The following is a 71,619-nucleotide window of genomic DNA, read 5'->3' as shown; positions in this document are numbered from 1 at the left end:
AGAAAACAACTCTGGTGTGTACCACCATACTGGGAACCCTGTCACACCATGTCACACCCTACAACCCAGCAATTCCATTCACAGTCGTTTCTAGGCACCCTAGGGCACGGCTTCACAACCTAGGGTGATTCTACTCCCAAGGGACATGACATTTGGCTACACATCTACATATAACTATATACCTAGATATATGTCTACATCTATAGATATATCTATAGATACAGAGAGATAAAACCCTATATAGATATCTATATAGATCTAAAGAGAGAGGGAAAGAGAGACATTTTTGGTTGTCACAACTGGGGATGCTACTGGCATCGAATGCATTAAGACACCAGAGATGGTGCCTCCTACATCTATTCTGCCCACTGGTCCCAAGATTGAGACCCTGCCCTAGAGAAATGAAACTTCATCTTTGTAATTCCCAAGTATTAACTGGTTCTAACTAATTTCCTTGTCAACCAGGTTCCCTTTGGCCCATCCTTTACAATTAAATTTAAGTGGTTTTCCTTAAAAATAGAAAAACGCTGCCGACTTTCTTTGAGAGACCGCTATTAGCATCACATTGCCATGGCCCTTACAACTTATGTGGCCCTGGCAATCACCTGGAGAACAAAAAAGGAAATAACCAGATGCCCTGCCTCCAGCCCTGGAAAACCTGACTCAAGAAGTGTGGGGAGGCAGGCACTGATTCACTTTTATTTATCACACAAGTGCTTCCAAGGCATGCTGCCCTGGACCACTCTTTGTAGGTAATGCTGTATACGCGTAATGGGTTTAAACATTTAAAAAGAGGCACACAAGGGCCTTCACAAACAATTCCCAACCTTCTTTGCTACCTTCATTTTCCTTTGCTGTCCATCTCCTACACGCTGTGCCTAGAACAACTACTCTACCAAACATGTACAGAATCTCATGCTGTCTCCAATCCCTCTTCTTTTTCTCCTGGAAATTTCTACTCATTCTTTGAGACTCAACTCAAATTACAGACCCCTGTGAATCCTTACCTGAATACCTTAATTAGTTACATTCTCCTTAATGCCTTCACATTACTCTGGCCATATTTCAATTATGGTATTTAATATTCTAAATACTAATATACTATACATATATTGTTTTTAATTTTTTTTTGAGAGAGAAAGTGAGAGAGAGGGAGTGGGAGGTGGACAGAGGATCCAAAGTGGGCTCTGCACTGAGTGCAGTGAGTCCATCGCAGGGCTCGAACTCATGAACTGTAAGATCATGACCTGAGCCGAAGACGGACCCTCAACTGACTGAGCCCCCCAGGTGTCCCACAAATTATGTTTACAGGTCTCTCTCACCCTCTAGACCTTGTTAAGAAATTTAGGAGTGTGTGTACATAATTAGTCAACTGTTACTGTATGATCCTGTCTTGAAAGCCCCAAACACTTGCCTCTTTACCACTTTAACTTGACAGATTTTATTCACCAACAGCCAGGACTATGGGAGAAGCTTTAATATTTTAGAAAATAACAAGCTTCCATTAATCATCAACTTTATACAGAATCTCTGCAAGAACTTATTGTGTTTATTTCTATTTTAAAATGGTTAGTAGGTACTGGAATTAGCACATCACCATGTTAACCTCATTTTTGCAGGTGAGAAGATCAACATATAGAGGTAATTTCAAAACAGTGAAAACCAGAATTCTAAACTGTTACTTCACTACCAGGTCAACGCCTTCAACCCTTCAACTCGGATCAAAGCTCAGTCTCTCAGTTTTATTTCTGAGGGAAGCAAGGGGTTAAAAAAAAAAAAAAGAAAAAAGAAAGAAAGAAAAGCAAAGAAAAAGCCTTCACAATCCAGAGTATATGTGAGGTACATCCTCCTATTTTCTAATCCCAAAAAGAAATGAAGCGAAATAGTTCCAAATCTAAAATTATGTTTTCTAGGGGCGCCTGGGTGGCTCAGTCAGTTAAGTGTCTGACTTTGGCTCAGGTCATGAACTCACGGTTTGTGGGTTCGAGCCCCGCATCAGGCTCTGTGCTGACAGCTAGCTCAGAGCCTGGAGGCTGCTTCAGATTCTGTACCTCCCTCTCTCTCTGACCCTCCCCTGCTCACGCTGTCTCTCTCTCAGAAATAAATAAAAACATTAAAAAAAATTTTTTTAAATTATGTTTTCTTTCACATTTCAAAATTGTCTTTTTTTGTAGTTTAAAATATCTTAGAGAATCATCATGGGCAGAATTTCTTAGATGCTAGGCTGGGTAAAGGTACCCAACAGACAGCACTCAAAGGTCCCTATTATAACTGTACACTGACTAATGGCTTGCCATGTTGTCGGCCATGTTCATACCACATTTCAGAGCCTGCCTTTATGGGGAGAAGTGACAAAACAGAGTTTGAGAAACACTACCGGAACATTTTGGGCTATGGCACATCCAATTTGCTGAATGCTAAAAGAAACAGAGGGCTGGTTAACTACCATCGCCTTGGCTCCTAGAAGGATTTTCCTCGATGGTTTTGACGGTGGTTACATTGGTGTTCACAGAACCGCCACTTGCTGTCCGAGAACTCTGCAGGCCAGGAGTCTTGCTCCTTTCTTTTTTGGTTTCCACCCTCCCAGTAGGCTCCTTCTGTGAACTATTAAGAAAGTCAAACAGCAGCTCATCATCAGGTTCTGACTTTTTTCTTCGAACAAACTGGGATGAAGGCCTAGGGGCAGATGTGTTTTCACCAGAATGGGAGGTCTCCACTGACGCCCTAGATCCTACTTTCACATTTGCGGTGCCAGCTAAGATGGTGGCCTTCTGGTTCCTAATGTTCTCAGCAGCTGAGGAAATATACGCAGCTTTAGATCCAGCCTGATAAGTCAAATCTGTATTCTGCTGAAGTTCGGGATAGTCAGCATTTTTGTTATATGCGAGATTGCTGGTGTTCTCTTTTCTACTGAGAGCTGTCGCAGCCCCTTGATCAACTCGATTTAAAAGATCTTCTGCCTTTCCAGCAAGATCAGCAAACCAAGACATGACGGTAGCAGAACAATCCTACTGGTGAACCTGTAAAAGGTACATAAAGCGGTCAGTACGGCGTAACAGCAGCACACAGCAGTGAAGACGGAGCTCTGGAGTCAGATGGTCCTGGACTGAAAGCCTAACACTGCCTCTTACTAGCCATCTAACCCTGAGCTATCAACTTCCCTGAACCTGAGACACTTTACCTAGAAAATGAGGAAAATAAGTGTGTTCACATTAAAGGACAGCTTTAAGAAGAAAGAGTATATAAAAAAACTTGTCGCAAAATGCCTGACACACAGTAGGCAAGCATTTTAATAGCAGTTGTTATTACCATAATAATTACAGCTATCACTACTGCTATAACTCCTCTATTTGAACAAAAGGCAAATGTTAATGTGTAGCAAACGTAAGTAGCAAATAATCAATGTAGTAAACTTCCAGCACAACCAAATAGAAAGAATTCCCTGAAGTTTGTTTTAAGGTGCTAAAACTTGAAGAGACTTTGGATTCATACTAAATCTACCTTCATGTGCAAATACAGCACTATCATGGATAATTTAGATGTGCACATAATCTTTCCAAAGTACACTTACGATAATTTACGTGCTCAGCACCTACTATGTGCACACTGGCTAAAAAAGACTGCATAGCCATTTATTTGATAAACAGATCGGAGTACTTTTTGGTGTGCCAGAATGAATCGGGATGCTGAAGTAATTAGTTCTTACAGATACAGACCTGTACTCAAACCGTCAACAACCATTTCTTGAATGTGCACATTGTTGTGCCTGGGATGCTGTTTCATCATTAACTCTTTCTTGTCCTTAGTCTTCACCTGAATGTCATGAGCTCCAAAACACAGTTCTCTTTCTTTCCATCTAGAGTCTATCATTCTCTGTTCATATGCTAGGCTTTTCCCTCACAACATTTTATGTTTTATATGATTTTTTTCTGTCTCTTCCTATTGGGAAAGGGGAGGAGGGAAGTGGCTGGATGAAGGCCAGGTCTGTTTTGCTTACCACTGAATACTCAGCACACATCAGGCATCCGTAACTACCGCTGAATCTAGTTTGTATGTCAAACGCCATACAAACGTTATATTTATCACATAATTTCACAACCACATTATGCAGTAAGTAGCAATGTTTTTTTCACAAACAGGGAAAAGACTTAGAAAGACCCCAGAGTTTCCATGGCAGTTCAGCAACTCAAATCTAAGTCAGCCAAACCCACTTTTTTTTAAAAACCACTGCCTTTCCCATCTAGCCTCAATCTGAATAACCTCAAGAAGAAACTCACCCTCTAAACCTGTTCCCTACAAAATGGGACTACTCCATACCTGTGTATATCACATTTTAAGAGACCTCAATTGAAAATGGAGGTGCAATGCTCTAAGATACAAAACTCCTCACACAAGTGAAGTATTATTCTCATGTAGACCTTGGCCGCGATTGGGCGGCAAATGAACCTTACTAATTAAAGCAGTCAAAACATACTTCTTAGCCCCCTATATCTCGCCTCCTATTTTAAAGTTAATAGGGCTTTCAAACAAAACCCCATGCCTTAACGTTGATTACCCAATTAATTACAAACATGGGTCCTGGGCACTTGTCAGGACACGGCACTAACGACTCCAGCGGACTTCAGAGGGCAGTGCCCTCAAGTAGTTTCTCAGGCACCGCCCTAGGAAATGGCCCAACAGGGACGGGGATGGGAGAAAGAGACGGTGGCAGTGCATGGGCTGGGGATGCGTCCGCAGACAGCAGTGGCAGGGCCTGCCCGAAGGCCAGTTGTCAACACAGAGGAAGGGTGGCCGGAGGTCAGTCTGTAGATCCCAGGTAGGCGAGTACAGACACCCCCCCACTTCGCTCCCCACCCACCAGGCTGAACCTCTGGAAGGGGAGGAGCTGCCAAACCAGGCTGGGGGCGGAGGGAGGGAAGAGAGGGGAGGGCACCAAACAATGCCGGCCGGGGCCCGAGGGGGCCCCCCTGCCCTCTCCCTCCGCCCCCCAAAAGCACAGACACCGGAGTCTCCGCGTAGGGGACGCCAACCCCGCGCCTACACCGTTAACGCCCTAGGCGGACCGGTCCGGCGCACTGGGCTCACGCTGCCGCCTCACCTGAGGACTCTGGAGCGGCAGCACCGCGGCCTTGTCGCCCGCCTGGGCCGCCCCCCACCTCGCAGCCGGCGGCGAGAGGGCCAGGCAGATGAAACCTGTCCCGGCCCTGTCGCGGCCCGGCTACTCTTCCGGGAGACGTGGAAGGGCAGCGAGGACCCCAAAACAGAGTGGCTTCCGAGCTGCCTGAGCGGCCCAGGGCCGACGGCAGCCACCTGGAGGCGTCAGGCGGTGGCGGCGGCTGCTGCGGGGGCCTCGCTCTTGGCCACGCCCTTCTTCCGCCTGGTGCGTGCGACGTAGCTCTCCTCCCTTGGACGACTATCTGCACGCGGCCGGCATAACATTGTAGGCCACGCCTACCAGGGGCGGGACCCTCGGCGGCACTGGGCGGTGACAGAGGCGGTGCCCCGCCTAGAAGGAATTTGAGGCCTGAGTTGGGCGGGGCGTGAGTCCCAGGTGGACCCCCCCAGCCTTCACCTTTCCCGCTTTGCCTGCCAGTTTTGCTGATGGGGATGCTGAGGACCCAGGGGATGGGAATACAGAAAACAAGATCGTAAGTTCATGAAGCTTCCTTTCTAGCGGCCGAGACGGATATTAAATAAACCAATGGCTGAACAAGACAATTTTAAGAGTGCTATCAAAGCTGTAAAGACAAAAAGGGAGAAGTGACTGGACATGGAGGAAACACTTTAAATAGTGTGATCAGGGAAGGTCTCTCTGAAGAGGTGACATTTAAGCTGAGACCCAAACGACGGAAAAGACCCATAAAGGGTCTTTCCATACAGCGGTATTGATAGTTCATAGAATACTTGAAATTAGTCTAAGATCCACATTCAATAATTAAATACTCAGCTCCTACTATGGTGCACAGGATTGGGCTAATTTGGCTCTAATTGTCGACAAGCCTACAACATAGCCCTATACATCCCCATTTTCAGGTTGAGGAAACTAAGGCTCAAAGAGGTGAAGTAACTTGTCTAAAATCATCTGTCCTAATGAGGAGTCCACAGTACTCGAAAGCCTGTGCCCTTAGACTCAGTGTTTTATTTTCTCCAATTGAATATTGGAAGTGATCACAACTCCTGTTTCTCTTTTTCTCAAATCTGGTTTAGCCCAGTTTAGTGAATGAAAACTTTCAGCAGCAGCTGGACTTAATAATAATGTCTAACAGTTCTTGAGCCCTTGTTAAGTGCAGAATACTGTTATGCGTCCGATGTGCTTCGCCTCATTTAATTCTTACAACAGCTGTAGGAAGGGTGCTGTTATTATCTTGTGATACGGTGGTCTTGTTCCCAACTTATACATAGCTCTTCCTATTTAGGATGATACATCACTACCTGTTGCTAGGTGATTGCAATGTTTCCTGTAAGAGGAGTGTCCTTTTTATCCTCGCTGAGGTCAGGCTTGATCTTATGACTTGCTTTGGGCAATGGAATGTGAATAGAAGGCATTTCGCCACATCTGAGCAGAAGTGTTAAGAGGCATTATATTTCCATCAGCTCTCTTGATGTTTTTCCTCTCTCAAGAGAATGGCTAGTCCAGAGAGGCCTGCTCCCTCCCCCTGGGTCCTGGCAGGAAAATGATGCAAAGCAACCCACATCTAACATATCGCAGGAGTGAAAAAATAAACCTGTGCTTTTAATTGGCACTGAGATTTGGGACCGTATTTTACACAGCCTTACCTAATGAAATATGATGAATACATACCCCTATTTTATAGAGGAAGACACTGAGATTCAGGGAGATTTAGTTACTTTCTCGTGGTCAGTGTATGGCACATGCTGGATAGCTAGTTTGTGCAAGCATACCCTGAATGCCCCTGTTAATCACTATCTTGAAAATGTGGAAATCTTGTCCTCTGTCCATATCCCTATCAAGCAGAAGAATAGCAGGGTGTTGTTCATTGTTCAAGGTCAGGGGCATTGGGGGTGGCCAACCCTGAGTGTCTTGTAACAAAGACTGTTCATGTGGCAGGCCTTGATCTCTTTGAAACTCTAACCATCCGAGGAGGGGAAGGGCCAATGATAATTGCTAAGTTAAGCTGCTGTGATATAGAAACTTGCTGCATGTACATCCCAGCAGCTGATGCTTTGACTAGTCAGCTGCTCCCGGGCTCCCTGTATGTAAATTACCCCAGTAAATCTATGTCTCAATCGCTGTCTCCAGGTCTTTTCTCTGACCTCACCCGACCATCCCTACCCTAAGCTTAGAGTCAGCTAGGGTGTAGCTGCACCATCACACAGGGAGTAAGTAGTACGTCTGGGACTCAAACCAGGTTACTGTGGCTACAGAAACAATGTTTTAACCATTGCAGGGGGTGAGGATAAAAGAAGCTAACGCAGAGCCAAAGCTTCATGTCAAATATATTAGCAGTGGGCAAGCCCCCAAAAGAATGTTTCAAGAATTTTCACATAAATTCCCTAAAAGAGTCAGCATAGGGACCTGCCACCCAGAAGTCATTGGAACCCGGCTGGATTAGCCAGAGAGACAGCACAACCATGAGAGAGAGATCGCGGCCTTGTCCAGTAGGTAAGAAAATGTGCTCTTTTCTTGTCCCTTCCTCCCTGTTCTTGCTGCCAGAGGAGCTAACTCCTCAAAAAAGAAGGGAGAGAAGGCATGTGAGGATCGGCTAGAGACCCTGGCCTCCACTCTGAGCCTCTAGAGTGCAACCAAGCTTGTCTGCTCCAGGGGAAGCAAGGGTCTGCTCCTCTAGGGAGGAGAACTTGGAATAGAGTTTAAGAAGAAAGTTTTAACCGAACAGAGCTGGATTACAACTTTGGGAATGGCAGAGCGAGGAACTCCACAAATCCTGTCCCCGTTGATGTTTGTTGCCCGTCCCATGGCAACGATGAGATTAGACAAAATTGGGATCAAAATCATTTCAACTCCCTGGAAATCAGTCACAGGCATAGCACAAAATAAGAAGTATTTATTCCAGTAGAGCCACTAAACTTTTAGTAGGCACAGTGGAGGTGTATGACATTTTGGTCCAGAGCAATTCCCAAACTCCCACCAAAGTTCCATGGAGATTGCTCTACCGGGGCTGGGAAAGCTGGGAAACCAGCAGCTTTGTGCAGAAGACGGCAACTTGATTTGGAGCGGAGCCAGAAAAGCCTCATGACCCAGGGCAAGCCTCCGTTTGGAACTCCCAGCATTGCAGCTGTCCACAGCTGCAATATTGACTGAGCCAACAACTCACCAGAAAGCTTCCTAGAAGTTTAGTAGGGAGATCCAGGTAATGAGACAGCCGTAATGGGCTTTGATAAGCTCCCACGTACCCTGGTGGTTTGGGAGGAGGCTGTTTGCAAGGCTGTATAAGCTCAGGAGAATCTTGAGAAAGCCAGGCTCTCTTATCCTGGCTCAATATAAAGCCAGATACAGAGGAGACACTAGAAAACCCAGTAGAATAAAAAGATGGGGCAGTCTTGTAAAGTGCCCGACTTTTGAATGTGAGTGCCTGACTTTTGAATTGTGTATGATGAATCCCCTCATCATATACAGGGGATAAGAATAAAAGTTGATGCTGCATCAGGAACGATGAAGGAGGGAAGGCAGTGGGATGGCTTATTTGACAGGCCAAAGGAGAAAAAAAACTGTCAAACAAGAATTCTCTAACAAAACTACCCTTCAAAAATGAAGTCAAGTAGATACCATATGTTTGCACGTATAGGAGGATTAGGAGGAACTTAACAGAGGACCATGGGGGAGGAGAAGGGGAAAAAATAGTTGGGGAGAGGGAGGGAGGCAAACCATGAGAGACTCTTGAATGCTGAGAACAAACTGAGGGCTGATGGATGTGGGGGGGGGGAGGGGGGTGATGGGCATGGAGGAGGGCACTTGTGGGGATGAGCACTGGGTGTTATATGGAAACCAACTTGACAATAAACTATTTTTTAAAAAATGAAGTCAAATAAAGACATTCCCAGATAAACAAACACTGAGAGAATTTGTGGCTAGTAGATCTGCGTTAGAAAATTAAATAATATATAATAGTATATAATAAATATTAAAGGAAATCCTGCAACCCGAAGGGAATGATACCAGGTGGTAACTCAAACCTAAGTGAAGAAATTAAACAGAGCTGAATGTGAAATACCAGGACAACTCTGTCTTAATAACGGAAGGTGGCGAAAGCTCTAGCATCAGGAGAGATCGTCTCAAGGAAACTATGATTCATAGGAAAAACTGGGATCTCCTACAAATCAAAAGTATAGTTGAAGAGAATGAATGGAGGAAATTGAATTACTTCCTTGCAGTGCCCCAGGTGAGTTAAGACTTTCTAATAAACTGGACACACTAACATCTCAGAGTGTTTGCCTCCCCCAGTAGTAAAAATATAAGGTCCTTGGGGCGCCTGGTTGGCTCAGTCGGTTAAGCGTCCAACTTTGGCTTAGGTCATGATCTCGCAGTTTGTGGGTTCAAGCCCTGCGTCAGGCTGTGTGCTGACTGCCAGCTCAGAGCCTGGAGCTTGTTTCGGCTTCTGTATCTCCCTTTCTCTCTCTGATCCTTCCTTGCTCATGCTCTCTCTCAAAAAACATATATATGTTATATATATAAGGTCCTTGTGGGGAGTGACTCTCCTTCCCACCTGACTAACATCACACAGCTGTTCCTTCCACCCAATCCTTCTCCTTAATGGTGTTTACACAAGTGTGGCTCCATGAGGGAGGGCAGGGAGCGTCGTGTTGTTTACGGCTGTATCATCAGAGCCTCAGAAAGTACAAAGCATGGACAGATGTTCTGACATATTGAGTAACGAATGAATAATAATGTACAGTGAGTTGAGATAGCATGGAAAAAAGGCAGAAATGGGATGATCTGGATTCTTATGTGACCGTCAATTAGTTTCAAGTGCCTTAATCTCTCTGACTCTCAATTTTATCAGGAAATAATTGTATCAGACACTAATGAACTAGAATATATTTAGGCTGAAAGTCAGAAAACCTCTGTTCTGATCATAGTTCTACTTCCTAGCTGTGTGAGCTTGAGCCGACTGCCTGCGCCACATCCCAGGCTTCATTTTGTAGAGGAATAATTGAACCAGAATTGGTGGTCATAAGTTTGCAAACTCAATTGCTTTTGTTTTGTTTGTTTTGTTTGAGACACAGCCACATGTTTGATTTAAAAATCCACAAACGTACACTCGTGTTAACAAGAGTGTGGAGAAATAGATATCCTTAACATATTATTAACAGAAATGTAAATTGATACAACCTCTATGGGGGGCAATGTAGAAATGTGTATATCAACATTTAAAATGCATGAACCCCTTGTTGAGTGTGATATCCCCATGGGGAAAAAATGAATCTTAGGGCACCTGGGTGGCTCAGGTGGTTAAGCATCAACTCTTGATTTAGGTTCAGGTCATGACCCCGGGGTTATGGGATGGAGCTCCACGTCAGGCTCTGTGTTGAGCATGGAACCTGCTTAAGATTCTCTCTCTCTCCCTCTGCCTCTCCCCTGCTCATGCTTTCAGGGACACATGAGTGCACACACACACATGTATACTCTCTTACAAAAAATAAAAATAAAATAATGAATCTTATTCCCTTTCTGTTTTTTTGATTTTAATTTTAATTTTTTTGAAAGAGAGAGAGATAGCATGAGGGGCAGAGAGAGAGAGAGAGACGGAGACACAGAATCTGAAGCAGGCTTCAGGCTCTGAGCTGTCAGCACAAGAGCCGGATGCAGGGCTCGAACTCACAAGCTGTAAGATCGTGACCTGAGCCAAAGCCAGACGTTTAACCGACTGAGCCACCCACATGTCCCTCTTATCCCCTTTCTATGAACTGCATGTTTGTATACCCCCAAAATTCATGTATTGAAATTCTAATCCCTAATGTGATGGTATTTGGAGGTGGGGCCTTTGGGAGGCGATTAGGTCATGAGAGCAGAGGCCTCACAAATGGGACTACTGACCTTATAAAACAGTCCCCTTGTCCCTTCCACCATGTGAGGTTATAGTGAGAAGACAGCCATCTATGAACCAAGAGCAGATTCTCACTTGACACTGAATCTACTAATCCCTGGATCTTAGACTTCCCAGCCTTCAGAACTGTCAAGAGTAAATTTCTATTTTTTATAAACCACCCAATCTTGGTTTCTTAGTTATAGCAGCCCAAATGGACTAAGACACCCCTACTTTGAAAATCAGTTCCAAAAGGGGCACCTGGGTGGCTCAGTTGGTTAAACATCTGACTTCGGCTCAGGTCATGATCTTTCAGTTTGTGGTTTCGAGCCCCGCATCAGATCCCCTTTTGGATTCTGTGTCTGCCTCTCTCCCTACCCCGCCCCCACTCATACTTTGTCTCTCTCTCTCTCTCAAAAATAAATACACATTGCAAAAAAATAATTAAAAATATTAAAAAATAAAAATAAAATAAGTGGTTCCAAAAGGATTACAGATCAAAATGTGAAATGTAAAATAATAAAGCTTCTACAAGAAAACAGAACATCTTTACGACCTTGAGGCAGACAAAAAAAAAAAAACCTTTTATAAGACACACACACAAAATAATAACTATGAAAGAAAATTCTGGTACTTTGGACTTTGTTAAAATTAAAAATTTCTTTTCATAAAAAAATTAAGAGAGCAAAGCGCCAAAGATTGGGAGAAGATATTTACAATGTATACATTTGAAAAGGATTTGTATCCCACAATATGTAAAGCTCTATTACAAATCAATAAAAAGGGACAATCAACCAAACAAAAATGGACTAATAACTTAAATGAGCACTTCACAAGAGAAAATATATAATTGGCCGAAGCACATGAAAAAGCTATTAGCCATCAGAGAAGTCACAGTGAAATATCTTTATATGGCCGCCAGAATGGTTAACGTGTAAAAAGATGGACAATATCAAGTACTGATGAATTCATGGAGTTGCTAGAGCACGCAAGCATTTCTGACAGGAGTATAAGTGGTAGAACCACTTTGGAAAACTTGGGCTCTGTTTATTAAAACTAAACATAGGTCTGTCACCAGCCATAGGTTGTCACCACCAACCCCAAGAGTTGACCTTTACTGCCCACCTGCTTCTACTCACCTTTGTCTTATTTCTGGCTTACCTCTAAAGTCAGGCAAATGAAACGTGAAAACACCCCTCAGATGGTAGTGACCACTATGATAAGACCTCTTGCTGGCCAAGACCACCCAGACCTTCTGAGCTAAACCCCTGACTGATGCCTATGGAGATGGACCATGGAGTGACCGCTGGAATGACTGGCAATTACTTTTACCTTATTAAAATACTAAAATCTCCACCCGAGGAGGAGCCTCATCCTCATTTACATAACATGCAATGTGTGTGCAGGCATGTTTCCTTAAGGCACATCTGTGACCCTATGCCTGCCTCTACCTACCTACAACGACAAGACTTCCCTAGCTAAATATTCATCCTAACCCTAAATAAAAGGTACCCATTCACTCTCTGTCGTGGAGTCACAGCTTTGGAAGCTATTCCCCTGTGACCCCCTTGTTTGCTGCAAATAAAGTTTTGTATCTGTTACTCACCAAGGAGTGAACTCATGTTGGTTTGGTTATAGGTCTCGTCTATAATCTGGTGAAAAACATATACAATGAAAACCGAGAAACTATAACTACATGCAACAACATGGATGAATCAGACAGAGTTGTGTTATAAACATGCTGTCGAGTTAAAAGAAGCCAGTCCAAAAACTACTTATTTGTAATTCTACTTATATGAAGGTCAAAGACAGGCAAAGCTAACCTATGATTACAGAAGTTATAATACTAGTTACCTTGGGTGAGGGTGCCAGATATTGACTAGGTGTGGTGAAGATGGAAGCTTCTAGGGTGCTGACAATGTTCCACATCTGGAGTTTGGTGTTGAGAAGAGGTGTGGATACACATGTAAATAGTGTTCATTAAACACTGTACATTTGTTCATTTTTCTTGCATATATATCTCAATTAAAACAATTTTAAAAACACACATACTCTTTTTTGTTGTTGTTTTAAATTTTTTAATGTTTTATTTATTTCTGAGAGAGAGAGAGAGAGAGAGACAGCATGAGCAGGAGAAGGTCAGAGAGAGAAGGAGACACAGAATCTGATACAGGCTCCAGGCTCTGACCGTCAGCACAGAGCCCAACGCGGGGCTCGAACCCACGAACCGCAAGACCGTGACCTGAGCTGAAGTCGGACGCTTAACCGACTAAGCCACCCAGGCGCCCAACACACATACTCTTTAAGAAGGTAATTCCACTTTTAGGAAATTATACTACAGAGTAGCTTACACATATGCAAAATGACATATACAGAGTTATTAATTTTAATGTTGCTTATATAAAAGCAAACATGGGAAATGAGTTAAATGTCCCATTGACTTAAAAATCTTGGTACATTCATCTGAGGGAATGTTACATGCCTGTTTTGAAAAATCACACACACATGCAGAAGCTCTTAAGGAGCTCTGAGATCTGAACAATATATATTAAGCTAAAAAAAAATCTGAAAGGAAAAAAATCGTGTTCATATATGCTATTATTTGTATAAAATATCTTCTATGGGTAGAATCTATCTCTTGAAGATCACTTTCTTTGCCTCCTGGGAGGAAACTTGCCTGGGCATCAGGGGTGAAAGGGTGGTTTATTCTTCGACGACTCTTTCATATGTACCCTTTGCCCTCTGTGCCACGAGAAGCCATTATTTTTTGAAAATAGATTTTTTTTTTAAACTATGAGTACCGTGGGAGACTGAGTATACTCCCCATGTCTTTGTGGTCCTACGTCCTGGAATCACCTGATACTCTTCATTTCCATCACCTGCCCAGCCTGTGCGGACGTCACCTAGGGATTCTGTGACCCTCACTTGAAGGTGCCTGTGTTCTTCAACTCCTGGGTTCTGTGGTTCCGAGACCCTGCTGAACAGATCTGAAGGATGAAATTTGTGCATTTTCATCTTCCAACAGCAGGAGGCACTGAGTACTTAAAATATACATTTGTATGTTTGAAGGTATGTATATTCGATCTGGATTGGCAAGGAAAAGCATGACTTCTGTGTCCTTTTGTTTATGGAGCACAGAATGTAACTTTCTATGAACTGACCCTGAACGATGCATAGGAATTTCATAGTCCCATACTTTTTTGGGGAAGTTCCTCCGGATATGACAGGCCAATTCTGTTTTCCATGTCATCTGGAATCCTAAGCTGCTCCGAGCCCCTGATGAAACATCCTAGGCCCCCATCCATGCCCTCCCTTAACCTGTCTTTGTCCCTGTTGAGAGCCCCCCAACCCCGACAACCAGTATGACTGTATGTCAGCAGCGGGGCTGGGTGGAGAAGAAGCTATGTGTTGTCCTTGAAACAGCACATGCCAGGGCATCAACAAAGAGCATTTTGTAGGGATGAGCACTGGGTGTTATATGGAAACCAACTTGACAATAAACTATTAAAAAAAAAAAACAAAACCTGGCATTTTGTGCTTTACTTTGGCATCATGGACAACTTTCTTTATCTTTCAGGACCTCAGTTTCCTTATCTGTAAAATGGGCCATTAGTGGTTTTTAAGGTGTATGGAAGTGATCATTATGCATAGAATTCCCTTTTTTTTGAAGGGAATCCTATGTCTACTTCTCATATATAAAATACATCAAAGTGGAGTAGTCCTGATTGAGGACTGTGGATGAAGAGGGTAGGTGTGGGAAAGAGAGTATACAGAGCCCCGTCCAGTCATTCCCTGCACCAAGAATCTGCTGAGATAGCTCAGAGGAGCCCTGAGGGAGTTTAAATGTGTTTGCACTCGGCATCAAGTAATCTTCAAGTCCCTTCCAGCACTGAGATGCTGACATTCTGTGGACTCAGAAGAAATTTTCCCTCTCCTTTAGCTAAACAGAAGAATTTCACCTGAAGGCTTTTCCAAGAATGAAGATAATTACCAGAGATAAAGTTTATCTGAGTGTCTGATGCATATGGCAGGGCAAACATCTAGTTTCCTAATATCTGTGCTTTTTATTGCCTCGTAAAGCACATTCCTTCCCTTGAAGTCCCAGAACCCTGCCTTCTCCTCCTTACTTAGGCTGGACACCTCACTGTCTTTGGAATTCCCATGCCCGTGTGGATTCCCCATACATATGAAATTAAATTTGATTTTCTCCTGTTAATTTCTCATGTCAAGTTGAATCTTAGAAGGACCTGGTAGGGGACAGGAATTGCATGCCCCAACAGCATGGAATCGTGTGTCCCCTGAATTCGTACATTGAAGCCCTGACCCCAATATGACTGTATTTGGAGACAGAGCCTATAAGAAGATAGTGGAGGTCGGGGCGCCTGGGTGGCTTAGTCGGTTAAGCGTCCGACTTTCGCTTAGGTCATGATCTCGCGGTTCGTGGGTTCGGGCCCCGCGTCGGGCTCTGTGCTGACTGCCAGCTCAGAGCCTGGAGCCTGTTTCAGTCTGTGACTCCCTCTCTCTCTGGCCCTCCCCTGCTCACGCTGTCTCTCTCTCTCCTAGAAATAAAAAAATTAAATAAAAAAAAAATTTTAAAAAAAAAAAAGAAGATAGTTGAGGTCAAATGAAGTCACGAGTGGGGCCTGTTAAATAGGATTCATGGGCTTTGAGAAGATACTAGAGGGCTTTCCCTTCGCTGCCAAGTGAGAACACAGTGAGAAGGTCGCCATGCCTGTTTCTCATCCAACATTTGCTTACCTGCTGGATTTGCCATCCATCCATGTTTCTTGACTGAATTAATTACTGCCAGATGATAATTTTATGATCTTATCATTCCTCCCACATTAACTAGATACCATTCCACCACAGGAAGTGCTTTCCTTCCTTCTCACTCACTGGATTCCTGTTTCAGTCAATGGAATGCAATCTGTTCCTCTCACTAACGAATTGATTTTCAAATTGCCCTAGAAGCTGGCTTCTTTGTCCCTTTGACAGGTCACTCTCATGAGAGCATGTCCTTGTTTTCTGACACCACAGCATGTTTCAGGCTTATCATTACACCTCTGGTACCTCCCTTCTAGACAGTAACTTCTCCAGGCATTCGTTGTTCATGTTCCTAGAGGGGAAGAAAAAGAGGGCATTTAGAAACCAAGATCTGAGTGCTGAGTTTGTTCAGTGATTACTTGCTGTCTATTTCTATGCCTATCTTTTATTCTGCAAGCCATGAGTTCAGCGATGCCCCCAATTCTGATCCAACACCACAAGGTTCATTCTAGATTTCTCCCTTTTAAGACTGGTAACTCTTTTTCCTGATGATGAGAACCCTGCTTCCCAATATTCCATATTTATGTATTTGCTCAATCCCGCTTCATGTAAGTGTCTCCTGGTTCTGCTTTGTCACTGGCCAACTCAGCCACCTTCCTTTCTGAGGCCCCAGCTGCCAGGCCGCTGATCTGCTGGGCCTCTTACCTTGTTTGAGCCCTGACTGTTGCTGGGACATCCCTGGACTCGGCTTTCCTCCTCACCTGAGCCCGCCCAATCCCTTGTCGGTGGATTATTAGGGAACAGAGCAAAGAAGGAATGTGGGGAGCCCAATAAATACTTCATATAACACTAAATTAAAAATAGAAATCTCTCAAATCAAAAGCAAAAATGAAATAAAATCTGTGTATTGAGTTGTGGCCACACAAACTATTTCAAGTGACTTTAAAACAAAATAATTTGCCTGCACATTCTCCTAGATAGACACCCGAAGAACAAAAAGAGCTGCAAAAAAACTTAAACAGGTTTTAGTAATGATCCAGAAAGTCTTCTCCTTAGTGTACCCAGGAGTCTTGAAAACATGTCCAGACAAAACTTGTGCACGACTGTTTATAGCAGCACTGTTCCTAATAGACGAATGGAAACAACCCGAATATTCATCAACTGTTGAATGGATTAAAAATGTGGTATAGCCATACAACGAAATATTATTCAGCCATAACAAGTATTGATACATGCTACAATGCAGATGAACTTGAAAACATTCTGCTAAGTGCTTAACAAAATTCAGACACAAAAGAACACATACTACCCGGGGCACCTGGGCGGCACAGTCAGTTGAGCATCTGACTTTGGCTTAGGTTCGTGGTTTTGAGCCCTGTGTCGGATTCTGTGCTGACAGCTCAGCCTGGAGCCTGTTTCAGATTCTGTGTCTCTCTCTCTCTCTGCCCCTCTCCTGCTCGCACTCTTTCTTTATCAAAAATAAATAAACATTAAAAAAACCCACATACTGCCTTATTCCATTACAGCTGACCCTTGATCTATGTAGATTTGAACTGTACAGGTCCATGTCTACACGGATTAAAAAAAAAAAGGTACAGTACAATACTATAAATTTATTTTCTCTTATGATTTTCTTAATAACATTTTTTCTCTTGCTTTATTATAAGAATACAATATACAATACATATAACATATAAAATATGTGTTAAGCAACTCTGTGTTATCAGTAAGGCTTCCAGTCAACTGTAGACTATAACTAGCCAAGTTTTGGGGGAGTCAAAGCTTACACATGAAGTTTTATCTGCATGGAGGGGGTCAGCGCCCCTAACCCCTGCATTGTTTGTTCAAAGGTCAACTGTAATGTTGAAATGTACAGAATAGGAACACACAGCAACAGGAAGTAGATTCGTGTTTGCAGGGGGTGGAGGTGGAGGAGAATGCGGAGTGACTGCCAATCCGTATGGGGTTTCTTTCTTGGATGATGAAATTCTATCTAATTTCAGAATTAAATAATGGTATTGGTAGTAAAACTTTATGAATATGGTAAAAACCACAGAACTGTATACTTTAAAAGAGTAAATTTTATGGCATGTGAATTGTACATCAATAAAGCTGTTACTTAAAAAAGAGAGAGAGGTAACCAGGCATGGAGTGCTTCCTGAAGAAACATTCTCATCAAAAATTAGAGTCTTATTAAGTTTTAGGGGAGGAACATGTTAACACCAGGGAGATATAATCAGCACAGTCCAAAATGAGAGACACTTTATAGGACAAACTGATTTCCTCAAACATACACATTCATTTAAAAAAATTTTTTTAAATGTTTTATTTATTTTTGAGAGAGAGAGAGAGAGAGACAGAGTGAGCCGGGGGCCGGGGAGGGTCAGAGAGAGAGGCAGACACAGAATCCATAGACAGTCTTCAGGCTCTGAGCTAGCCGTCAGCACAGAGCCCAATGAGGGGCTCGAACCCATGAACCGTGAGATCATGACCTGAGCCGAAGTCGGACACTTAACCGACCGAGCCACCCAGGCACCCCTCAAACAAAACACATTCAAAAAAATTTGTTTTAACGTCTATTTTTGAGAAAGAAAAAGAGAGAGAGAGAGAGAGAGAGAGAGAGAGAGCAAGCGAATGTGAGTGGGGGAAGGGCAGAGAGAGGGAGACACAGAATCCGAAGCAACCTCCAGGCTCTGAGCTGAAGTCAGATGGTCAACCCACTGAGTCACCCAGGTGTTCCCGTCAACAAACACATTTAAAAATAAAAAACAAAACTGTAGCAGAAATGAAAGATACAGAGAGACACAGACGGAGACCTATAGATTCCTATGTATCTCTGTAGGGCTCTTACTTGGATATTGATTCAAACAAACAAAAACAAAAAACAGAAAGAAAGAAAAAGAAAGAAAGAATGAGAAAGCAAGCAAGCTGGGGAAATTTGAATAATGACTGGATTTTGGTGATATTAAGGAATTACTTAGGGTGATAAGTGTTAAGATTATGTTTTTAAAAGATAGGTGAAATAGGTCTGTATCTTGACATTATCTCATATATGAATCTATGCATGGGATAAAGTTACTCCTTCACTGAATGATAAAAGGAAAGTAAGGGGCCCTGGGAGTTTATTCACATAAAGTATTCCTAAGAGAATGAATGTTGAATGTGTTTATAGACTCTGCAAAACTTTTCATGGAGTCAACTTCTGTCTACTCATTTCTGAAAGCGTGAAGGTTATCCTGGAGCCTTTTTTTAATTTTAATATAGTGCTTCGTTAGCCATTTATCATTTCCTGTTTTGACTTTTTTATTTCTTCAGTCAGCAGTCTCATATTTAACCAAGTGCTTTGTTGTAGAGAAAGAAAGAAAAAGAGTAACTCTGACCTATTAACTCTTTTTTATTTTTGAATTCATGTTAATTATTGTCTCTGTGTTTTGCTGACCATCACAGGCCAGTCTTACTATTTGTGCAATTCAGGCCCAGTTTGGGGAAGTCATGGGTGCCAGGATACCTACCAAAGATATTAGTGGCTTTTGCCAATGTCTTTTCATGCTCACTGGGGCTGAAGATAGAAGAGGTAAGAAGAGATAGCACTGATAGAATTTCTTTGATTTACTGAACCCTAAAATTAAAAAAAAAGCTTTATTTGCAGAAGTATAAGAAAATGAAACAAAGATACCGGGAACTTGATTCAACAAGTGATTCTGAGGGCATGACTCGAGATCACCCCATTCAGTCCAAAGTCTTAGATTCCCTTCATTGATAGCAACATCTGGAAAGGCATCTGTTCTAGAAACTGGAAGAGCTGTCTTCAAGTCCTTGCTAGATACTCTTAGGTGGCATGTTGCCTTCAGTCTCTCATTTTTTAAATTTGCAGAACGCAGGGTCCTGTGCCATATCACCCCCAAAGTTATTCTAGTTCTCCAATTTTTATATCCATAAGTCATAAAAGGGGCTCCATCTGTTCCGGAAAGGTCACTAGAAGTGTGAACTAGAGGGTTCTCCCACTCAACTCCCTTTCGTTTATTTATTTGGTATTCGGCCAACACTTGTGAGGTGCTTACAATGCTTTGAGGGACTGGATAAAAGCACATACCAGATTGTTGTCCACGGACTAAGCAGTGATTTCTGAGCATGATGTCTTGGAGGGGACCAGAATTGCCGAGGGCATTGTAGGGCTCTGATGTCTTCCACAGCTAGGAGCCTGGGGCAAAGTGTTCTTCTCAAAGATAATTCTCAAAGGAGGGGACTTTCTTGAAACTTTACCTTGAGTTCTAGGGGAAACTTGAGTTCTAGTGAAACTTGAGTTTAAGAACTTGGAAATTTTAATAAGGTTTCTGGGAGGAAAAAAAATCTTTTGAAAGGTTTAAATAGACTTTTGGTTTCACTTCTGGGACAAGCTATTACTATTTCTTTGTTTGGGGAAGACCATGTGAATAATGACAAGGGTAAATGATACTGTGTAGGGCTTCTCATATAGCAGGTGTTATACTAAGTCGGATTCAACACATTCATTTAATCCTCATAACAGAATGCAATAAACTTGTTTTTATTTACCCAATTTTATAGATGGGGAAGCTGAGGAATGCATAGCTTCTGTTTATTTTTAAATGTTTATTTATTTTGAGAGAGAGAGAGAGAGCAAGGGAAGGGTAAAGAGAGAGAGGGGGAGAGAGAATCCCAAGCAGGGTCCGCACTGTCAGCCCAGAGCCTGACGTGGGGCTTGATCCCACGAAGTGTGAGACCATGACCTGGGTTGAAATCAAGAGCTGGACGCTCAACCGACTGAGCCGCCCAGGTGCCCCAGGAATACACAACTTCTAAAAAACCTACTCAGGATGACATATAATAAGTGGTAGAGCTGGATTTGAACCCATACACCTGGCAAATTGTGCTCTTAATTCCATCCACTGATGCTTCCCTAAATGGGTCCGTTAGCATTGGAAAAGTGACACTGGGAAGTGACGCTGGGATTACCTTATAGCTCAGTGTATTTGTTTCCTGCAGCTGCTGTAGCAAATTACCACTATCTCGACAGCTTAAAATAACAAAAACATATTCTCTGATAGTTCTGGAGGTCAGAAGTCCAAAATGGGTCTCACTGGTTTAAAATCAAGTTGCTGGCAGAGCTATGTTCCATCTGGAGGCCCTAGTGGGGAGGTCCTTGCCTTTTCCAGAGGCTACCTGTATTCCTTGAGCCCTGGCCTCTCTCCGTCTCCACAGTCAACAGTCGCCAGAATCTTTCTCATGCTGCACCTCCTGACACTTTCTATCTTTTATAGTGATAGATATAATGATCTATCCTTCCTTTATAATGATCCTTGTGATTATATTGGTTCACTTTGATGATCCAAAATAATTTTCTCATCTCAAGATCCTTTTTTTAAAAAAAAGTTTATTTATTTTAACAGAGAGAGAGAGAGGGAGGGGGGGGGGTCAGAGAGAGAAGGAGAGAGAGGAAGAATCCCAAGCAGTACAAGCAGGCTCTGTACTGTTGGACATGTCAGTGCAGAGCCCCATGTGAGGCTCAAACTCATCACCTGTGAGATCATGACCTGAGCCAAAGTCAGATGCTTAACTTATAAGGCCACCCAGCTGCCCCTCATGTCAAGATCCTTAATCCTGCCTGCAAAGTTTCTTAACACATAAGAACACATAGGGACAGGTTCTGGGGCTTAGGATGTAGACATCGTTAGGGGGCCATTATTATGCCTGCTACATCCAGCAATTCCGCTCGTAGGTATATACCCAAGAGAATTAAAAACTATAAGAAAAAGAAAAACCTTGTATACGAACATTGCACACAAAAACTTGTTGAAAAATATGTTCCTAGCAGCATGATTTATAATAGCCAACAAATGGAAATGACCCAAATGCTCATGGATAAAGAAAATGTGGTATATCCTTACAATAAAATATTATCGAGCCATAAAAACAAATCAAGTACTCATACATGCTACACCATGGACAGACCTTGACAATATTATGCTGAGTGAAAGAAGGCAGACAGAGGAGGCCATGTAATATACGATTCCATTATATTAAACGTCCAGGATAGGCAAATCTATAAAGGCAGAAAGTAGAATCGTGGTTGCCCAGACCTGGGGGGTGGGAATGGGGAGCGACTGCAAATGGGCATAAGGTATCTTTTGGGGGTGATGGAAATATTCTAAAATTAGATCGTGGGGATGGTTGCACAGCTCTATGCATTTACAATAGATTATTGAATTGTGCACTTAAAATGAATGAACTCTATGATATGTAGATTATATCTTGATAAAGCTGTTTTTAAGAATGAGGAAGACAAACCCAGTACACAGTGTTTACATTGCCCACCCTTTTCTTAACAAGGACTTTCATTCTGAGATTATGTCCTTCCTACTTTTTAAAATATATCCTTCCTTTCCGAAAATGATGTGATAGAAAATTGGCAGTAATACTAGTTGTGTTTTCATTGCCCTTCCTTGTAAAACAAAAAGAAAATGCCCCGGGTCCGTTTGAGAATGTTTGTAAAAACTGTACTGATCTGAGAAAACCAAGAGTTTGGGGAGCCCGAGGCCAGGTGACCTATTCAAGTGGGAAGAGGTCTGAGGGATCATTGAATTCAACTCTCTCGTTTTCAAGGTGAGAAAGGGTGGAGGGCCCATGGTGGTGGAGCCCCTCATGCAAGGTAGCCCAGACAGCTTCTGGGTCATACATTTTGTTTCCACTCACACTGCATCCTCCGAGGTGCCTTTTGATTCTGAGAGTCTAAGACCTCGTTGTCAACCCGCCTATCAGTACACTCTAAGGTATGACATTCTGGGCAGATCAACAGGAGGAGAGGCTTAACCAGGGACACAGCTCAAAGGAAATCTTGGCTCCACTGAGCTGAATTAATCCAGGTAAGTCACCTGACCCAGACCAGTCCACATCATCACATGACAGTCAAAGGTTCTGAAGTGCTTCTGCCAGATGACTAAGAAGTGCTTACTGGCCCAAAGGAGATGTTGACTGTTTGTGTGGGTAACGAAGAGTACTTCCCCAAGACTCAGCAGAGTGGGACATGTGACTTGTAACCCCTGGGGATGGACCCCAACATGACATTCTCGGTTTTACTCCTGCTTCTGAAAATATGCTGCAAAGGCACCTATGAAAATGTCTCAACCGCCAAGGGTCAAGACACTTGGAGGATGCAAACATGAATCAGGTATTTCTGTCTTTATCTTTTTGATTTACTCCCAGTCTTGTTCCAGAAAGGATTGAAGGCAGTTTTGAAGGATGAAATTATGTAAACGTGGAAGTCATTTTCTGACCTGAAACTCAACTTTTTTTTTTTAATATAGTTTATTGTCAAGCTGGTTTCCCTATAACACTCAGTGCTCTATATAGAAACCAACTTGACAATAAACTATTAAAAAAAAAAAAACACCCAGTGCTCATCCCAACAAGTGCCCTCTTCCTTGCCCATCACCCATTTGCCCCTCTGCTCCACCCCCCATCAACCCTCAGTTTGTTCTCAGTATTTAAGAGTCTCTTATGGTTTGCCTTCCTCCCTCTCCATAACTATTTTTTTCCCTTTCCCTCCCTCATGGTCTTCTGTGAAATCTCTCCTGATCCACATATGAGTTAAAAACATATGGTATCTGTCTTTCTCTGCCTGACTTATTTCGCTCAGCATAACACCCTCAAGGTCCATCCATGTTGCTACACATGGCCAGATTTCATTGTTTCTCATTGCCATGTAGTATTCCATGGTATAGATAAACCACTTCTTCTTGATCCATTCGTCCGTTGATGGACACTTAGGCTCTTTCCATGTTTTGGCTATTGTTGAGAGTGCTGCTATGAACATTGGGGTACATGTGCTCCTATGCATCAGCACTCCTGTATCCCTTGGGTAAATTCCTAGCAGTGGTGTTGCTGGGTCATAGGGGAGTTCAATTATTAATTTTTTGAGGAACCTCCACACTGTTTTCCAGAGCGACTGTACCAGTTTGAATTCCCACCAACAGTGCAAGAGAGTTCCCGTTTCTCCACATCCTCGTCAGCATCTATAGTCTCCTGATTTGTTAATTTTAGCCACTCCGATGGCGTGAGGTGGTATCTCAGTGTGGTTTTGATTTGTATTTCCCTTATGATGAGGGACACCAAGCATTGCTGAAACTCAGCTTTTTATTAAAAATGTCTAGAGGGGCATGTGAGTGGCTTAGTCAGTTAAGTGTCCAACTCTCGGTTTTGGCTCAGGTCATGATCCCTTAGTTTTGTGACTTCAGGTCCCAAGTCAGGCTTTGTGTTGCTTGGGACTCTCTCTCTCTCTGCCCCTCCCCCACTTGCTCTCTCTCTCTCTCTCTCTCTCTCTGAAAATAAATTTAAAAACTTAAAAAAAAATAAATTGGTGGTGCCTGTGTGGCTCAGGTCATGATCTCACGGTTCATGGGTTCGAGCCCTGCGTCAGGCTCTGTGCTGACAGCTCGGAGCCTGGAGCCTGCCTCAGATTCTGTGTCTACCTCTCTCTCTGCCTCACCCCTATTTGTGCTCTGTCTCTCTCTGTCTCTCAAAAATAAACAAACACTAAAAAATTTAAAAAAATAGTAGAATTGTCAAGAGAAAATATTCAGTAAAAATTTTTTCAAAGATTTTATTTTTAAATATTCTCCACACCCAACGACGCTTGAACCCACAACCCTGAGACTAAGAGTTGCACGCTCCACCAACTGAGCCTGCCAGGCGCCCCAAAAATATTCGGCTAAAATTTTTATACCTCTTAGCTCTATAGTACAAACTTTAAAAAGTAACAATTTCATTGTGATGTAATTCATATACCACAAACATCACTCATTTAAAGTGTAAAGTGACATGTAGTATATCCCCAGTTGTTGCATTCAACACCAATATCTATTTTTAGAACATTTTCATCACCCCTCAAAGACAACTGTACCTGTCAGCAGTCACTCTTCATTTTCTCCCAGCCCTTGGAAACCACTATGGATTTGCCTAGTGGACATTTCATACAAATGGAATGAGGCAATATGCCCTTTTTTTTAAAAAAAAATGTTTATTATTTAAAGAGAGAGAGAGAGAGATGGAACACAAGTGTGGGAGGGGCAGAGAGAGGGAGACACAGAATCTGAAGCAAGCTCCAGGCTCTGAACTGTCAGCACAGAGCCCGATGCGGGGCTCAAACCCACCTACAGCAGACTGTGAGATCCTGACCTCCGCTGAAGTCAGATGTTCAACTGACTGAACCACCCAGGTGCCCCCAATATGGCCTTTTGTAATTGGCTCCTTTCACTTATAGTGTTTTCAAGGTTCATCCATGTTCAGGAGAACACTTTTTAAATATATAAATAAATCAAGAGAATGAGAAGGACAAGCCACAGCCGGAGAGAAAATATTTGCAGAAGACATATTTAATAAAGGACTTCCAATATACACAAAGAACTCTTAAAAGGCAACAAGGAGAAAATGAAGAGCACAATTTTTAAAAAATGGTCAAAAGACCTGAACAGACACCTTGCTAGAGGAGATAGAGTGTTGGTATATAAACATATAAAAAGATATTCCATATCATGTGGATTAGAGGACTGTAAATTAAAACAGTGAGATACCACTACACCCCTGTTAGAATGCCCTAAATCGCAAACACTGATGACACCACGTGCATGTGAGGATGTAGAATAAGAAGTCTCATTCATTGTTGGAGAGGACGCAGGATGGAGCAGTACAGCAACTTTGAAAGACTCTTGGGCAGTTTCTTACAAAACTACACATACTGTCGCCATATGTAGCCGCAGTTGCGCCCCTTGGTCTTTCCGCATGTGAGCTGAAGACTTACAGCCACACAAAATCCACACACGGATGTTTACAGTGGCTTTCTTCACGATTCCCAAAACTTGGAAACAACCAACATGTCTTTTAGTAGATGAATGGATAAATAAACCCTTGTATATCCAGGCCATGGAATATTATTCAGCGCTAAAAAGAAATGAGCTCTCAAACCATGAAAAGCCATGGAAGACCCTTAAATGCGTATTACTGAGTGAGAGAAGATAGTTTGGGTGACTGGCTGGCTCTGTCGGTAAAGCACGAGATTCTTGACCTGGGGGGCATGAGTTTGAGCCCCACATTGGGTGTAGAGATTACTTAAAAAAAAAAAAGAAGCCAATCTGAGAGGGCTAAATACTGTAGGATTTCAAGTATATGACATTCTGGGAAAGGCAAAATCATAGAGACAGGACAAAGACCATTGGTTGCCAGGGTTTGGAGAAAAGGGATGAACAGGCAGAGTGCAGAGGATTTTTAGGGGAGCGAGACTAATCTGTAGAGTATAGTGGTGGCTACATGTCACACATTTGTCAAAATCCATAGAATGTATCACCCCAGAAGTGAACCCTAATGTAAACCGTGGACGTTGGGTGAAAATGATGTGTCAGCGAAGGTTCATCGATTGTAGTAAATGGACCAAGATGTTGATAGTTGGGGAGGCTCCTTGCACGTGGGTGATAGGGGACATATATGGAAACACCTTGTACTTTCTGCTCAGTTGTGCTGTAAATCTAAAACTGCTCTAAAAGGGGCGCCTGGGGGGCTCAGTCTTGATTTTGGCTCAGGTCTTGATCCCAGGGTCAAAAACCAAATCAAACCAAACCAAACCAAACCAAACCAAACCTGCTCTAAAAAAAAAAAAAAAAATAAAGTCTATTCAAAACAAATAAACAGACTAGTACAACCATAAAACTATCATATACACCTGACTTAGGGTCACATGTAAGTTGGGATGGTTCCAGTGTAATGGGTATTCTTGGTGCCTTGCTCAGTTCCCACTCTGCCATGGGCTAAACTCCCGTCTTGCCTTGCCAGGAGATGCCTGGGAAGTCCCACTTTCGCTCCACAGCCAGTGACTGGCTGATGTGGGAACTAACAGCTTAGTGAATCTTGCCTCTGGGTAGAAACGCCTCTGTGGTAAATTTGTACTTCCGAGCTCTTCATGGGATCAGGCTAAGGCCCACTTCTTCCTGAACCCACATCTTTGCAGACCCTCTTCCCTTGCCCTGTCCCCTTCCAACACTCTCTTCCAGGTTTGTCCTGAGAGCAAGCCCTCTGCGGCTCGCTAGCACTAGAATCATCTCTCAGGCTTTGCTTCTAGGGAACTGATCTATGACAATTCCTAGACGTGTGGCACTGCCTGGAGACATGTGAAGTGTCACAGTTGGGGGAGGGGAGGCTGGTGTCTGGTGGTAGAGGTCAGGGGTGCTGCTAAAAACATCATATAATACACACGTCAACAGTCTCCTACACAAAGAATTATCCAGCCTAAAATGTCAATAGTGCCAAGGCTAAGTAGCTTAGCCTTCATTGAGGCAGCACTCTAAGGCAATATGATTTACAGGGAATGAGAAATAACCAGATTTATAATCTCTCCACTTAAAAATCTCTCCATTTAAAAAAATTCTTTTTTAAAAAAAATTTTAATGTTTATTTATTTGGGGGGGGAGGGGCAGAGAGAGAGAGGGAGACACAGAATCTGAAGCAGGTTCCAGAATCTGAGCTGTCAGCACAGAGCCTGACGCAGGGCTTGAACCCACAAGCCATGAGATCATGACCTGAGCACAAGTCGACACCCACCACAATTCGGAAGATGAATTCCAGATACCACATCTAGCTCTTAAAAAGAACTTAGAGAGGGGCTTTTCCAAGGCAATTCAACAAGTACATGCTGAGGACTTCCTGTTTACCAGGCATTTATCTGAGCATCAGAGGGTCGAAGATAAGCAAAACCTGCACAGCTTTGGCCTTTCTGGAGCTCACATTCTAGTGGAGAACCGTACAATAAACAGTGGGCTCCCACATTATTGCCTGGCTCTGCCACTTATCAGCTGTGTGACCTCGAGCATGTTTGTTAATCTCTCCCAGCCTCAGTTTCTTCATCTATAGAATGGGCTACTAATAGTATCCACCATATAGGGCTGCTCCTCATGGGGTTATTGTAAGGATTAAAAAAATATGTGCAAAGCCTTTAGAACATAGCTGGTATCTGTGAAGAAAAGAAACATCGCTCCACCAAATAAATAAAAAATACAGTGTTACCAGAGACATAAATATAGAATACAATGTTGGAAGTTAAGAAAAAGAAAACCAGGGGTGCCTGGGTGGCTTAGTCAGTTCAGCGTCCAACTTCAGCTCTGGTCATGATCTCATGGTTTGTGGTTCAAGTCCGGCTTTGGACTCTCTGCTGTCAGCATGGAGCCTGCTTTGGATCCTCTGTCTCCTTCTCTCTGCCCCTTCCTTGCGCTAGCTCTCTCTCAAAAATAAATAAGCATCAAAACAAACAAACAAAATCTTAAAAAAAAAAAAAAAGAAAAAGAAAACCAGGTAAGAGGATGGTGAGTGATAGATGGAACCCTAGAGGAAGGGTGTCGGGGAGGGGGAGGGAGGTGTATGTTATTTAATATTCGGGGGAGCCTTTCTGAGAAAATGACATTTGACGCTGAAGTAAGTGAGGAAATACCTCAATCACTATACAAAAATCAGTTCCAAGTGGATTAAAGACCCCAAACGAAATGCCATTATAAACCTATGACATTGGTAAAAGTCTGACAAAACTAAGTGTGGGTGGGGTTGTGGAGCAAATGAGGTTTGCAAACATGGCTAGTGGGAATGTGAAGTGGGACAACCCATTTGGAAACAGGTTTGGGTTTGTAAAGAAAAGTTGAAAAGTCACTTATCCTGTGTGTTCCTAGACATTTACCTAAGAGAAACTCATGTATGTGTGCCCCAGGACACGTAAATAATAATATTCACGAGAGCATCGCTCCAACTTGGAAATGGCCCCGATGTTCGCTAACAGGAGAAAGAGGACTTCTCATGAAATAATAGTACGTAAGATGCCGCAGTGAAATGAATGAGCTACTTCCATAAGCAGCCGTGGGGGAAGACTGTCTTATACATAACATTTACAAAAAGAAGCAAGTCATGTAAGTGAAATAAGTCAGACAGAGGAAGACAAGTACCATATGGTGTTTACTTTTGTGTGGAATCTAAAGAACAAAACAAATGAACAAAGAAACAAAAACAACAACAAAACCAAACAGACTATTTATTAAATACGAAGAGTCAAAGGGATGGCTCCCAGAAGGCAGGGGAGTGGAGGGCTGGGTAAGATAGATAAAGGGGATTCAGAGGTACAAACTTTCTGTTATAAAACAAATAAATCACAGAGATGAAAAGTACAGCATAAGGAATATAGTCAGTATTATTGTAATAATGTACGGTGGTGACATTTATCATGATGAGCACTGAGTAATGTATAAAACTGTTCAATCAATATGCTGTATACCTGAAACTAATACAAAATTGTATGTTAATTATACTTTAATAAAAAACAGCATTATGCATTGTACAGACCTGTCAAACCACTATGTTGTATACCTGAAGCTAATATAACATTTTATTTCTACTGTACTTCAATAAAAATTAAAAAAATTTTTTTTAGTATTTATTTTTGAGAGAGAGACAGAGTGCGAGTGGGGGAGGGGTGGAGAGAGAGGGAGACACAGAATCCGAAGCAGGCTCCAGGCTCTGAGCTGTCAGCACAGAGCCTGACGTAGGGCTCAAGCTCATGAAATGGGAGATCATGACTTGAGCTGAAGTTGGTGCTTAACTGACTGAGTCACCCAGGTGCCCCACTAATACAAATTAAAAAAAAAAGGGGGTGCCTGGATGGCTTAGTCGGTTAGGAGTCTGACTCTTGATTTTGGCTCAGGTCACAATCTCACAGTTCATGAGATTGAGCCCCACACTGGGCTCTGTGCTGGCAGCGCAGGGCCTGCTTTGGATTCTCTCTCTCTCTCCTCAAAACAAATGAATATTAAAAAGTATTTTTAAATAAAGAAACAAGGCATAAAATAACAGTATGATCCCAATTGTGTAAATTCAATGATTCACTTTTCTTGGAGGGCAGGAAGTGAAATCAAATTATATTGTTTAAAGACACAAACTTAGATGCTAACCGTATAAAGAAATGCAAAGAAATAATGGTCATAACTTATGAGGGAGCATAAGGCAAGCTAACACCCCACGAACTGCCCCCAGGTGGGCTCTGTGTGATATTCCCCAGGCACTCCCAGCTGCTTAAGAACAAAGGAAAGGACAGAAAACAAATGGTTAAACTAATTGAGTCTCCATCAGTTTACAAATATCTTAGTAATATTATGAGAAAAGGGCAAGTTTATTATTAGCCTGATCTCCAGGAACTCCTTACTGTCTTAATACTAATGCTTTGCTAGAGAGAAAAACAACCTTAGCTTGACAATAGCTAGGCCTCTCCTATAATCTATAAGTCTTCTTTAACCTATGGAAATCTCTTTAAGAAACTTCTTCCTTACTTTACCTCCTCCAACTCCACACCATATAACCAGTCCTTCCTCACAGCCCCTGTGTAGCTCTTTCTGCCCATGGGTCCTGTCCCCGTACTTTAATAAAATCACCTTTTTGCACCGAAGATGTCTTCAAGAATTCTTTCTTGGTTGTCAGCTCTGAACCCCACCATCACCCCAAAACCCCATCCGTAATGACAGGGTCAGTGTCTGGAGGGTGGGGGAGGAATTTCTGCCAGGTTGGGGCATATGGTGGGGCAGGGGGGGACCACTGAGGTGTTGGTGACATTTTATTTCTTGACCTAGGTGGTGCATGGGTGATTTTGTTTTATAATTATTCTTTCAATTATATATACATGTTTTTATGCACTTTTCTGTACACTTGTTATATTTCACAATACACATAAAAAAATAAAAAGTCTTGGAATTCAGTGGGAAGAGCCTTTCAGGCAGAGGAAAAGGCAAATGGAAGAGTCTGTGGTAGAAATGAGATGGGCATGTCTGAGTGTCACCAAGAGGCCAATGCGGGTGGCAAGGAGGGGGTGAGGGGGCAGGTGGTGAGGTGAGCTTGGAGAGGGAGCTGGGGAGCCAGCTCATGGAGGGCCCTGAAGGCCACAGTAAGGTTAGGACAGAGAGGCGATCTTCCAGAAGTGTTAAGATCTAAAAGTGTCAGTGGTCTGGTAGTGTAGGGGGCAGGATGCAAGATGGTTGTAAGACTAATCTAGAAAGTGCAATGGGGATAAATGAAGATGAAAATGAGCAATTATTGAGCAGCTACTGTGATGTGCCTTCATCTTTATCAGACATGAATCTCTACCACCAGCCAGAGGCAACTGCTTTTGAAGGGCTTGCATGATTAGAGCAGGCTCACCCGCCCAAGATAATCTCCCTTTTGCCATATAGCATAACCATGAGAGCGATATGCGATGTTAAAAAGGCAAAATTCAACTGTGTAAATTTCAAGATGGAATTGGCTTTATTCAACGATTTATGAATCAGACAGCATCTTGCTAGCAAGTAGAAAGGGGCTCAGAAGAGTTGTATAAAATGAAGACTTACAGGCAGAAATGGGTGGGACAAGGAAGTTATTGGCAAAAGAAAAGAAAACACTGTTTCAGGCAAGGTCACTTTTCTTGGAGGGCAGGAGGTGTTGTGCGGGTGGGAAGGGTAGGAGTCCATCATGCAGAGTACTTCCTTAGTGTAGATCAGGAAATTCCGGGCCGATTGGCTTAAAATTCCACTCTTGGGAAAGGCTGAAGCTGCAATTAGGTTAGGCATGAAGTCTTGGTCTGGTATGCGGAGCTTAGCATAAGCGACTCCATTTTGGATCTGCCATTTCCTTTTTAACACATCATATTCAGAGGTTTCACCCATCCTGAACGAGGAGGAGATTACACATGAGTAAGGGTTATTTGGGGGGCCATTCTAAGAATACTGTCTACCACAGAGTTAAGTAAATGTTTACTGATTGCTTGGAAATCCTTCATAAACAACCAGGAAGAGATGGCACCCCTCCCTCACCCCCATCCCTATGCGTTCAGGACCACAGCAACCTGCAGGTACCTTTATTGTGCCTTTTAATTCAACTGATATTTATTAAGTACCTATTTCATGGCAGCTACTGTTTGGGGCACTGGGGTATAGAAATAAATAAGGGAGACTAGGCCCTTGCTCTTCAGTTCTATTGGAGAGCTAGGACAGGAAATTAAGAAATGTATAGAGATAGTAAAGCAGGGTGAAAGGCTATAAACAGGCTTTTCTGTGCTATTTTGGGTCAGCCGCAGTGCAGTGAGTCCTGAGGCAGGAAGCGAGGTCATGGGAATAAGCAGGAGTCAGATGACGTTAGCCAGGTAGGATTTTATTCAAGGAAGACGGGTATGGTTTTTAAGTTGATTTTGGAAGAAGTTTCAGAAGTGGATAGGCTGCACAGCCACGTGAATGTGACTCATGCCACTGAACTGTACACGTAAGAATGGTTTAACTGGCAAATTTTATGTTACATATAGTTTACTAGGTCAGGGAGCAAAAATTCTGGTCCCCTCAAAGGTCCTTCTAGAATCAAATTGACAGAAGACAGGTTAACAGGAGAAACTCATGTTTCATAGTGTAGGATGTACTGGAAATCCACACAGGCATGGAAATTCTGAAGACAAGCAAAACACAGGTCATCCTGAACTAAGGAAAAGGAGCAAGGGTCTGGACTTCAGAGAAACGGATGCATTTCACATAAGAAGAGGAGCAGGGGCGCCTGGGTAGTTCAGTCAGTTGAGTGTACGACTTTGGCTCAGGTCATGATCTCGCAGTTCATGAGTTTGAGCCCCACGTCGGGCTCTGTGCTGACAGCTCAGAGCCTGGAGCGTGCTTCAGATTCTCCCTCTCTCTCTGCCCCTCCCCTGCTCATGCACAAACTCTCTCTCTCTAATATATAAGTAAACATTAAAAAAACAAAACAAAACAAAGTGGCACATTCTGGGAGGGTGGGGGCTGTCCTGAACCCCTTCATTTTCGAAGCTGGTCTCCATTTGAGTTTGATTCTAATTGACTTCTGGCTGAACCCCTCTTTACATTCCCTGCCCCCAAATACAACCTACCCCAAACCCTCAATGGACTCCCCTGTGGCTTGGGGCAGTTTGCTTGTCTCAAACTGCAATTCCTCTGCTATTCCCAAATAAACTCATCTTGTTTTGTGCCTGCCTCAGTTTACCCCTTACATACTTCAATTGAAATATTTACATTTAAAAAAAAAGGTCAGCCTCTCTGTGGTGGGGACAATTGACCGTGGGGATCGTCAGGGCTCAGGCTAGTGCCTGTCACTTACCATGTCCTCAATAAATAGCTGACACTTAGCTAGACTCTGTTCTGAGTTTTTTTCATCTTGTGTATCAATTCACTTGAACTTTACAACAACTCTATGAAACACAGAGAAGTGAAGTGACGGTCTAGGATCCCACAGCCAGGAAGTGGCAGAGATGGAATTGAAACCCAGGAAGTCTGGATCCAGAGTCCATGCCTTTAACCATCACATCAAACAGAATGACTGACTGACATGTTGAGCCCTATCCGTCTCTCAAGCAGTGGTTCTCAACATGGAGGCAGGTGTGTGTGCACAGATTTTGCCCCTCCTCCCCCCGGGGAGACTTGCAATGTCTAGAGATATCTCTGGTTGTCACTACATGAAGGGAGGGTGCTCTGGGTAGCCTCCAGGGACACGAACAACACTTAAGGTGCGACACAGCCCCCCTACCTCCCCCCACAACAAAGAATTACCTGGCCCCAAAGATCAGTCGTGCTGAGGTGAAGCAACCCTGCTCTGAACTTAACCAATTCCTTTCATGCTCTCTCCAACTCTTATTGCTTTATAATCTTAATCTCTCACGTGGTCTCCTACTATTAGATACAAACAGACGGAATCTGAAATGGCTCCTCTCAGTGCTCTTACCTCTGGTGACTGGGTTATCTGCCGCATTCTTGTGGTATCACATATTTATATCTGATTTGAGCCTCACTAAGCTCTGAGTTTCACACTGTGCCTGCCTTTCCTTGTGAGAATTCTGCCGGGGACATTTGAGGGGGGTGTCCCCATGCCTATATGCTGACAGGAAGCCTGCCACCCTCCGCCACCCTGGAATTGTTTGGCGCCTCTCTCTCCCCTCCTGTTGCAGCCGGCTGGTGCTGCCCTTCCCACACCAGGCTGCACTCTGCGTACAGGTAACAGAGCACAGGCAGTGCCCTAGGTCAGAGATTCCTATCTTCTCCTCCTCGGCATTTAATTTATAGAGAGACCTTATGAAGTAGGTGCTGTTTTTCCATTTTACAGTTGAGGAAACCCAGGCATTGAGAAGCTGAGTAAGCTGCCCATGTCACACAGCTCGTAAGTGCTGGAGATGGGATGGGAATCCAGGAAGCTGGACGGCAGAGCGCACCGTGCGAACTCGGTGAACTTGAACTCGATGAACGTACCTTGGCAACCTCCATCGGTCCTCCACTTTCTTGTCCCTTCTCTTGTCCCACATTCTGAGCTCAGTGCGGCTGAGGGAGACTGAGGGGGCTATCCCTGGTACCTCATTTGCCTAAACATGACTGGCATCGGGCCACCACTTCTATACCATTTCATCTGTGAAAACCTAACCAGCCAAATGTCACCACTTATTCTGGGTGACTTGAGGGAGTCACACTCTTCCTCTTTTACTAGACAGTGAATTTCCAAGGGGGAAGGTACATACTTCCATTTCTCTCAATGCTCAGCTACACTTGGCACATAAGGGACATCCACTAAATGAATAAATGATTGAATGGCCTCCTAACACTCTCCACAAGGAAGATCATGAAAGCATAGTGGTCATGAGAATTGGTTTTAGACTTGGACGGAGCTGAGCCTGAAGATCATGGGCACTTCCAAGCTATGAGTGTGGAGAAGTACTTAACTCAGGGTTGGCAAACTTTCTCTGTAAATAGTCAGACAGCAAATATTTTTGATTTTGTGGGGCACTTGGTCTTTTGTGTAAGTACTCAACTCTGCGCTGTTTGCAAAAACAGCCAGCGATAATACCTAAACCAGTGGGCGTGGCTATGTTCTCACAGACCTTTATTTACAAAAGTAGTGAGCTGGCCCAGGGCAATATGCTGACACATGACTTACTGTAAGAAAAGGTTATAAGATCGAAAGAGACAACCCATGAATGTAGCCCTAGATCTTACACTTGATGTCCTTGGGGAGGATTACACTTATTTCCTCATATCAATTCCATTCAATTCAATTTGCTGTGCCACGTGGCACTGGTATGTATAGTATTTCTTCTTTCTCCCATTTTCTTGTGAGATAATAATACCAAACAAACATTTGAGAAAGAGCACTGCATAGAGATTTAGAGGATAGGATTCTGAAACCAGACTGCCTGGGTGTGAGTTCTGGCTCCCCACCACTTCAGAGCTGTGTGATCTTCAGAAGATAACTTACCTAACGTGACGGAACCTCCTTTAGTGTCCGTCCTAACTGCAAAGCCAGGGCCACAATAATAGTGCCTATCTCTCGTAGGATTGTCTTGAGAATTAAATGGATCTGCATATCCGAATCTCCGGGGGGCTCTTTAAAGATTCCAAAACCCAGGACACGTGCAGACCAAGGAACTCACAACAAGTCTGGGGTGACACAGGAGAGTTCAATACTTTTGAAGCTTCCCTAGATGATTCCAAAGTGTGACGAGTTTGGAAGCCACTGGGTTAAAGTGATCCGCGCGCTGGTTTTGATCCTTCGGTGGACCATTCTGGAATTACTGCATCTCCAGGAGGTCCTGCGCACCCCAGGACACCCCAACTCTACTCCGTTGCTAACCCTGTCCCTCCAGGCTTTGCGGGCCCCTGGCTTAGATGCTCTGCCGGTGCATGCTGGGACTTGTAGTCCCTTTGGCTTGCCGGCCCCGCCTCTCCCCGCCTCCCATTGGCTTTCTCAGACGCCCACCCCGAAGCTCCACCAATCACCGCAGCGCGGTGGGCCATTAAATTCTGGAGCCTGCTGGAGCGCCGCAATCACTGCACGGCGGACATCACGAGGTGGCTCGTCTGAGGTTGCGCGTCGCGAGGAGTTCCCACGGTCCTGCCGTCCGCCGCTGCCGCCGCCTCCGCGGTCGTCTGCTGCAGGTAATTGCAAGCCCCAGCTGGGGACCCGGGCTAGGCCCCACGGCCCGAGCCAGGGCTGCTTCTCTGCCGCGGCTCTGGGCCTCACGGCCGCGATTTTCAATGTCCCCGACCCTTTTTGAGTAATCCTTTTCTCACCCCCGGGAAGAGAGTTTCGTGAGGCGCGGAATCCCAAGGGAAAGGCGGCGACCTCTTAGCCCGCCCTCCCGAGGGGTGATCGTGGGCTGATGGGGGCCCTCCTGTGTTGCGAGAGCTCGGGCTGGAAGCCCTGTCGCTTCTTCCCAGGCTCAGCGGGACGCCGGTGCGCGGAGAGAATGTTTTGCTCTGGTGCCACAGGCAGGGCGTGCTGGGCAGGGTCTGGGGTTTGCTTCCGACCGTCACAAACTAGGAGCAGTTCAGCTTTTTGGTGCTCTTTTTTTTTTTTCCAATGTTTTATTTTTAAGTGAGCGAGCGGGCGAGCATGAGCGGGGGAGGGGCCGTGAGGGAGGGAGACACAGAATCCGAAGCAGGCTCCAGGCTCCCAGCTGTCAGCACCCAGCCCGAGGCCGGCTGGAACTCACCAGCGGTGAGATCACGACTGGAGCCACTCAGGCGCCCCAGCTTCTTTTTAATGCGGAGTGTTGCATCCATTTCCACCCAGATCTCTGTAGTCTAAAGGGGAACGCTGTGAACTACCACAACAGAAATACCCAAACGTGTAAAAACATCCCTTCTCAGAAGTTAGGGATGCCCTCGTTCCCAGAGGCTTGAGCTGGTGGGATGATTCACTTCTGGCATGAAAGTGAAAGCTTGATTTGGTCTCTTGCCCCTATTAGAGGTGCAAACCTACATGGGTTATTCCAGGCCAAGAATTGTAGAACCTGGTGGTTGGAAGAAGGAACTTTGTACCACGTGCTTCGTTCTATAGATGCAAATAAATGCCCAGAATTTGAGGCTTTCACTGTGGCAGCGAGTGGCGTAGCTCAGCTCTTTTACTGTAGGGTTCCATTGGTTAGCAAACGTTTATTGAGCCTTACTATGCTCTTTGAGCAGGGGTCATTTGTGAAGGGGAGAGGCTGACTATAGAGAACCATTGTAGTGTTAAGAGGGTTTGCCCAGGGCCAGCATCTCACCCTGTTGGAAGCCTCGAATCCAGATTTGTGGGAAGAAATAGAATTTAGCAGAGAAGGGGAAACCCAAATGGAGTTTGAGGGATGGGCGTGAGCTAGTGTGATGAAGGAAGGAGAAGAGCGTTTCACCTGGGAAACAGTGGGTGAAGGCGTGGAGAGAGCAAGGATTTTGGACTTGAAGTCTTGGAGCCTGGTTGGAACAAAGGATTTCATGTGGGTGGTAGATTTCATGAGAAGAGAGTGGTATATCTTGCAAGGCCTCCTGTGCTGCTGTAAGAGGTTTAGATTTTGTCCTGAAAGCCTAGGAAGCTGAATTTAGTAGATGTGTATGTTGGGTAGTCTGTAGTGTGGAAAAGTATTTGAGAGAGGTCACAGCAGAGAGCACAGGCAGTAATTCCCAGAATTGGTGAGGCTTTTGAACACAGTTGGAGTTGGGAAGGAGAAGAAAGGAGACAAAAGTTAAGGAGATGAAATACACCATGCCCAGTTCTGTTCAGTAAAAGTATACCGAAGTGAATGCTGTTTCTTGAGTTTTCCAACCTATAACTATCTTTGGAAGAACTGCCCAGCACTTTTTAACTGCAGAAGTTGCTTTGTAGACTAATTCACATCCCAGTTTATGAAGGGGAAATTGTCATATGTACCAAAGATGTTGAAATCTGAAAGGTTCGGCATATGATAACACTTAAATTTTCGTGTAATCCAGAAAATGCAAATTAAACCCATAATTAGATCACTTTATATCCATCAGATTAGGAATTTATAAAGTTCGATGCAATTAAGAGATGACAGGTGTTTGAGGAAAAGATTCACTCCTGATAGAAGTGCACCTTAGAACAGTGTAGCCACTAGCAAAATGAGTATATCTGAAGACCTAGTGGTTGCGCTTCTAGAAAGTAGCCTAAAGAAATAGACATGTGTATGCAAGGAGTGGAGTATTAGGATGTTTACCGCAACTTTGTTTATAATGATAAATTTTTGAAACTGCGCAAATGTCCATTAGAAGGGAATGTGTATAAAGTGGGCATATGTGGTTTTAACGGTATAATAGAGTGAATGAAAAATGCTAACTTATGATTGTGGTTATCTTGTGGCGTGGGGAGAATGGAACGGGATATGGAAAAAATTTCATCTGTAATTTTGTTTTATGGGGAAAGACACTTCACAGACTTGCAAAATATTAACAGTTTTGGGCTCAATGATAAGTAACAGTTGTTTTACATCATACTCTGTACATTTCTGTAATTTAATGTTTACCCTTCAATTTCTTTTTTTTTTTTCAAGTTTATTTTTAGACAGAGAGAGAGCAAGCAGGGGAGGGGAAGAGAGAAAATCCCAAGCTGGCTCCCCACTGCCAGTGCAAAGCCCAATGCGGGACTCGAACTCATGAACCGAAAGATTATGACCTAGCGAAAACTAAGAGTTGGACACTTAACCAACTGAACCACCAGGTGCCCCCACCCTTCAATTTCTTGAAATATAAATTATAACAAAATTCAAGTTAAGAATTAACATCTAGCTATAAAAGTCATTCAGTCATTTTGGTAAAATACTACAAACTAAATTGATAACAGGTTTCAAAAATTGTAGTTTTGGTAAAAGGAATTCAAGTGTCAGATAGCCGTGAAAATAAAAACATGGAAAAACTGTTAACCATTGGGCAGATTTTACTTTGCTAGATTCCAAAATTATTCTAACCATTTGGAGATTTTGAAAGTGTTTATCGACTGCCCATTTGAAACGTGGTTCAATTGCTCATATTTTTTGTAATGTTAAAAAATAATTTTTAGAGAAGGTAAAGTCATCACGCTACAGATGTAAGGGTGAACAAGTAGTAAAGATTACATTTAACTTATATATAGGAAACTTAGTGTGGTGCTTACAGCTAGTTCAAAGGCGACCCTATGGTGTGGATATATTTGTAGATCAGAAGTAATGAAATGAATGTGCAAATGGCAGGCAAAACTGGCTTCTTTCTACAACCAGAAATCAACTGAACCTCAACTTGGTAGAATTCATTTGCATGTCTGTAGATAAGAATTGTTTGGGGGCGCCTGGGTGGCTCAGTCGTTACTTCGGACTTCAGCTCAGCTCAGCTCAGGTTATGATCTCACAGTTCATGGATTAGAGCCCCGCGTCAGGCTCTGTGCTGACAGCTCGGACTCTGGAACCTGCTTCGGATTCTGTCTCTCTCTCTCTCTGCTCCCTACCCTGCTTGCACTCTCTCTCAAAAATAAAGTAAACTTAAAAACAAAAACCAAAAACAATTGTTTGTATTGCTGTTAGCCCAGTTTACAGAGATGTGAAGAAAAAAATTCCATACAGTTAGAATTAGGAAACCTTGAAGGGCATACTTTAATCTAGAATCAGGTTTGTCATTGAATCAGAAATTTTCCCTGTAGGAAAAATAAATATTTTTTTAAATTTATTTCTGAGAGAGAGGGAGACAGTGTGAGCAGAGGAGGGTCAGAGAGAGAGGGAGACACAGAATCCGAGACAGGCTCCAGGCTCTGAGCTAGCTGTCAGCACAGAGCCGGACGCGGGGCTTGAACCCATGAATCATGAGATCATGACCTGAGCCGAAGTCGGACGCTTAACCGACTGAGCCACCCAGGCACCCCCCTATAGGAAAAATATTGATTAACCTGAATAAAATAGTTTTCAATTGAGATTTAAGATAAGATCTAGTTGGATTTGTTTTAATCCCACTCTTCAGAAAGGAAGTTTAATGAGAGCTGAATCTGCCCTTAATAATTCAGTTCTACTATCATCACACAAATAGACGATTCCCTAGAGAGGGAAGCTTGTCTGACTCAGTAGCTGTGTGTCCTATATTACAAAGAACTTGCACTACATACTTGTTGAAAACAGCAAGACAGGTTTTATTCCAGCAGTTTTATTAGTGACAGATGCTCAGCTCTGAATACAGCAAGGATAGTTAGGATTTATGGGCAGGCTGACAGCGGATGGAAAATTATGAAAAGGAACTCTATTAGATATCAAAGGTGGACCATTCTTACAGGATTCTTGCTAAACTGATCTCATCAGGCCAAGACCTAGTTAAGAGGGGGCTCAGAGGAGCTTGACTCAGTTTGGTCAAGGTTGGGTCCTTAACATCTGTCCCTGTCTCTCTTGCATACCGTCAGTCAGAGTCCACTAATGTTGATCTTTTTGTAAGCCCCAAGAGAGGAGAGAGCAGGATCAAAGACCTTCAGGATTGGAATGTTCTTTTCAGATGTCGTTGACTAGCTAGTTGCTTTGCTTGGCTTTGATCCTTCCCTGTTTCTAAAGAGTCAGTAGCAAATCGGGGACTGGCCTTGAGGTCACACCCAGTGGTGGTTAAGGTGTGGACTTTGGTGTCGGACCTTGGTTTGAACATGACCATGCTACTTAGGGTAGTCCTGTGATTGGGGCCTCATTACTTGTATTGCTGGTGCCAGTTTATCTAGAATGGGCCCTCTGTCCCACACCTAGCAAATGAAGGGAACCTTACTCGCTAGTATACTTAAGACAAATGGAGTCCTTTAATGGAATTACTGACCTCGTGTAACCCTGAAGCCTCAGAGAGACACAGGACTAAGAGGGAACAGCAGAGGATTTGTCATCGGAGGCGGATAGAATTCCTTCATAAAGGTTTGGCCGTTGATCTTGACTCTGCAATTCAGGTTCTCCTTTGATAGGTTCTTTTAAGAGAAGAGCTCCTTATACAGATGGCCCACAAGTGCCTTAAAATACAGGGTGGTGAAGAGCACTGTGGGAGGAAGGGCTTGGGCCCTGGGTAGGGGGTGTTGTGTGCCCACCTGCAGTTACCTGGTTTTGCAGACATCCACATAAACAGCTCTTTTTTGTGTGTGTGATAAGCAAGGTGGCATCATGAAAAAAGTAGTCTCTGGACCAGATCTGTGGGTCAGCCCCAGGTGTGCTGCTTACCAGCGCATTTCTGTCCCTGTCCAGCCTCACTTTTCTCAGCTCTCAGAATAGAACGATGAGACCAGCTCACAGGCTTTTGTGAGGATTGTGTGAAGTGTACGCAGCGTGGCTCATCGCAGAAACCCGCAAGCACCCCACTCTGCCGCCCTGTGCAGCCTGTGAACACGTGTCTCTGTAGGGAGACCTCTCCTCTGGTTGGGGTAACACCCGTCTGTCATTCTGTCTCCACAAATGGTTAGCAGACTAAACACATCCCCCTTATGCAGCCCCCTTGGAGATTTTTTCCACTGTTTTAAAACAGTTCGTCATAAGCATGGTCCATGGCTGATTGAACTAGACAGCCCTCTGTAGATGACGATGTATGTTCTACCATTTTGCTATTAGAATGGGTGGGCTTCCTCACTTCCTCAAAGTCTTTGCCTTCTGAAAAATAATGCCTCCCACTTCTACTGGCCTCTGCCTCCTGCCTTATATTTGCCCGGAATGTTCATCCCCTCTGACAACGTGTAGATTTCAGTCATGTGTCTTCCCACTAGAACGTTTCCTGTTCTGTGCTGTGTTTGTAGGATGGTTGGGTGGGTGGGTAGATGGCAAAAATAGCCATCTTGGGGACACTTGGGCAGCTCAGTTGGTTAAGTGTCTGGCTCTTAGTATCGGCTTAGGTCATGATTTCACGGTTCATGAGTTCAAGCCCTGCACTGGGCTCTGTGCTGGCAGCGTGGAGCCTGCTTGGGATTCTCTGTCTCTCTGCCCCTCCCCAACTCACTTTTTCTCTCTCTCTCAAAATAAATAAATAAACTAAAAAAATACAGCTATCCTGAAGAGCTAGTTCAGCAGGGTTCATTTACTTTGTCTTCATGACGTTTCTCTTCAAGAGAACAAGAATCATAGGCACGTTGCAAGGTTATTTGTGACTTTGGTCTGATACTTAGACTTTGTCAAGAATATTGCTGATCAGCAAACGGCCGGGTGAGGCTGGCTGCCTTGAGATGCGTTCTTGCTGAGGGTGGTGGAAAGCTTACGTTACATCTCATCTTCGTTCTAGACCTCAATATGTTTTCCCAAATGGTATTCACATATGTGTTTCTTTTAAGTGACACTTTCCATCAGTGTCCTACTGTGAGGACTTTGACTTGCCATTCTGTTCAAGGAACCGTACTGTGTGTTTATAAGAAACAAACAAAAATCATAGACAGGAACCGTTGCCAAATGTTAACTATGAAAATGTCACTTGTATATTAATAAATCATTTTTCCCCATTGAGGGGCAGCATGCTAGCATATTAGCAGAAGAATGACAGATGAATTTGAATTTGTAAAAATAACCCGGCGGTGCCTTTTCAGTACCTGCTGTGTTGTTGGCCAATATAGGCAGTTATGCCAGTGGTGTCCCTTCTAGGGTTCACAGTCAGGTCAAATTTTACATTTTTTAAAAGTACATTTTGAGAGAGAGAGGGAGAGTAAGAGAAAGAGAGAGGGAGAGAGAGAATCCCAAGCAGGCTCTGTGTTATCAGTGCAGCGCCCGACACGGGGGCTCCGTCTCAGACTGGGAGATCATGACCTGAGTCAAGAGCAGGGGTCGGACACTTAACCTCCTGAGCCACCCAGGCGCCCCTTTAGATATTCTTTTTGTCCCTAAACATGAAGGGAAAAGTCACAGGGCAGGGTCTCCAGAGGAATGAGCCTCCTTGTGATTAAGTCACATGAACCAAGCTTGGAAGAGACGGGTGTGCAGGCCAGAGCGCCTGTTTATTGACCGCCAAGGAAGATGATAAGGACCAGCCTGGCTGTGCCCGTCACGTGGGCTGGGAGCGTATTCTCGCTCCCTGTGGAGGGTCAGAGAAGCCACCAGTCCTAGTTTTACTGGAACATCGTCACGCCCACTGGCGTGGGCTCTGGCTGCGCTCGTGGGATAGTGGCCGGGCCAAACGGATATGAGGGAGATGGTGTGATCGGCAAGGCAAAGTATTTCTGTCCAGCCCTTTAGAGAAGCAATGTGCCAGCTGCTGCCCCAGTGGAAGGCTTCCCAGGGAGGCTTAGCATGTGAAGCTGCCTGGCAAGCTCGGCGTCAAAGAGCTGCTGGGGGGGGGGGGGGTCACCTCTGTGGTCACTGTCACCTCTGCCGGTACCTCCCAGCCCTGAGATGAGCCCCAGTCAGCGCCAGAGGACTCGGGAGAGTGTCCTCAGAGGCACATTAAGACATAACTAGGCCAGCAGGGTTTGGCACCAGGGTGGCTTGGGCAAGTTCACTGCCATTGTCTGTTCCCTGATCTCATCCGTCATATACCATAGTAAAAAACAAGACAAACTGGGGCGCCTGGGTGGCTCAGTCGGTTTAACGTCCGACTCTTGATTTTGGCTCAGGTTATGATCCCAGCCAGGGTTGTGGGATTGAGCCCCGTATCAGGCTCTACAGTGAGTGTGGAGACAGATTCTCTCTCTCTCTCTCGCCTTCTCTCTCTATCCCTCTCCCCGGCTCATGCCTTCTGTAAAATTAACAAGCACAAACAAACAAAAAGCATGGCCCTTCCTGAACAGGCTGAAAAACGAATCTGGGGCGCCTTCTTGTAGTTCCTGTTCATCTACGGAAGACCTTGCAGGGGTGCTAAAGAAATGTGGGTCTAGTACCTACTCAGGTTATAGGTTAAGAATTGATTTCCTGGAGGGAGTAGCGGAGGGGGGTGGTGGGTAAAGAGTAGTGTCAGGTCGTGAGGCTTTGGGCCAGAGGTGAACTAGAGCCCGCCAAGGTTAACGAAGAGTGCCATGACATCAAAGCATAGTCCTGGACATCCCCTGTGGGCTTGTTAGAAATGCAGAGTCTCAGGTCCAGCCCAGGCCTGCTGAGTCAGCATCTGCTTCCTGACAAGATCTCCAGAGGATGTGGGTCACAGTCCGGCTGGAGAAGCACTGGACTAAGGCACTGTTAGGTTTTTAAACTTTTTTCGGACTCAGGGCTTCCTATTTCCTCACTTTGCGGGGGGAATCCCCTACTCAGTCCATTTTTGAGTTTTAGCACAGGGGTAGGTACAGAATGCTAAAGATTCTTAGCTTATGGGTCGTTCATCCCTTAGCTGGCTGCATGCTCACCGAGGGTAGAGGCTCTGTCCTGTCCCTGCTGCGTTCGGGGACAGAGTGGGTATTTTTCTGCCAGAGTGGGTGTTCAGAAGACTCTGGTCAACTGGGTGAAGGAATGAGTGAATGAACTGGCGAATGCATGGGTGAGCCCTCTCTGAGAAACAAGAGTCAGAGCACAGCCTTCAACCTTTGTTCTGCCGAATCCCTACGTCTCAGAGACTGAATGGTTTTCCTCTTCTCTCAGTGTCACAGGCCTAGTATCTGTCACAGGAAAGCTGTTGTTTTAAAGTAACATTCAGGATGCAGGGCAGGGTCTGAGCTGAGTAAGGCCTAGTGGCCAGGACTTGTCTGAATGCTGCCTCTGTGCATAAAAACTTTTAATTAAAAAATTTTTTTTTAAATGTTTTATTTATTTTTGAGAGAGAGAGATAGAGACAGCTTGAGCAGGGGAGGGTGAGAGAGAGAGGGAGACACAGAATTCAAAGCAGACTCTAGGCTCTGAGCTGTCAAGCGAGGCTTGAACCCACGAGTCGTGTGATCATGACCTGAGCCGAAGTCGGTCACTCAACCGACTGAGCCACCCAGGTGCCTCTTGTGCATTAAAACTTTAAAGTGTTGGCCGGGTGGTATAAAATTGGGCATGTAACGTTGCGGCAAATGGCAAGAATAGTGTTTCAGTGTGTGTGTGTGTGTGTGTGTGTGTGTATATATATATATATATATATATACCACATCTTTATCCATTCATCAGTTGATGGACATTTGGGCTCTTTCCATAATTTGGCTGTTGTTGACAGTGCTGCTGTGAACACTGGGGTGCATGTGCCTCTTTGAGAAATACAGAGAACAAACTGAAGGTTGCTGGAGGTGAGGCGGGTGGGTGGAGGGATGGGCTAAGTGGGTGATGGGCATTGAGGAGAGCACTTGTTTGGATGAGCCCTGGGTGTTATATGCGGGTGATGAATCACTGGGTTCTACTCCTGAAACCAATATTACACTGTATGTTAACTAACTTGAATTTAAATAAATAAATTTTTAAAAATTGGGCATGTACTTCATTAAGAATAAAGTCTCAATGTAGAGCCGTGTAGAAAGGCTGAACCAGAAATTCAGAAGGCATGGGTTCTGGTCTCTGGCCAGAGCTGGCTATCCATGGGTATTAGACAAGTCATTTCTCTTGCTTTAACCTCCCCTTCCTATAACAAGGAATAAATTATTTGCTTTGCCTGAGTTATACTGAATACATGTTGTAAATGTTATACGAAGGCATCAATTTGAGCTGCCAGTGTTTGACTCTAGCTTATCCAGATAACTCGCTCATAAACTTATAAACTGCCCCTCAGTGTTTATATTGAACATACATTGAGTTTTTCCACACTTTATTACATAAGTAATATCCATTAATTGTAGTAAAAAGAGAGATAGGAGGAAGAAAATCAGACTGATGTCTACCGGCCGCCAATCGCTAACTACTGTTAAATTTCTGTGTCTGCCTTGCACATTTTTCTATGTACCCACTAGACGTGTATTCTTTCCTTGCAAATATTTCATACAGTGTGGTAGACATTTTTCTAGGACAGTGAATTTTGATGCTGAGTTTTATCCGCTGTATTCCAAGTTGTGACAAACACATTTTAAAACCTTTTAAGGCTGCGCAAAGAATTTTCCTGGTATTCTTTGGTTTATACCTGTAACTTCAACCTGTAGTGAGGGAAATTTTGGTCGACCCTTCTGCCCCTAGGGAAAGAGGCTGCAGAGCTAAAGAAAGAATTCTGCTCTGTTAGCATTTTTGTCCTTAGCCTGTTCTATCTGATGACTAACTGGTCTTATCTTTTTGACCCATTTGCTGTGATATTTCCTCAGGGACCAAAAATATTCTGTTTTTGTCATTCCTTTTTTGCTTGACTCTACTTTTTTCCTCCCCAGGTTTCTGCCGTTGACCTCTGGGGCACAGAATGATTTGGAAAGGAGCCGTGTTGCTCAGCGTGGTCCTGGGAATCAGTGCTCTGCCCATAGATGATCCTGAGGATGGGGGCAAGCACTGGGTGGTGATTGTCGCCGGTTCGAATGGCTGGTATAATTACAGGCACCAGGTAAGACCGTGACTGATGTTTTTCTTTACGACCCTGGTAGTCTTTAAACCATCCCGGACATTGTCAATAGAACAGACTTCTTAAAAAGTCATTCACATGCCTGAAGGCTGACAAAAGTACATGTGTTGGCAAGGATGTGGACAAATGGGAGCCTCCTAAAGTGGTGCAGCCGTTTTGGAAAACTGTCTGGCGGTTCCCCCAAAGGTGAGACATCGAGTCACTGCGTGACACGGCAGTTCCACTCCTAGGTATGTATCCAGAGAACCGATCACATAGGTGCACACAGATGCTTGTACCTGAGTGTTCCTAGCAGTATTTCTCATGCTGGTGAAAAAGTGCAAACGGTCCAAATATCCATCACCTGGTGAGTGGATTAACAAATGTGGTGCCTCCATACAAGGGGTGTTATTTGGCCACAAAAAGGAGTGAAGTACTGATACAGGCTTCAACGCGGAAGAACCGTAGAAACATGCTGAGTGAAAGAATCCAGTCACAGAGGATCATGTAGGATCCCACGGATATGAAAGGCCAGAGTAGGGAAATCTGTAGAGACAGAAAGTTGACCAGTGGTTGCCAAGGTCTGGGTGGAGGGGTGAGTGGGGAGGGACTCTGGGGTGATAAAAATATCCTGGAATTAGAGAGGGTGATGGTTATACAACTTTGTGAATATACTGGATACCACTGGGTTGTATAATTTATTTATTTTGTTTTTGTAACATTTATTTTTGAGAAAGAGAGAGAGAGAGAGACAGGGCATGAGCGGGGACGGGCAGAGGGAAAGGGAGACACAGAATCCGAAGCAGACTCCAGGCTCTGAGCTGTCAGCACAGAGCCCAACGTGGGGCTCAAACTGGTGAACCGGGAGATCATGACCTGAGCCGAAGTCAGATGCTCAATTGACTGAGCCCCCCAGGCTCCCCGTGGGCTGTGTATTTTAAAAAGCTGACTTTTCTGGTATATGACTTAGACTCTAAAGTTGTTATTTAAACCATGAGTTAATCTTTCAGTTCTCAGAAACAGGATGCAGACTGTCACAGTGTGTGCTGGGTTCTCGTCTGAGAGCCCTTTCCACAAATGAACTCACTTAACCCTGTCACCGTGGGGTAATGCGCAATAGGCTGGGTTCTTGTTTCCTCTTTGTGAGCGAGGGGACTGAAGCATAGAAGGCGCCAGTCCTCACCCAGTGTGCCGCAGATGGCAGGTGGCTGAGCCTGGGTCACCCCGGGCTGACTAGCTCTGAACAGCACTCTCCAGGAGGAGGGCCACGTGTGTTGCGGCAAATTTTCTAGTAGCCACATTCTTTTTTTAATGTTTATTTATTTTCAAGAGAGAGTGGAGAGCATGTGCATGCTGGAGGGGTAGAGAGAAAGGGGAACAGAGGATCAGAAATGAACTCTGCACAGACAGCAGGGAGTCTGCTCTGGGGCTTGAACACACAAACTGTGAGATCACGACTTGAGCTGAAGGCAGATGCTTGACCGGCTGAGCCACCCAGGTGCCCCGACCACATTTTTGAAAAGTAAAAAAGAAACAGGTCAAAGTAGCTTATTGTTATATATTATTTATCCCAATATATACAAACTATCATTTCACTGGAATCAATATGAAAAGTTAATAGAGTTACTTTACCTTTTTTTTTTTTTTTAACTAAATCATCAAAATCTGGGATGCATTTACGTGCACGATGCATGCAGTTTGGACTGGCTGAACCTGAAGTGTTCAGTTGCCCCTGGAGGCTGGTGGCTGCTGTATTGGACAGCGCAGGCCTGGAGTCTCTGTTCCCTCGTGCATTTCCCTCCCGGGCTGTCAGTTTTCATTTCTGTTAAGTAGGGGGTTGGTTTAGAAGAACCCCCTGCCAGCTCTAGAATGTGATGGTCATTGAACAGCCTTTTTTTTTTTTGTTTTAATTTTTTTCATGTTTGTTTATTTTTGAGAGAGAGACAGAGTGTGAGTGGGGGAGGGGCAGAGAGAAAGGGAGACACAGAATCTGAAGCTGTCAGCACAGAGCCTGACTGTGGAGCTCGAACTCACAAACCGTGAAATCATGACCTGAGCTGAAGTCGGACGCTTAACCGACTGAGCCACCCAGGCGCCCCTGAATGGCCTGTTTTTGTGAGTGGTTTTGCGTGTTTGCTGAATAAGAAATTTGGCTTGATTGCAAAGTTGTTGTCATGGCAAAATGATCCCTTTAACGTTTTAATAATTAACCACAGACCTGACCTAGTTACCGACAGGGCAGCCTGAGTATTATCGCTCTCGGTTTTCTCCTCCCTCCCTGAGGCGGGAGAAAGATAAGGTATTAGATACAGGTCACCAATAGTGTGCAGACTGATTCATCAGCCACGCTGGTTTTTTGTTTTTTGTTTTTTAAGTTTATTTATTTTGAGAGAGAGCGAGCACAATGGGGGAAGAGACAGAGAAAGAGAGGGAGAGAATCCCAAGCAGGCTCTGTACCACCATTGCAGAGCCCGATGCGGGGCTCAAACTCCCAAACCTTGAGATCATGACCTGAGCTGAAGTCAGACACTTAACCGACTGAGTCACCCGGGCGCCCCTTAAATGTTACTGAATTTTGAGAGAGAGAGAGAGAGACAGAGGGAGAGGGAGACAGAATCCCAAGCAGACTCCATGCTCCAGGCTCAAGCCTGATGGGGCCTTGAACTCCTGAACCATGAGATCATAACCTGAATCAAAATCAAGAGTCAGACGCTGAAAACCAACAGAGCCACCCAGGCCCTCCTTGCCTCGCTGGCTTTTGTACACATCACTTTGAAAGAATATTATCGGTTAAACATTAGTAAGTATAGGAATCCAATGACCGTTTGCTCCAAGAAAACCCTTTCTGTTTTTTGGTTTTGGTTGTTGAAGTGTGCTTGTTTCCGTGGGTACAATAACATCGAACAGAAGGAAGGGAAGCAGGACCAGAGTGAAACACTCATCCCTGAGTACGAGGACAGAGGCTGTGCAGAGGAGCCGCGTGTGCTGACCTCGGCACAGGGAATGTTCCTCCTAGAACCTGCACGGACTTTCCCACTTCACGTTTTTAGGGAGGTTTACCTGCTCCCTGGATTGACACAGCCCTTGTTCCCACAAATTCCTGGAGCGGAGGGAGGATGAGGACCCCAGGCACAATTTAAGTCAGTGCATTTTGGGCAGGGATCACTGGATGGCTGGGGTTGGTCTGAGGCCAGCGGGTGGAAGGTGCGCATCCGGTGCCCTGAGTGGGGGGTGCAGGTAAGGCCTCACCAGGGCAGGTGTGTGCAGCGGCTGCGCAGAGGAGGGAGGGAGGGGTCCGGAAGTGCAAGCAGCCCCTGGGGACAGGCCTGTCAAGGAGAACAGAATGAGCCACTAGAGGAGGAACTGGGGCTGGCGGAGGGTTTCTCCCAGGACAGAGGTCTGAGCATGTGGAAGAGGAAGTTCTCAGGTAGAGCCACGGAGGCGGCTGTTGAAATAGATTGCAGGTGAAGTTCACTGCCCTCCAGGGACTTTGGGGGTGACAGGGATTGAGGAGAAGCACATGTGACCAGGTGCCACTGGAGGATGGGGGTTGGGAGGGTTTGAGGCCATTGCTGGCAGTGGGGGCTTCAAGGAGAAGGTTGTTTGCCCTGCGTTGCAGATGCCTCCTACCCCCCACTCTGCTGGTCAGGTCTGGAGTTGGGTTGTGGTGGAGAGAAAGGGGCCCACCACCTCCTCCTGGAAGCCTGAAGAGCATCTGTCCCGGGAGCTGGGAGGCAGGTAGGCCGGTTTCAGTTGAGGCAGAGAGGGAGAAACCTAGACCTTGCTCTTGTTGGAATTGGGAGAAAGACACGTGATGGAGGGCCAAGTGACAGAGTCATCACGGTCCTAAAAGACCATCTTTAGGGGCACCTGGGGGGGCTCAGTCGGTTAAGCGTCCGACTTCAGCTCAAGTCATGATCTCACAGTCTGTGAGTTCGAGCCCTGTGTTGGGCTCTGCGCCGGCAGCTTGGAGCCTGGAATCTGCTTCGGATTCTGTGTCTCCCCCTCTCTCAGCCCCTCCCCTCACTTAACACTGTCTCTCAAAAGTAAACCTGAAAAAATTTTTTTAAAATTAAAAAAAAAGACCACTTTTCATTTTGTAGAGTTTTAAAAATGTTTTTATTACTTTTGAGAGACAGCAAGCAGGGGAGGGGCAGTCAGAAAACAAGCTCCACACTGTTCTTACAGAACCCGACTTGGGGCTCAAACCCACAAATCAGGAGATCATGACCTGAGCCAAAATCAAGAGTTGGATGCTTAACTGACTGAACTACCCAGGAGCCTTGATTTTATAGATTTTTTAAAAAAAAATATGTGCAATCACCACTTCTTAAAACAGCTCTATTGAGGCATATACATTTATATGTCCTACAATTCATCTGTTATAATTACATACTTTCTGTGAGTTTCAGTAAATTTATACAGTTCTGCAAGCATGGCCACAGTCCAGTTTCAGGACACTTTCATCATTCTAGAAGGTTCCCTCATGCGTGTTTGCTGTCAGTCCCTGCTCCCATCCCCGCCCCATGCAGCCACTGCTTTCTGTCTCTTTTTTTTTCAACCCCCCCCCCGCCATCTCACTTTAAACCTCTGATTCTCCTGTGGAAAGTTCGAGTTGGTGGTGGGCTCAGTGAGGCAACTCTGCAAAGCCCCTGACCCAGGGCCTCACCTCGGCAGCACACAAGCACATACCAGGAAGTGATAATATGTGTACATCTGTCAATGAGCAGACCAGGAGGCCCCTTTCTCAGATCCTTACCTGGTTTAAAAGTGGACCCCTTTACATTGACCATGACAGGAATGTGCCCATTGAGTTTAACTTTTGTTCCCAGGTGGTAGTTCTCACTTGGCTGACAGCCGGCTCATGCTGGAGGCATCCCAGGCAGGCCCTGTGGGCCAGTGGCTTGCGTCAGGAATCACGGGATGCTTTCCAGGCCCGTCAGGACTCCTAGCGCAAGCTGTGAACCAGGCTGAGTCACAGCAGTGTCTGTTCAGTGGTCCGGAGGGCTTGCCTTCTTTAGAGTCTTGCTCAATACCCTCCTCACATGCTACTTCGTAGGCCTTTCTGGTTTTCAGGGGAAAATATGTGTAGGCCAGATATGTTCAAGGGAAGTAGTTCAAGTGGCTTTTAACACCGTTTCTCAAGTACTTGACTTGGCTTTTTGTTTTTTTTAATGTTTATTTAATAATTTTGAGAGAGAGAGAGAGAGAGAGACACAGAATATGACACAGACTCCAGGCTCTGAGCTAGCTGTCAGCACAGAGCCTGACATGGGGCTCGAACTCATGAACCATGAGATCATGACTTGAGCCAAAGTTGGACGCTTAACTAACTGAGCCACCCAGGCACCCCCCAAGTTCATTTTATGTGGATTTCCATGTGGTCCCAGCAACACTTGTTGAAAAGACTGTTCTGTACACTTGATCCTGGGACAACCTGGGATTGAACTGCACAGGTCCATTTGTAGGTAGGTCTTTCCAGTAAATATAGTACAGTACTATACAGGTTATTTCCCTTCCTTATGACTTTCTTAGTAACATTTTCTTTTCTGTAGCGTACTTTATTGTAGGAATATAGTACATAATACATACAATGTACAAAAGGAAGTAAAAGTCTTTCAACTTTTTAAAAATTATTTTGGCTCTTGGGTTTTTGCAATTTCCTATAAATTTTAGGATCATCTTGTCCACTTCTGCAAAAAACCCTGCTGGTCATTTAAAATACATTTTTTAAAAATAGGATTAAGTTGGGGCGCCTGGGTGGCTCTGTCAGTTAAGCATCTGACTTCGGCTCAGGTCATGATCTCACAGTTCGTGGGTTCGAGCCCCGCGTTGGGCTCTGTGCTGACAGCTCAGAGCCTGGAGCCTGCTTTGGATTCTGTGTCTCTCTCTCTGCCCTGTCCCCCACTCATGCTCTGTCTCTCTCTGTCAAAAATAAATAAACGAACATTTAAAATTTCAAAAAAATTTTATTTTTTAAAAAATGAATCTGGCTTCTGACAAAATAAATAAATAATAGGATGATTGTCACTAAGGGGAGTGGGTGGGTATACCTGGTCACTTCCACTTTTGTCATTAGTTAAATCTGACATAATATATATTTTTTTTTAATGAAAAGGAAAGCAAAGAACTATCCATATGACACGCCTGTGCAACTTAAAGAATAATAATAATAATAATAAAATGAATACCTGTATCAGACTTAAAAAAAAAAAAAAAAGGAACATCACTAAGACCCTGTCTGATTCAATCCTCCTTCCTTCCCACCCGATGGCCAGCTCCCGAATTTTTTGTCAATCATTCCTTGCCTTTGCTTTCTGGTTTTACCAGATGTGTATTTAACTATAAACATGTTTACTTTAGCCTGTTTTGGCCTTTATATAACTGTAAACATGGTGAATGTATTCTTGTACGACTTATTCTCATTATGTTCCTAAGATTCATCTATTTGAAACATGGGGTTGTAGTTCATTCATTCATCCATTTATGTGAGCTTTATGGTATTCCATCATATGAGCATATGACAGCTTATTTTTTCCAGCATTGATGGTCCTTTGGGTTATTTCTTTTTTTCCTCTTGATTTTTCTTTACTTTTCTTTTTTCTTTTTTTTTTTTTTTTGCTATAAGTAATCCTCTACTGCACATGGCTTAAGAGTTTTTCTAGGATCTTGGCTAGGAGCAGAATCCCTGGGTGGGAGGGGATATGTTTCAACTTGATTGCATAATGGCGAGATACTTTTGCAAGTGGAGTGCCAGTCACACTAAACTTCCACAATCTGTGGATCCGTTTTCTATTGTTGCTATAACAAATCACTACAAGCTTAGCGGCTTAAAACAATGCATGTTTATGATGTTACAATTCTGGAAGTGAGAAACTTGAACGGGGGTCTAACTGCATTAAATCAAGGTGTCAAAAGGGGTGTTTCTCTCTGGTGACTCTGAAGGAGGTGCCATGCTCTTACCTTTTCCAGCGTTTACAGGCTGTCCTGATTCTTTGGCTCACAGCCCCTTCTCCAGGTTCAAAGTCAGCAGTGGCACAATTGAGTCTTTTCTTACGTTCTATCTCTGGGACACTGACTCACTGTCTCCTTCCACATACAAGGACCCCTGTGACCACATTGGGCCCACCAGATAATCCAGGATAACCTCTCTGTGTTAAGGTCAGCTGATGAACCATCTAAGATCATCCGCTGTCTTAATTCCCCTTTCTCAGGGATTGCAGCTGGTCACAGATTCCAGGGATTAGGAGATGGACATCTGTCGGGCTGTTTTCTTTCCTACTACGGTTAGTATTTATTTGGAGGTCCTCATTGTTCCACAGAAATGGGGATTTAAACATTTTAACAATTTGTATATGTATACAATACTTAGTAACTATCTCCAAATGACCCGTTCAGATTTTCAGCTCCTCCCTGCCCTGGGCTGCTCTAATTTTCCTGATTTCTCCGTTGTCTCTGCACGAAGCACAGTCAAGTTCTGGTCAAGTTCTGGAGGCAGAGTGCCTGGGTGATCTCATGATGGGCTGGGTGACTCAAGCAGGTCCCCTTACCTCCCTAGGCTCCAGTTTCCTCTCCTATAAAGTAGGGATCATTACCTTAGTCACGGAGCATTGCTAGGAGAATCACATGAAAATCTCAGCACCATGACTGACGAGTACTAGAAAGTCAGCAAATGTATAAGCTTTGCTTATTTATTGATTTAGTTGCCCATTCATGCAACAGCTCCCGAGTGCCTGACCCTGGACTCAGCCACCCAACATTTAGCAACTGTGTATTTAACATCCCTCGCTAGCTGAGAAGTCCTTTTGGTGTGAGGTGTCTACATTGCTAGGTTTAATGCTCAGTGAGCTTTTTTGCCATGCTAAGTGCTGTGTAGAAGGTACCGTGTCCTGAAGGTCCAGTTCTTAGAGCTCTCTCGTCCTTAGAGAGGCAGATAGCTGGGCTCACTATGCCATTCGTGTGTATGTATTTGTTCTTGAAAGACACACAGGAGCAGCAAGTTAGAGGACTTTTGTCCTCACCGACCTCATGATTCCCAGGTTCCGGAATGGACCACGTGTCATGTGAAAAAGGAAGCAACGAATGTCTTTACCCTCTTATGGACAAGGAAGGAATCATATTAACCGAGTTTTTCTTTTAGCCCTAATGTTGTCACTCTTGCTTTTTTTTTTTTTAACTGAAGAGTACATTCCTCCTTTCAATACCTGAGCTGACCTTCTGAGTTTACGTCCAACTCAACGAACAGCAATTATGGCAGCCAAAATTACTTGAATTGGAAGAATCCTGTTTGATACAGAACTAAGTTTTTTTTTTTTTTTAATATTTTTATTTATTTCTAGGAGAGAGAGAGAGAGACAGCGTGAGCAGGGGAGGGTCAGAGAGAGAGGGAGATACAGACTCTGAAATAGGCTCCAGGCTCTGAGCTGGAAGTCAGCACAGAGCCCGACGCGGGGCTTGAACCCACGCACCGCGAGATCATGACCTAAGCGAAAGTCGGTCGCTTAACCGATTAAGCCACCCAGGCGCCCCTACAGAACTAAGTTTTTAATCTGTGGTTCATCGTTCTGTTTTTCAGACCTAACTCAGTGCTTTTTATGGTGTGGAAAAATAAATTATTCAGGACTTTTTAAGGCCCTTATTATCTATAGTGGTGGCGCTGTGCATGGACGCGTGTCTGTATGTAATCCACATAGATGCCAACTACTAGATGAATGAGAGTTTGGATAATGGGTGTGAGGTGGGGAGTTAAAAAATTTTTTTAATGTTTGTTTATTTATGGGAGAGAGAGACAGCACAAGCAGGGGAGGGGTAGAGAGAGAGAGGGAGTCACAGAATCCAAAGCAGGCTCCAGGCTCTGAGCTGTTAGCACAGAGCCCTACACGGGGCTTGAACTCAGAGACCACAAGATCTTGACCTAAGCCAAAGTCAGATGCTTAATGGACTGAGCCACCTAAGTGCCAACCCCCTTTAAAAAAAAATTTTTTTTTAAATGTTTGAGGTGGAGAGTTTAAAAAATTTAACTAAGGGACACCTGAGTGGCCCTGTCAGTTAAGTGTCTGACTTAGGCTTAGGTCATGATCTCGTGGTTCGCGGGTTTGAGCCCCACAGCAGGCCCTGTGCTGACAGCTTGGAGCCAGGAGCCTGCTTCAGATTCTGTGACTCCCTCTCTCTCTGCCCCTTCCCTGCTCGCGCTCTGTGTTTCTCTCTCTCTCTCAAAAATAAATAAAAACATTAAAAAAATTGAATTGAAAAAATATTAATGGATATGGTTTAAAATACTATTTTTTATTTTTTAGGTTTATTTTATTTTTTGAAAGAGAAAGACAGAGTGTACAAGCAGGGAAGGGGCAGAGAGAGAAGGAGAGAGAGAATTCCAAGCAGGCTCTGTGCGCTCGAACTCATGAACCGTGACATCACAACCTGAGCCAAAACCAAGAGTCAAATGCTTAACTGACTGAGTTACCCAGCCTTCCCTAAAATAATTTAAATACCTGACCAATAAAGAATGATTTGCAACATGTGTTCCATGAGAAAGAATGTGTTCCTCCTTAGAACTTCAAAATTGGCCTCTTTCTGGGCAGAATCTAAAACTTGACAAAATCCTTTCTCCCAGGCAGATGCATGCCACGCCTACCAGATTGTTCACCGAAACGGGATTCCTGATGAACAGATCATTGTGATGATGTACGATGACATTGCCAACTCTGAAGAGTAAGTAGGGAGTGTCTTTGAACTTGGTGATGATTTCAGGATATTTAAAAAAAAAATGCATACTGACTCATAGGAATCTTTAGAATTAATGTTAGCCTATAAACATTAGAATGTGCATCGACTGGCAGTGAAATCCCACAAGGCTGCTTCATGTAGAGCTTTGAACACACCTGTGGGGGTGGAGGGGACCCCGGCAGTAGCAGTTGCTGAAGAGTGTTTGGAGCTGGTGCTTTGGAAGAGTTTAAAGTGTTACATTCCTTCTTGGGGTGCCTGGGGGCGGGGGGGGCTCAGTTGGTTAAGGGTCCGACTTCGGCTCAGGTCATGATCTCACGGTTCGTGGGTTCGAGCCCCACATCAGGCTCTGTGCTGACAGCTCAGAGCGTGGAGCCTACTTCGGATTCTGCGTCTGTCTCTGCCCCTCCCCTGCTTGCACTTTCTCTCAAATGAATAAACATCACAAAAAATTTAAAAAAGAAAAGAAAGCTTAAGTTCCTTCTCAGCTTGAACTCACCACTGGGCTCTGCAGTGCTCATTCCCGACCTCGGAGCAGGGGCGGGCAGCACTGAGGGGTTGCCTCAGCGCCATTTCCTAGGAGGCTTTTGCTTGTAGGCTAGATCCTACGACCCTTCTCTCCGTGATTATTTGCTTTCATTATTTGTTGAACTCAGCTGTGCGAATCGTTGTCTCATGCCAGCTTCTCTGATGTCTGGGATCAGGAGCAGTAGTTATAACTACTAACTGTCACCGGTGCTGGTCTCCCCCACTTCTTGTTTTCTCCCTGCTGGGGCCACCGTCGGGATCACACGACAGCACGTAGTCCACTCTGAGCTTCCACTCCTAAACTCTTACGTTAAAGTCTTGTCTTTTGTCCCATCTTTTTTTGTAAGGAGCTTTGCTCTGAGAGATCTCCCGCTCAGGTCTTGCCCCGAGAATGTCACCCGGTTCCCTCAGGAGCCCAGATATGCCCCTGTCCTCGGTTTTCAGGACAGCCCTTCATGCTCCCGCCAGGAACCCGAGAGCTGCGGGCTGCCCGGGATCCCCAGGCTCTACAGTCACAGCCGCACATTGGTGGCTGTGCGGGTGATAGGAAATGTCTTTGACAAACGTGCTCACTTACTGTTTTTGTGCATAAGGGGGCATAGCTTTGAGGAGAGATTTCAGAGACATGTCACACCGCGTGCCTCAAATGTGTCCTGTGGTTTCTTTGTTTTCTTCAGCAACCCCACGCCAGGAATCGTGATCAACAGACCCAACGGCTCGGATGTGTACGCGGGTGTCCTGAAGGACTATACCGGAGAGGTGAGGGGGCGAGGTCGGGGCCAGCTGGGCGTGTGTTCATTTCAGCGACGACTCGCCCCTCGTTCTCTCATGTCCAGGATCAGAACCTCACTACACTGATTTCTGGGCAGTCCTTCATGTTGGTGTTAAGATTTGTACTTGAGGAATAATTTCTGAGTGCTGTGAAAGAAAGCCAAGGGCAAAAAAAGGGGAAAAAAGTTAGAAATAAGTTGTAGTCTACTGAGCTTTAGTTTCTAGTTTTCTTTTTTTTTTAAGTTTATTTATTTATTTTGAGAGAGAGAGTGGGAGTCCATGTAAGTGGGGGAGGGGCAGAGAGAGAGAGTAAGAGAGAGAATCACAAAGCAAACTCCACGCTGTCAGCACAGAGCCTGATGTGGGGTTTGAACTTACAAACCATGAGATCATGACTTGAGCTGGGATCAAGAGTCAGGCACTTACCCAACTGAGCCACTCAGGTCCCCCATCTAGTCTTCTTATACTTTAAGCCTGATCATGGATTTCCTTCAACCATACCTGATTTTCTTGAGATCTCAGCAGAAATCCTTGCTGCTAACCTGATTACAGAACTGTGTTCTTTTCCAAAGAATCAATTTCCTCAGCACCAGCCCTGGTGCAAAGCATCTCTGGATTTTGCTGAGATAGTTTTTCATTAATTGCTGGGATCGTGTATCACTTCTGAATTATTTCCCTCCCAATAGAATTGTGTCCCTCCTGATTGATTGAGGCTGTATCGATTGGCACATTTTTGAGGATACCATAATGACTGCCACCTCATGGTTTTCTGGATGGTAGAGGGATCTTTTAGGAACTAATATTCCTGGTAGTAAAGGAACATCTATCTGAAATTCAGCAATTCTTTCAGCTTCTTTTAAATTCCAGCGCAGTTGAATTGAACACATCATGCTTGTAACATAGATGGTCCCGTTTTTATATAGTGAGATAAGGAAATATGCAGAATCTTAGTGGTAGAGGGTAGGATTTTTGATAATTTTCCCCCTTTGTATTTTTATTACTTTATATTTTTGTTTTTTATTTTAGAGACTGTGTGTAGGGAAATAGGGCAGAGGGAGAAAGAATCATGAGCAGGCTCCACACTTAGCAGGGTGCCTGACTTGGGGCTTGATCCCATGATCCTGGGATCATGACCTGAGCTGAAATTAAGAGTCAGACACTTAACCAACTGAGCCACCCAGGTGCCCCATACAGGGGCTTTTTTAAACCACCAGGCATCAGTATTATAAAGTCTTTAATTAAGGACATCAGGTGTCCTTGGGATTTGACCTTCTAGGCAGCTAGCTGGATGCAAAGGAGGCCCACTGCTGATGCTTCTCCCTTTCTGCTGTGCCGGGGGTGCTTTGCTCTTCCCTGGCCGTGTGCCTTTCAGCATCTTTGGGTTTCCCCACATGGACTCTGGATGGTTAGGAAGGAACGGCAGGCTTGCCGAGTTGCCATCAGCCAAAGGCAAGATGATATTTGAGAAGAGGTCGTGCGCAGACCTCAGAAAACCTGGCCTTGCTTTGGGTCTAACTTAGTTCCAGAGTGTTTGCTCTTAACCAGTGAGCCTTGGAGATGTGTGGACCGCTGGTTCGAGTCTGGTGCAGACTCAGCCACTGGGAATGACAGCTGCATCTGATCTTGACTTCTAATTCTTTGTAGGATGTGACCCCAGAAGTTTTCCTTGCTGTGTTAAGAGGTGATGAAGAGGCAGTGAAGGGCAAAGGATCTGGGAAGGTCTTGAAGAGGTAATGTCTGTTTTATGGCTCCCGCACTTTCCTAATGACTTGGCCCCCCAAATAGTTGTTCTTTGCTCCTGTCCTGTTTACTCATGAGAAGTCACAGAGCGGGAGCTTTGTCCAGACTTAAGATGGGCTGCGCAGAACTGATGGCTTCATTGAGGGGCCCATTTCTGGCCTGAAGGAGCCGGGGTCCTTCGTGATCATGAATGCAACGTTCCCTGTCACTTAAAGCCACTGCTTTTTGTTGTCTGGGGATCCCTGTGCTGGTGTGCGTCACTGCCAGCGGAACGCACTGAGACAGGCAGGAACAGGTCCGGCCTTCCAGTTCTGTGCTGTGTTCGAGGTGAGCCCAGGGCAGAGAGGCGCACATGCGTATCCACTGCGCTCACCTCCGTATGGGGGAAAACCACCCCGCTGCTTGCTGGCGGCTCTGAGTGCCAGAGCTCTTGTTAGCATCTCTTTATGTAGCACTTTAAGTAAAGTCAGGGACTTCGGTAACACATGCCCCCAGACTGTCTCAGGTCCTTGGCAAATGGTGCTGGTCCTCTCCTCCTAGAGGAGAGCAGTGAGCACAAGCACTTGCACTGGCAGGTGGGCAGGGCGCACAGTGGGCAGACCGCGTGCAGGCTCAGGGGCCCGGAAGAAACGAAGTCCGAGCTGAAGGACTGTTCAGCTATGTGTCCTGGCCTCCTTCCTCGTTTCAGGGCTATCTGCTTGGAGAGTACGGCCTCTGGCGTGAGGCCTGATTGCTAAAGGACCTCAATGTTCGAAAAAAAATATTTTTTTAAAAAAGTTTCTTTATTTTTGAGAGAGAGAGAGACTGAATATGAGTGAGGGAGGGGCAGAGAGATAGAGGGAGACACAGAATCCAAAGCAGGCTCCAGGCTCTGAGCTGTCAGCACAGAGCCTGATGTGGGGCTTGAACTGGTGAACTGCGAGATCATGACCTGAGCCAAAGTCGTCAGACACTCAACTGACTGAGCCACCCGGGCACCCCAGGGACCTCAGTGTTTGAGTCACACCTGGTCCATGAGCCAAGCCACTCAGCAGATGTCTCCTCCCTACACCTCACAGCTCTGAGGCTGTAGGACGTGCCTTGGGGTTTAGGATCACCTCCAACAGCAGGCTGTAGTCCTTGAGCATCTTCTTACTGTTGGATGGAGTTACTTTTCAGAGAAATGGAAGTGGAACTAGGAATGGGTTAACTTTGACCTTGTCTGTTCTGCTCTCTCGGCAGCGGCCCCCGGGATCATGTGTTTGTTTACTTCACAGATCACGGAGCTACCGGAATACTGGTGTTTCCTAATGATGACGTGAGTTTTTCTTAACATTGTAAAGACAGAGTAGGAGGCCGGTGAACAAAACCTTGGCCTTGACATGAAGGCTGGGATGTGGATTTCTCACATCCTACCAGGGTTGGTTTCTGTGTGTGGTGCGTGAATGTGGGGGACACGTTAGCAGCTGGGAATCTATCCAGCAAGTTTTGCCTACATTTGTCTTTGAATTCCGAGCCTTAGTAGAAGGTCTCCAGACCTGGGTGCACTGTGGTAGATTCAGTAATGGAACACAGTCTGAATGTTCTAGACAGTATTGGAGGAAAAATAACATTGTGGTCCCCTTTTTAACTTTTTTTTCTTTTATTGCTTATTTTTGAGAGAGAGAGAGACAGACAGACAGACAGACAGCATGAGGTGGGGAGGGGGAGAGAGAGAGGAAGACATAGAATCCAAAGCAGGCTGCAGGCTCTGAGCTGTCAGCACAGAGCCCGACATGAGGTTTGAACTCACGAACCGTGAGATCATGACCTGAGCTGAAGTCGGACGCTTAACCGACTGAGCCACCCAGGCGCCCTCCTCTCTTCTCCTTTTTAAGTATTTGAATAAACACGTGAGATGCCACTTTGGGATAATGCTGTTCACCAGGATTCTTTCTAAGGACTGGTAAATAACAATTATGAACCATCATTAGGACTTTATTAGGGGGTTTCTCTGGAGATGTTGGTCTAAATGTCAGTATTCTTACGTTTCAGCTTCACGTAAAGGACCTGAATAACACCATCCGATACATGTACAAACACAAAAGGTACCAGAAGGTAACGTCAGCACTTGGGGCGGCCTGTGGGGAGGAGTATGAGGAAGGCGGTGGACACAGAGCCTCCTGCCCCCTGACTGCCCCCAGCCCCAAATGGCTGTTATCTGGAGGGTATCCTTGGGATCGGGTCTGGCCCTCTGGATTCCCGGAGGGAATCCACTGCATTAGAGCACAGTGTGGACCCCACCTCCAGAGTCTGCCTCAGAGGCCTGGGGAGAGGCTCGTGAGCTTGGCCTTTCTGAGTTGACACGGATACTGATGGTCCAGGGACCACAGTTCAAAGACCACTGCTCCTAGCACTGACCTCAGCTGGGAGCAGCTGGTGGAGGAAAACGCCATCGTCTTATTTTCATGATGGCCCTCGCCTGCCCCTGTAGCTCCCTTGACAGAAACTGAGCAGCGCAGGCATGTGCACGTGATTGACATGGAAAGAGGGCCACACTGTCTCCCTGTGTTGGGCAGTGAAATGGTTTTCCTTCACATTATCCATAGCACCATTCGCTCTGCATCACTCCAACCAATGGATTGTTTTAGTCTGTTAGCAATAAGTAGACGACAGCAGCTTCTATAGCCTCCGGCAGCAGTGTCTCACAGCAGAGATCTCTCCCAGAAGCAAGAGTAAAAGACCCTTAAGAATGGGGCAGGAATGCAAGCAGAGCCCACCTTTGTGAGAGGTGTGTGGCTGGCCAGGGTGTGAGGTCACGTGTCTCGTTCGCCTCACAGATGGTGTTCTACATCGAAGCCTGTGAGTCTGGGTCCATGATGCGCCACCTGCCTGCCGACATCAATGGTAGGTGGTGATCGCGCCGGCCTCTGAGCTGGGTGGTTGGGGGGATGTCGTTCGGTGGTGTGGACGGTCATTCTCTGTTTCCGCTGATGTGGAGAACCGCTGGTGTGAATGAGCAGAGGCCCAGGGAAGCCCGGTGCACAGAAGTGGGGGTGAGGGGTTTACCTGTGCATGTGCAGGAATAAAGAATGAACAATAAAGAATCTGGTGTGAATTCATGGTGCTCTTCCACGTTCTAGTAAAGCTACTAAAGTCCAAGATCCCATAGCCTTTGGACCAGCTCTGGTTCTTTGTGATGCATGGCTTGTTGGCTGTCTGATCTTTGGCAGTTGACTTACCCTCCTTGGCCCTCAGTTACCCCCATCTGTGAAATGGGGATAAACATGCCGCCTGTCTGTTGGGACAGTTGCATTTTAAGTGATACCATATGCCTGCACGGCTCCGAGCCCATAGTAGCTAGGTAGTAAATGGTAGCTATGGCGTGTGCTCAAAGTGTTCGTTTGCTTGGTAAATATTAACTTCCTCCAGAAATGAAGTTAGGTACAGTTCTTCAAGTTTCCACAGCTATTAAAATCTTTCAGATGATTCTAGAATCGCTTAACATTGTAACAAGCACGCGGGCCGCGTATTACTGCAGACCGTGCCCATCAGCCAGCTTCTCTGTCTTCCCCATTTAATTTTAGGCAGCTGCCACACCAAATGAGCAGGGCTGGGTACGATTGTGTCTCAGGCAGCGTGCTCTGATAGCACTGGGAAGGAGGGAGAGGCTCAAGCTTCAGGTGGGAGCCACTGCAGAGAGAAGCGCGTGATGAAAAGCTATCTTTAATTCCTACTAGTGTATGCGACCACGGCCGCCAACCCCACTGAGTCGTCCTATGCCTGTTACTATGACGAGAAGAGGTCCACGTACCTGGGGGACTGGTATAGCGTCAACTGGATGGAGGACTCGGACGTGGTGAGTGCTCCGAGGTCCGGCCGGCCGGCTGGGGCTTAGCCATCCGCTCTGTCAGGACTTCAGCGTTTTCATCTTTGCAGGAGGATTTGACCAAAGAAACCCTCCACAAGCAGTACCAGCTGGTGAAATCGCACACCAACACCAGCCACGTGATGCAGTATGGAAACAAGGTGAGAAGGGCAGCCTCCTGAGCCTCAGGGCGACTTGCCTGGCACGTTGATCTCTTGGCGATGAGAGATGAGGACCCACGGGAGAAATGGCCGAGGCAGGGATGGCCCTGCCTCTCACAGCCAACTGCATCCTGGGTCCCGGGCCTGGGCTCTGGAGTCGGACCTTACCAGGCTCAAACTCGCAAAGTTGTGAGATTTGGGGCGAGCTCCTTAACTTCTCCGAATCTCTGTTTCCTCCTGGGTCAGAGCCTTGGTGTACAATTAAAGAAGGTCATGTACCCAGACCACTGAACAGGGCTAGCACACATGAGGAGGTCACTGGATCGAAAGCTTCTGCCTTCTAGGACCCCACGTCCTGCACATTGCACTTGTTACTTTTACCCTTTGGCTAGAATTTAGGGACTTCCACGCCAGCCAACCCCCCCCACCCCCGAAAGAACCTAGGTGGTTAAATGGGTAAGATTACCAGGGCTCTCTAGAGAGGTGGCAGCAGGTGCTGCTGAAGGCTTGGGCCTGTGTGCCGCCATGGGGGGCCAGCCCTTGGCATGTGCAGAGGAGGTGGTCTGTGCACCTCTCCACGTGACCAACCACCACTCCCCAAGCAGCCTGCCACCATCTGAGCGCTCCCCGGCTGAGATCTGTTCCTTCGATGCAAGCATTGGCCTTCTAGAAGACTTGTGAGCTGGTCGATCCAGCTGCCTTCAACGCATCCCTGGCACAGTATGCACTGGGGCCTGGGAACCAGCAGACAGGCACAGGCCACCAGACAGGCCGTCAGGATGCCACGGGCCTGGTCGGGCTCCTAAGGGGGTACCGGAGCCGGGAGCAGAGAGAAGGCAAGTGGGGAGGTGACTTGGATAAGGCAGGGCCAGAGGTGACACCATCATGGCCATGTGGGGGGATCCCCGGGGGAGAGGGGGTTTCTTTTTTTTTTTTAATGTTTAGTTTTGAGAGAGAGAGTGCGTGCGCGCACGCATACGAGCGGGGAAGGGGCAGAGAGAGAGGAAGACATAGGATCTGAAAGAGGCTCCAGGCTCCCGAGCCGTCAGCACAGAGCCCAACACAGGGCTCGAACCCATGAACCATGAGATCATCACCTGAGCCGAAGTCAGACGCTTAACTGACTGAGCTGTGCACGCATCCCATGGATGCTGGTTAATTTTGAAGTTTATTGTTGGTGGATTTCAGGTGCTCAGCGGTGTGGTGTTGCTCACTGCTGAGGGCCAAGCACATGTTTTCTGGCTGCGGCTGTGGCTGTTCGGTGGTCCTGAAGCCACGTGGTATGAACTGGGAGCCTCCCACGGAGAGGTGGGACCCACATCCACGTTTTCCACTCAAACTGGCTCTCTCCCTCTCTCCTCAGTCTATCTCTGCCATGAAGGTGATGCAGTTTCAGGGCATGAAACACAGAGCCAGTTCTCCCATCTCCCTGCCTCCGGTCAAAGACCTTGACCTCACCCCAAGCCCTGAGGTGCCCCTCACCATCATGAAAAGGAAGCTGATGAGCACCAACGATCTACAGGAGTCCAGAAAACTCGTGGAGAAGATCCACAGGCACCTGGACGTAAGTAGTGCTTAAAGGAACTATTTCCAGATCCTACTCCCAGCCTCACCGGGCAGCCTGTGTGCACGTGGTCTCTGCCTCCGGACGGTTGTCCAGCATTGTCGCGGCCAGGTGACGGCATTCTGGGCCACTCCTCCTGGCACGTGGGAGCATGTGGGAAAGGAGACTAGTCTGTGCTCCGTGTAACAGAGAAGTGAGTGAGCAGAGCAGTGGCTGTCTTCGTCTTCATTCTTCAGTAGTTAACTGACCTTGACCTCTTTCTCTTTCCTGTATCCTTCCCAAGAAGTTGTGGCGTGTGGGTGTTTCCGTTTCATACCTGGTTGCTTAGAAGACATTTTTATTTTGCTACTTGAACACTGAGACTTAAATTTTTCTTAATGTTTATTTATTTTTGAGAGACAGAGAAAGACAAGAGTTTGAGCAGGGGAGGGCCAGAGAGAGAGGCAGACCCAGAAGCCAAAGCAGGCTCCAGGCTCTGAGCTGGCAGCACCAAGCCTGCTGTGGGGCTCGAACTCCCAGACCTTGAGATCATGACCTGAGCCAAAGTAGGATGCTCAGCTGACTGAGCCATCCAGGCGCCCCTGAACACTGAGATTTCAGAAGTATTAACTGATTTAGAAATGACAGTAATAAACTCATTTTGTGTGAAGGTGTTTTTTTATTCATCATATGGGAAGGAAACGATGCCCCCCACAATTTCTACGCCCCTCTCCTTTTCTCAGAGCGGGACATGCCCGGCTTTTCAGGTATTTAGATTTAAATGTTTCCGTCGTGCAGAAGACCCTGGGAGGGCAGGGTATTTCTAGAGGTTTCTAGCTGTTACAGAAGCCTCCACACATACAACCTCCTTCTGCCGAATGCCTCCATCGGCATCTGTTTTGACATCCTGGGTTAGAAGTTGCATGAAGAGAAGGCTTTAAAGGGGCCGATCCAGGGTTCCAAGAGGGACTGCATTAGGTACATTTTGAAAAGAAGTGTATGTTTGCAGGCTAGGCATGTCATCGAGAAGTCAGTGCAAAAGATGGTCTCCTTGCTTGCGAGGTCCGATGCTGAGGCGGAGGGGCTGCTGTCCGAGAGAGCCGAGCTCACGGCGCACGACTGCTACCAGGCAGCCGTGTCACACTTCCGCACACGCTGCTTCAACTGGCACTCACCCACGGTAAGCCCGGACCCCTGGGGGCCTTCCCCGCGTCCGCCTTCCCTGTAACTTCAGCCCCTAAAGCCAAATTAAGGTTGCCCCCTAGAAATCACATGGGATGCATTGTGTTGTAGAAGGTTCCATTCAGGCCAAGGAAACAATGGGACTCATTCAGAGGCCTGTGATGGGGACAAGAGGAGGAAGGTCAGCCAGATTCACTGACCATAAATCCTGGCCCCAGACACACTCAGTTGTTCTGTGGGTAGGAGTTTACCGGTCATGACTCAACTCCCATTTATATTTGACTGAAGTGTACTTCTCTGTACACTTCTGCCGTCCCTGCCAAACAGTGGCCATGTACGTACGCTTTCTCCCTTTCGGGTGTGTTCTGACCCCTCCCCAGGAGTCAGGCGCTGGCCCCTGGAGAAGGTAGGTAGCGAGTTTCTGCGGATTGTAGAACGTCAGGCTCGAAGGTGCCTGTGGTCAGTGCTATGGGATGCCGGGATCCTCCCACGGAAGGGGGTCAGCGAGCTGACCAGATCCTGCCGCAGCCCGTTCTTATAAATAGTTATGTTGGAACACAGCCCTGTTCTACTTTGTGGCATCGTTCCTATGGCCGCCTTCACGCTGCCACAGAATCGAGTCGTTCATACGGCCCACAAGCCTGAAATAGTTCCAGGCCGGCCCTCTACAGAAAACATCTCCCGACTTCTGCTTAGAGCTGTGCTCTTCGTTCAGGATGGTAGTTTCTAGCCCCGTGTGGCTACTCACGTTTGAATTTAAATGAATTAAATTAATTCAAATGCAACAACCTATAAAGCTTAATGTCTCAGCAGCAGTGGCCACATTTCAGGTGTTGAGTAGCAGCCAGTGGCTACCGAACTGGAGAATTTTGTAGAACGTTTCCATCTTCGTAGAAAGCTCTGTCGGGCCGTGATGGGCACCCCTGGTCATGCTTGAATGCTTCCAGACACAGGGTCCTGGGTGCTCTGATGTAGCTCTCCATTATTTGGAAGCTCTCGCTCTTGATTTTATTTTTTTTCATTTATTTACCTTTGTAAGGAAAGTACTTTTCTTACCTATTAAATAATGGAAAATGTCCCGCTTATTAAATAAACACATGGTCTCCTGATGGTGTTACTCCTTTGTACCCTGGAATCACGCAAAGTGAGTCTTTTCCTTCTTCCCCCTGAGAGAGCTCAGATTCCCCTGAAGTTTTTTCAAGATAAACCTCCTGATCAAGTCAGTCTTAACTGACATGCGGGAGATCCAGTTTGACATCCACTCCCCATCTGTCTCTCATCAGTGTGTCCCTCCCCAAATGAGGTTCCCAGAACCAAAAGCCAGGTGGGTGGGGGTGGGGGGAGGTCCTAGGTAACAGAAGGGCGCATGGCCACGTGGACTCTCGGTTCAGGAGGCCTGGCCCGGCACCGAGAATGCTCTAGCAGGCTCTCCAGCCCTCAGGCAGGGTGCATTTTTCACAGGAGGGAGCCCGTGAATCTCTCTCCAGATTACCAAAATGTGGGGAGGGCGGGGATCCATGACCCATAAAAGCTCAAGAAGCACAGATCAAGGGTGCTTTATCCCCATAACCACAAAAGTGGGATCTTCCCAGGTTAGGAGATGATTGTGTGGGTGATGATGGTGTTTGACGATGTCTTTTTTGGTGTGTTTTCCTCTAGTACGAGTACGCTTTGAGACATCTGTATGTGCTGGTCAACCTTTGTGAAAAACCTTATCCAATTGACAGGTGAGCCAGCCCGGGGCATGGTGGGGTCAGCGTCATTCTGAAAGCAGAAGGGAGCAGCATTGCTAAACCTTCTCTGCAAGTTTTACTGCTGCCAGCACCTCCCTCTCATGGTAGAGGAATTTAAAATAGAGTCATCCTTCGGGAGATAATTGTGGGGTGGGTCTGCCATAAAGGAAGACCTGGGCCGGGGTGGATTATGTTTGTGTTAATTTTCTTAAGGCTTGACGTGGCCCACCAACCTCTTCCTGTTTCTTGCAGAATAAAACTGTCCATGGACAAAGTGTGCCTTCATTACTACTGAAACCCTGCCGCCTTGATGGGTTTCTACGCGTGAACGCTGCCCCTCAGAGCGCGTGCTAATCCGAGGCAGAAGAGGTGGCGCAAGAGGGAGGCGAGCCCCCGGTGGTCTCGGGTCCCCCTGGGGATCCCTGCCATTCCCGGACCCCCCCTCTAGGCCTGGCGCAGGGAAAGCTCTGTGCCGAGAAAGGTGTAATTGCTTCTGGGAGGTTTTTGCTCAGGCTGGAAGGAGCAGGAAGTTCACTGGGGCCTCGGCAGCCGGTGAGAGTTCTCTGCTCTCTGCTGTCCAAACCCAGAACCTCTGAAGTCTTCAGGATGATTTTACCCAAGAGGGATGTGCACCCCAAATGGAAAACTATTTTTAGGAAATATCATGACTTTTGATTGCTTTTGTATCTTATTTATCAATAATGGGCAAATCTTAAAAAAATAAAGATTTATAATGGAATCGGAGTAGTAGTTTCAGGCCCCTGACTTGGTTAGTTTATGCTCTGGGGCTCAGCTCCCCTCACCCCTTCCCAACGCTCTGCAGTCCTCGGATTTCTCCGCCTCCTGTGCCTTTGCGACTCTTGCCCCAGGGTGCCTTTCCCTGCCTGCGGAAGGTTCTCAGGCATATCTGAAGGGCCACTTCTCCCTTGAACCTTCTTCTACTTCCTCCTGCCCCTCCCCGACCCCCCCATCGAAAGTCCTCTCCCCTTTCTGTGTTGACTTGTATCTCTCTTTTTTTCTTTTAAAAATTTTTTTAAATGTTTTTTTGTTTATTTCTGAGAGAGAGAGACAGAGTGAGCAGGGGAGGGTCAGAGAGAGAGGGAGACAGAATCCGAAGCAGTCTCCAGGCTCTGAGCTAGGTGTCCTCACAGAGCCCGATGTGGGGCTCGAACCCACAAACCGTGAGATCATGACCTGAGCCAAAGTCAGACGCTTAACCAACTGAGCCATCCAGGTGCCCCAGTGTTGATTTGTATCTCTTATAGCACCTGTCAAGGTCTGCCCCTTACCGGGGAGAGGGTGCGGCCAGAGAGGGGGTGTCTCAGCTCCTGGAGGGCAGAGACTGCCCGACTTACTCGTTTCCTCGGCCCAGTGCCCCACACTGGGAGCTACTCAACGCCAGGTTTGCTGAAGAAACTTAAGTAACACTAACCAAATCCACGCAGCTGAGTATCACAGAGCAGTAAGACAACGAAGCTCTGATACATGTGGGGACATTAAGCCAAGTTATCAGTCACCAAAGACCATGTGTTACACGATTCCATTTGTATCCAGTGTCCAGAATAAGCAAGTCTATAGAACCAGAAAGTGGGTGAAAGGCGCCAGGCAGTGGGGAGAGCAGGAAACGGGGAAGGAGCTGAAGCACATCGCCACACAGGTTCTTTTTAGCAGTGACTGAAAATGTTGCATAACGGATTGTGGGGATACTCGCACAACTCTGAAAATACAGAAAAGCCACACAACTGTACACATTCAGTGGAATTATGCAGTTTGCTTAGTACATTTCAGTGATACTGCTTTTAAAAACCAGCCATATAGCCAGATGCTGTTTAGCTAGCTAGCTGGAGAGAAAGCAAACAAGAAACACTAACTAAACGCTGATACTCACAACCACCTGTCTTTATGAAGCGAAACCTGTCTTAATTTAGCAGTGATTGATGCTTTAAAAATTTTTTTTTTAACATTCAGTTTCGAGAGACCGTATGAGTAGGGGAGGGTCAGAGAGAGAGAGAGAGGGAGACACAGAATCTGGAGCAGGCTCCAGGCTCCGAGCTGTCAGCACAGAGCCTGCTGTGGGGCTCAAACCCATGAGTCATGAGATCATGACCTGAATCAAAGTCGACGCTTAACTGACTGAGCCACCCAGGCACCCCTGATTGATGCCTTTAAGTTTGGAGTTGTAGATTGGAAGCTGGGACACTGGCCGTTAGGGTTATGTCCCTGACAAATTCCAGTTGATAAATTTTGTTTCTAATGGGTCCACTTTTCATCAGCACAGATTACCTTTTCACAGCGAGGCTGTCCTCCAGCCAAAGGACTTCAGGATAAAGAACTCTTACCGCCTACAGATTTGGGGGAATCCTAGGGTTTTAGGTAACAAGTGTAAGAAGCATACTGTGTGTGCCGTCACTAATGGTCCATGAGGGGTGAACCTGAGGGCCGGCTGATCAAAGAAAAAGGAGCACTGACTAGGTGAATTTTTAAAAGGAGTACTTTAAAAAGGTCTCAAGATACAGGTGGTAAAATGCTATGTTCCTCTATTTTCATGGATCGTGATTTCACTTCTCTCCATTTGTCTTCTGTAGAGTGAAAATATGCCTTATCTACTTAATAAATACAGAAACTCCCACATTCATGGTTCTAAGGGTTAAGAACAGCTGTGTTTTGTTTCTCAAATAAATGGCAATTTCATAACTCACGGTGCTTTGGTTTCTTTTTTTCTCCTCCTGTGGTTCCACAGGCCCCCAGCAGAAATGGGCTCTCTGTCCCTCCTACTGTCATCTTCTGTTAGATTTCTAACGAGGTTGAACTTTGTGAGTCACAACTAAGATAAGCCTTTTTGGTTTTTTTTGTAATTATATCCAAAATGTAGACATGTTCTGGAGAAGAGTCACACAACACAAAAATATTTAGAGCAAAATGTGGCCATCTCTTTTCCTCCCCATAAATCCCAAATAACAGTTGGGCACTCATCAAGATTCCCCCTTTATTAACATAAATATATGTAAATTAGGCTTTTTATTTTTTAACTTTTCGTTATAAAAACATAGGAAACCATTCAAAACAAATATGCTGGTTAGCGAATTATAAGGTGAGTATCCTTGTAAGTTTCACCAAAGTCCAGAAATTGAACTTTACCAGCTGTATTAGCCAAGGGTGTCAGAATCAGTAGCACATAAGTGTATATATATATATATTTGGAGAGATTATCTTAAAGAATTGACTCACATGACTGGAGGCTTAGTTAAGTCCAAAGTTTTCAGACTGGAGACCCAGGGAGGAGTCACGGAGCAGGTACAGAAGCTGTCTGCGGGTAGAATTCCTTCTCGCTCCTGGGAGGTCAGACTTTGCTCCATGCAGGCCTTCTGCTGATTGGACAGGACCCACCCACAGTAAGGAGGAGGATCTGCTTCGCTCAAAGTCTTACCAATTTCTCTGTTAATCATTCCATCCAAAGAACTCCTTGGTGACAGGCATCCAGAATCACATTTGACCAGATATCTGGGCGCTGTGGCTCACCCCAAGTTGACAAACCACATCGGCCGTCCAGAACCCCTCCTCGATCCTGGTCATGGCATTGCCCACCCCCCCACCCCCCATGACCATGGCCATGGCCATGACCACTCTCCCTGTGTTCTTTGTGGCTTTAACGCACATGCATTCCCAGACACTGTTCACTCTTGCCCACTTAACAAAAACGGTAAATGTCTTTTCAGCTCTTTTAACCCACAGATTTCCTCCCCATCTCTTTCCAGTTTCTGCTGAGGAGCCCAGGCTATTGATCGGTGGAGTTTCTCAGCCTGTGTTTTGGTGACTGCACACTAGGGTGCTGTTCCCGGCACATTCCCCTGCTCACCCCCATGTCTCTTACAGATCAACAGCTAGGGCCAGAGCTTGAGCGTGCTGGGTCCGCCCTTCTGGCAGAGGATGGAAGCCGGTGTGCTCTTTGCCCAGGAGGCACACTGGCTGAGTTTTGCACTTTTTTAAAAAAAAATTATTTTAAGTTTATTTATTTATAGAGAGCAAGCGGGGGAGGGGCAGAGAGAGAGAATCCTAAGCAGACTCTGCACTCTCAGCATGGAGCCCAATGCAGGGCTGGAAGCCACAAACTGAGATCACGACTTGAGCGGAAACCAAGAGTCAGAGGTTTAACCGACTGAGCCACCCAGGTGCCCCTACTCCTTTCTGATAGTAGTTGACGCTCAACGCCTGTATCCATTAATTCATAGAGGGATCTCAAACTGGTAGCATTCTATCATTTTGTTCCCCTTTATTAGTTGCAATACTTTTATAAGGAGACACTTCTCCTTCTCTGCTATATATGTGTTTGAATTGGTTCCCTCTGCTCCTCAAAAGGTGATGCAGTAAACTTATAAATACCATTTTGAACGCATGGATATAAACTCGTCTAATGGGTTTCAATCCACTGTGCTGTTGAAGCTGCGGCAATCAGG

At 45.4% G+C, this 71,619-nt stretch overlaps 2 protein-coding genes across 2 annotated transcripts in view; one reads left to right on the top strand and one right to left on the bottom strand.

The window, feature by feature from the left end:
* Positions 1-5,288, bottom strand: part of GOLGA5 (golgin A5) — a 37,623-nt gene extending 32,335 nt beyond the window's left edge. Inside the window, 2 exon segments of the mRNA XM_039232522.1 lie at positions 2,447-3,020; positions 5,099-5,288. Of these exon segments, the coding sequence (XP_039088453.1) occupies positions 2,447-2,990 (544 nt within the window). The 5' untranslated portion in view covers positions 2,991-3,020; positions 5,099-5,288.
* A 30,360-nt stretch (positions 5,289-35,648) lies between these two features.
* LGMN (legumain) lies at positions 35,649-67,909 on the top strand. Its single transcript, XM_039232539.1, has 14 exons — positions 35,649-35,758; positions 45,795-45,961; positions 55,572-55,669; positions 56,887-56,968; positions 58,625-58,710; positions 59,942-60,017; positions 60,734-60,796; positions 61,519-61,585; positions 62,419-62,537; positions 62,618-62,707; positions 64,071-64,271; positions 65,260-65,430; positions 67,092-67,159; positions 67,418-67,909. Exons 2-14 carry the CDS (start codon positions 45,824-45,826, stop codon positions 67,458-67,460), a joined length of 1,302 nt encoding a protein of 433 aa, XP_039088470.1. The 5' UTR covers positions 35,649-35,758; positions 45,795-45,823; the 3' UTR covers positions 67,461-67,909.
* Positions 67,910-71,619: the final 3,710 nt, after the last annotated feature.

The sequence above is a fragment of the Hyaena hyaena genome, unplaced genomic scaffold, assembly GCF_003009895.1.
Source record: "Hyaena hyaena isolate Hyena2069 unplaced genomic scaffold, ASM300989v1 scaffold_67, whole genome shotgun sequence".
NCBI lineage: Eukaryota > Metazoa > Chordata > Mammalia > Carnivora > Hyaenidae > Hyaena > Hyaena hyaena.
Note: the sequence above shows the minus strand (reverse complement) of the source record. Positions and strands in the feature narration are given on the sequence as shown.

Coding starts and splice junctions, on each gene's coding strand:
- LGMN (XM_039232539.1), top strand. CDS start 45,824: ATGATTTGGAAAGGAGCCGTGTTGCTCAGCGTGGTCCTGGGAATCAGT. Junction 56,969..58,624: donor TGAAGGACTATACCGGAGAG/GTGAGGGGGCGA, acceptor AATTCTTTGTAG/GATGTGACCCCAGAAGTTTT. Junction 61,586..62,418: donor CCTGCCTGCCGACATCAATG/GTAGGTGGTGAT, acceptor AATTCCTACTAG/TGTATGCGACCACGGCCGCC.